At 40.9% G+C, this 72,089-nt stretch overlaps 1 long non-coding RNA gene across 1 annotated transcript; it reads right to left on the reverse strand.

Moving 5' to 3' along the window:
* Positions 1–3,826: 3,826 nt before the first annotated feature.
* LOC114055580 lies at positions 3,827–32,628 on the reverse strand. Its single transcript, XR_003570774.1, has 3 exons — positions 32,509–32,628; positions 11,967–12,143; positions 3,827–4,341 (listed from the first exon to the last, which is right to left on the reverse strand). It is a non-coding gene; the product is annotated as an uncharacterized LOC114055580 (long non-coding RNA).
* Between the last annotated feature and the right edge of the window lie 39,461 nt (positions 32,629–72,089).

A 72,089-nucleotide genomic window follows, 5' to 3' on the forward strand; every position in this document is an offset into this window, starting at 1 on the left:
TACCTGAAAGCACTGAATGCATAACTTGGCTTAGTTATTTCAGACCATACTTTTGTTTTCCTCTTGCTGCTACTCAGTATTCAGAAATACCAGCACATCCAGCACTTTGTAGTGCTTTTCCCAGTGTGCTCCTGCGTTCAGCTCCCTCAGACAGAGAAACAGTCATACTGGGTTCTACAGCCACATGTATTTTGCAATATTCCTCTGCCACTCGTTTTCAGCTGCACTGTCTGTTTCTGCTGCACTGTTTTGCCACAGGAGATGGACAGCGTTGTTCAGAACATTTCCCAAATGTTCAATAAGAATTTTTGGTTCTGCAGTTTAATGTTTGTTGCACTTCCTGGGCACGAGATGGTTCGCAGTTTCTTGGAAGAGCAGGAGAAGGAGTCTAAGGAAGAAAGGTTAAACCTTAGTCACTGGATTGATGGATTGCTTCACTTTACTTCCTTCATAATATATGGACATAAAACAAAATCTTACATCTCACACTTTGACATTTCTGGCAAACATAAAATACAGACCAACGGAAAAACAACAGCAACACATACCAGGAATCAGTCCCACAAAACCAACTTTACTTTGCTGCCACAAAACCCTAATCCCCATATTGTTAAAATATTTGCCTCTCTTCTTTCCTCCATACAAGCCAAGCCCACTTGACAGATAGTACATTTCTTTTTAGAGTCTACTGTCTTTGTGGTAACATTTTTATTTGCAGCATGAAAGGGCAGGAAGCCCACTGGTGATTTCCCATTGCTATTTATTTTGTGCAAGATTTGCTCAGGTGCTACAGCAATGGGTATCTGGGCATATTTTCTTCTGCAGTATCCAGCATGGAAGGGTCTTGATCCTGGTCAACCACACTCAGCATTAGCAACATATCAAGGCTTAGCTGTCCTTAAATAATTGTTGTTGTCATTGGCTAGATAACAGAATAAATGGCAAGGAAGTTGTACCCTGGGCAAGTATTGATTGCTGTTTCAAGATATTGCCAAAAATGAGATCCACAGAAACTACACTAAAATGTTACAGTACAGGTTGGTGAGACACCATGTTCTGAATTGTTTTCAACTTTGTTGAGAACATTATTGATCTTTTATATCCAAGGGGCCTTGGTTTCCTAAGTGTTTTCATTACAGCTTCTGGCTCACCTACAAGCACACTAAACCAAGAATATTTTGCTTGGGGAGCTAAGTGGTCTCTGGTCTGCCTTGCCCTTGAATTGAATCCGCCTTCTAAGAGACTTCCTCAGCCCTGATGTCGTCAGCAGAGCACAGAGTTGTGTTGGAACATGAGGGAAATATTAGATCATGGAAATTAACTAAGTGGAAGGACTTAATCTAATTCCTTCATTCTTAGGTTGTTGTTTTCCTAAAGTCATAACAAATTAGGAGGACTATCTGGAGCAGTGGGAAAAAGGAAAACCACCTTACTCATAACAAAACACAAGAAAAAAAATAGCAGTTCCAGGCTCATGATGCCTTTGCCTTATGTTCTGGTGTGTCCCTACTGACATCCTTTAAATACACACCATGTATTTTCCAGAACATGCTCTCCACTGTCTTGCATGGAGCTGTGGGTTACTGATGTTAATGGGATGTGGTAAAAAACAGTTCTAAAATTTCTGGTAAAAAGGACTGTGATGGATATGGTTATAGGCTGATGAGATGATCCAGAAGTGGTGCTGATAATCTGTGATATTACATATCATAGGAGTGGGGCTGGTTCAAAACAGCTGTAAAAAAAATGGAGCTTTTATTTTAATTGTTAGTGAGAGATGATACAAGGCATTCATTAGAATCTGAAGCTTGTAAACATGTTGGCCATGTAATAGTTCTGATAACCTGGCAGTGGCTGCAGCATTAGAGCATCCCTGAACCTGAGGACTGACTGGGGCAGTTTCCCAGCTGCCCTCAGACAGATGGAGGAATGGACGGATGCCAGACTTCTCTCTGTTTTCTCTACAGGTTTTATGTGACCCAGCAGAGCATTCCTGAAACAGCAGGTCCTGCACCACTCGTGTAGTAAAAGCTAATGGGTTTGTTGCTGAAATTTTTAGGTTTTCTGTGTGCAGTCGTAAGCATCCCATTTATCTAACAGCTGTGCTATTGTTGTTTATGACCGCTGACTTGAACGAGTTACCAGGAGCTGTTCAGAAGGGGCTCTCTGCTGCCTATGGCTGTTTTTATCTCTGCTTTCGTGCCCCTCAGGAAGAGCTGGGCTTTAAAAAGGTGTGACTCAGCACAGTTGTGTCATGTCATTTATTATTATTTCTTGCGGAGAGCCTTGGGCATTACCTCAACACAATTGTGAAACAGGGTCCTATTGTGGACCCTGTTGTACAGGGCCCTGTACACAAATAAGCTCAAGAGTAGTCCTGTTATAAATTGAACAATGAGAAATACCAGCTAGAGACACTAAAATGAGTACAGAAAAACAAGATAATGGTGTAGCCATCAGGGTCAGTCTGCAACTGCCTCAGCTGAAAACACAGGACTTCAAGCTTGTAAAAAGCTCCTTAAAAAAACCAAACATAAACTTTACATGTTATTTGTGAGTCAAACAGAAGCAAAAGTTGTGAAGCATTTGAAAGAAAATGGTTGCATAATGACTGAAGTGGGGTACTAGCAAACCTAGACTTGCATCTCATGATCCTTGCTGCTGAAGAACCAGTGTGTTTCTATGGCTGGTGGTTGTGCTCCCAGCCCTGTCCTTCTCTGACATCACACTTCTGGAATCTGCTTCATGGCAGGACTGAGAGTGTGCTGGGCCTCAGACCAGCTGTCTCAAACATGTCCACTGGTCTGGAAAGGATTCCCAAAATCCGGTTCTCCTCCTATGGGAAAGCACATTGACGACCAAAGAGAACCCATTAAAATAAAGGTTTCAGATATTTCCAATCTCTCTGGTGCAGAACTTGAGCTCAGTTAGATCAAGAACTCCAGGACCCTCGGTCTGGCTCCACGGATGACTGTCTTCAAGCAGCATGTCTTGAAAACACTGGAAACACACCTGTGAGCACAGAAGTTTCTAGATGTGTACCATGAACCAGTCAGATTCTTGTTCACTGAATATACACTATCTGGGGGTCTGGTTCATCTCTCATTGTTGATGTTTTCTTCTAAGAAAAGTCTGATGAGTCATGCTGGGTTGAAAGGGTGCCCACCAAAGCCCACTCTATTACTCCCCTCCTCAGCTGGACAGGGGAAAGAAAATGAAACATAAGGCTCATGGGTTGAGACAAGGACAAGGAGAGATCACTTGGCCATCACCGTCACGGACAGAACAGACTTGATGTGGGGAAATTGGCTTAATTTATTACCAATCAAAGCAGAGTAGCATGATGAGAAATAAAAAATGAATCTCAAAACACCCTCCCCCCTCCCTTCTTTCTTGTCTCAACTTTGTTCCCTATTTCTCTACCTCCTCCCCCTTAGTGATGCAAGGGGACAGAGAACAGGGGCTGGGGTCAGTTCATAGTTTGTCTCTGCTGCTCCTCCCTCCTCAGGGAAAAGACTCCTCACACCCTTCTCCAGTTCAGTTGTGGGGTCCCTCCCACAGGAGATAGTCCTCCACGAACTCCTCCAATGCGAGTCTTTCCCACGGGCTGCAATTCCTTACCAGCTGCTCCAGTGTGGGTTCCTTCCGTGGGGTGCAGTCCTTCAGGAACAGGTTGCTCCGAGTTGGATCCCCCACGGGGTCACAGGCTCTGTAAGCAACCCTGCTCCACCCTGGATTCACAGAATGGTTTGGATTGGAAGAGACCTTAGAGATAATCTATACCAACTCCCTTAACGTGGACAGGGACACCTTCCACTGAACCATCTCCAATCATAATGTGTAAGTGTCTGACCCCTGCCATGCATCTGATATGTCTTGTGTCTGCAAAATGCATTTGATTTTAGGGAAGCTTTGATCCTGCTTTGTGAATTTTCATGAGAGCTCCATTAAGACAAATGCCATCATGGTGGCTGAGAGAGAATTTCACTGTTGGGCTGAGAAGGTGGGTTGATTTGACCATCAGCAGCTGGGTATTGTATCAGGAGAACCCTTCTCAAGGTCCTGCCATTCACTTAAGGATTTATGACCTGCTATGTAGATGGTGGAATTTGTTCTTTTCCTCTTTGCTTGGAAGAAAATAATTTAAAGTCTGAGCATTAATGTCAGTTGACAGGTTTCCATTAACTACCATGGTCTTTGAGTCCACTCATATTTGAAGTGTTTGGTTATCTCTCTGCAAGAAGGTGGTAAATATGCAGGAGTGATTATATTATCCCTCTTGTCACTCCTTCCCTTTGCTGACCTCTAGCAAGGTAAAAGTTTTTGATGCTTGAGTAATCCCTGAGGGACAAAAAAAATCATTAAAAAATATCCATTTCTGCCTTGCTGCAGATGTAAAGGTACTACTTTTCTCTAATTTTATTTTTTGTAGCAATATTTACACTGTAAGATCACTGGAAGCTGAGAAGATGTAGGAATTTGGAAAGCAAAGCATAATGATTTTTCAGTCTCTGAACTGAGATATATAGAAGTATACTCTGCAAATAAATGTACAGACAATATATAGGTAGAAGATGATATTTCAATTGGACTGGGAAAATTTATATCCTTTCTTGGAGCCAAAGAAAATAAAAGGAATGGAAAAAAAAACAAGTCAAATGGCAACTCCCCTCCTCTCCTGAATCTTCCCTCTCCCCAGATTCCTGTTGAAAAGGTTGGATGTGAACAAGGAAAGGTGTGATTAGGCAGAGTAGGCATTGAAGTGGCAACAGTGCCACGACCAGCAACTTCTCCTCCACCTGCTCACTTCTACTGTTTCACTCTCCTGGCAGGTTGCTGAGCCAAGGTACCTTTCTCAAGGGCCTCACAAGGCTCAACAGCCAACACAAGAAGTGTTGCAGCTGCCACAGTTAGGAGGGGGAGCAGGAATGCCTTTTTCAAGCTGTAAGGCAAATTTTAGCATTAAATAGCTGCTGGGCAACAGCTTGGACTTTGAATGCATTTAATCCAAACCACACAATCTGAGCAGACCTCAGAAAGAGAAGGGGGCTTGAAATGGACATCACAAAAATAACAGCAGTGGAAGTAACAGAAGAAACAAAAAAGGACAGGAGAGTGGCCTGATTGGTTTGTGGCATGTTTTGAATAACCATGAGCTCATGAAAACCTCCAGACAAAGTCTGTTTTCTGCAGCAGAGAACTGGTCGCATTTCCTGCTGCCAGTATCTGGGTTGGGGATTCTGTGTGAGAGAGAGTTGTAGGAGCTGCTGGTGTCAGTGGCACCTAAAACTGGGTGAAGCATGCCATACCATGTCAGAACATTCAAGAGAAACAGAAATAATGTATTAGGGGTTTGGTTAGTAGGCAAAAGGAGGTGTTAAAGGATCCATTTTTGCATCCACCCCTTCACATTTACCCAAGAACACACAGAACTTCAAAGTAAACATTTTTCTTTTGCTGTGATTATGGTTTTCTCCTTTACAGTCCTCCTCCCACCTTCCTTCAGGTGTTCAAGGGACAAGACCTTGTTTCTGCTGATGTTGTTGCATAAAGTTGTTCAGCTGAAGTCTGTGAGGCCACACCAGGTGACCACAAATGAGTATCTGATTGTTCTTTTTTCCTCTGATTAACAACACAGACAAATTCTTCTCACTGAAGTCCCTTAGATAGTTCCTTGGAAGATAAGAGACCTGTCTGTGTGTGCAAGCCAGGCGAGCAGAAACTTGGCCAGGACTGCCCTGCCCCAGTGTCTGGTAGGTGACTGTGACAGTGGTAGGCTCCACTGAAGAAAATAAAATCCTAATGCTTTGTAATAGCAGTGCCTTTAAACAGAGCATGGGGCCAACCTTGTGATGAACCAACCTTGCAAGTCCTTTAGAAAATCATGGAGCTCTTTTTTTGCCTTCCTCTCACTCCTGTATAAAATGCTGAAGACAATTCTTGCTCCTCTAGAATAGGGATCTGCCCAGCCTGGAGGCAAGGCTAGAGGCAGATGAGGAAGCTTTGCTGCCACGTGCCTGCAGCTTGGCCAGGGGACACACATCTGTTTGAGAACATCTGGTTCAGCAAGCCTGTGGTCCCCTTCCCCACCTCCAGACTCCACACTGGTTTGTTCCAATTCTGTCACTCTACCTTGGCCATTATTATGTATTATGGCATGATTATCCACAGCACCACATTTTCCCCAATCCTTCCCATCCCCTACTCTATGCTCCATTAGACTGAGTGTGACCTGGTGCTCACAAACATACTTTCTGGAGCTGTATTTTAGTTTGTTCCTCCCGTGTGCCAGCTGCAAAAAGCTATAGAAGCAGACTATTTCTCTTCATCAGGGTGAGTTCACACATTTGTTTGGGAATTGATTCAGTGATATGTAGGAGTTAATTCCCCAAAGCCCCGTAATCAGGTGTATGTACCAGCACACCAGCTCCTCATGAGCAATTTGGAGTGACACAGAATTGCTCTGTGGTACATTCAGCTGGGGATGTTGCAAAGTGAAGGTGTAATTTAACAGCTCCTTCTGAAGTGCCACTGTTTTCCCCCCCTAAAGATATGAATAAAAGTTTTGCTGTCACTCAACAAAATATGAACTGGTGCCTGTCCTGCTGAGACAACTTCTGAACCACAGCAGGTCAGTGGTTTCCTGGCCACATGAAGGTTGCAGCAGAGTCAATCCCCACTGATCCATGTAGGATCTCCAAGGATGTTGTTACTTCTTACTTTCCAAGCAGCAAGGTGAACCAGGCATGTAACAAATATTGTATGGTCACCTGTGCAGCCTCAGAATGAGCATTTAACATGGGGGGGAAAAGGATGTAAAGAGGTAATGTGTGTGTGTGTGTGTGTGTGTGTGTGTGTGTGTGTGTGTGTGTGTGTGTGTGTTTTAGGAGGTGAGGTTAATTTTTAAGCCAAGAAATATCCTGTTTGGAAATAACTGTTTGATTCACATGGTTTTCTAGAGCTGGAAGAAGAATGTGTATTGTTTGGGTCAAGGAAAAGTCTGTAATTTTGGGGAGCCATTCTGAAAATGAAAAAAGTGACATGATTAGTACAGGGATTCTCTAACTGCCTACCCATGAGACTAAAGCTTTTTTATTTTCCTACTTGGCCATGCATAAGTTTTCATGCAGGACGGCTGCTTTTGGGAGCCTGATGATGCCAAGTATAGACTGGCTATCATTTTCTCTCCCATTCCTACATCTGGAGCAGTCCAGTCAAGGAGCGTATTGTGAAAACAATGACATTTTAAAATTAAACTAATTACTGAGAACAAATAATTCATGTTATGACAAAAATAGTTTCAGGTAATTTAGCAAGTGGCATCTGTGTTGTAGCCATCTGCAGCTGGATCTTGCCTGTCTCTTAGTTGGGGAATTTTCTTTCAATTGATACTGTCATTGAAATAGCTGACACTCAACTCCACATGCTGTAACTTTCTGTTTTCTGCTTATTTTAATGCTGGCTGATTCTCCTGGATTCCCTGATCTCCTTATTAATTATACATTGAAAAGATAACAAAATATTATGAAGTACTGCCATGTCTGTGGAATCCAGCATATTGGATTTTTTTTTTTTGCCTGGTGTGCCAAGCAAGATTAATTATTCTGATAATAACAGGATTAATCCATTCATCAAATGCAGTAAAAAGGCACTGTTAACACTCAGACCGAGTTATTCTCGGTCTTGAGAGGTGCAAATAACAGAACTGGCATTTAGAGGGCATTTGTGCCTTTAAAAAGCCCCATTCCCCTGTTACCTTCTCCTGCTCCTCGAGCCAGATTCTTGCTGCAGGGTTGGCTGTTGCCATGGGGGCAGGAGGCAGCCCTGTGGAGGGCTGTGTAGGTATGAAGGTTTGGCAGAACCCTCGAATGTTAGGTAGACAGTATAATTACTCGAGAAAGGAAGTGATTTTGTTTTTCTCTGCTTGCCTTAGTTCCTGCTTTCCTATGGTGAGATTGCCAAGAACGGTTGCACGGCTTTCAAAAGCTAATTTGAGGTCAGACAGCGATTCAAAATCGATTCTTGAGTTTTGTCAAGTGTGAGCTGCAGCCGAAGGGTCTGATTTGGGAAGAGGGTGAGGAGCAGCCACGCTGGCACAGTGCCCTCATGGGCGGTTCCAGCTGCCAGCATCTTCTGTACCAGCCTCCACGTTTCTGCACTTCCTCTGAACTGATAAAACTCAGGGACAGGTTCCTTTCAGCTTAAAGGCCACGTGTTCAAAAATTGCGTCTCTTTTGGTATCGGGAAAGGAAAAGAGAGATCTCTGGAATGTGCCCTCATTAAAAGGAGGCTGCACGACTGGAGACTGTCTCAGCTCATGCATTTGCAACTGAAACACCTCAACTTTCCAGAAGTCTCTAAATGGACTGCTTTCAGTCGGAACAGTACACAGGCATTATAAAACCTGCAATTACTTTTACTGTAGGGCCATAAAATATAGATCTGTTAAAGTCTGGGTGCAGAACACACGGACATCCCACAGTTCCGACCAGCACAGATGAAAGTCTATTATGGATGATGAAAACAAGGTACTAGAAAATCCATTAGAGCTATTTGTTCCCACTTGCAATGATAGCCCCTGTAACCACATTAAATCAAAGCATCTCTGGGACTTCATTACAAATTTCTTTTATCGATACCAGACACTGATATAAATAACAGTGTAACAAAATCAGGTAGAAGAAATTACATTGCATTGTATGATTTAGGGATCTGTGATCAATTATTTAGCATTTGTATCAGAGATGCACTTAATGTTTTCATTGGAGTGGGACTCTCTAGTGTTAGGGACTGTACACGTATTGAGCGGACAGAAATCACTGGCCCAGAGTGCTTTGACCACCTAAATTGGGTTAAGGGCACAAGAGTGTAAAATGAGAGAGCAAAAATTATTAAACTCCTCTCTAGATACCACCGCTCTGGGATTGCAACTGTACTCATATCCAGTAAGAGAATGGAAAGGCATGTTTGCTTTTGAACTCTAGGAAAGAGTAAAAACAGAGGCCAGCAGAAACCTGCAGTCACTGTGTGTAACAGCTCCCTCCTCCTGCTATTCAAGCCCCTCTTTTTCTAATATGCCATCAAAAAAAAGGAACAAGATTGGCTGATGTCTCTTCTGGAAATAACGATGATGGTCAAGAATGATTCGCAAAGAGAAGCAAGAACAGCGTGTTTTTGGGGTAAAAACCAGAACAATTCTTTCCACAATGGCACGTAGGGATAGGGTAAGGGATAACAGCTTTAAACAGAAATGGGGTAGATTTGGATTAGGTGTTAGGGAGAAATTCTTTACTGTGAAGCACTGGAAGAGGCTGCCCACAGAAGCTGTGGCTGCCCCATCCCTGGAAGTGCTCAAGGCCAGGCTGGACAGGGCTTGGAGCAACCTGGTCTAGTGGAATGTGTCCCTGCCCATGGAATGGGGCTTGGAACAAGATGACCTTTAAGGTTCATTCTAACCCAAACCATTCTATGATTCTATGATTAAGATGGTGGTTGTCCTTTAGATAGGAGTCTGAAGGGAATATTAGCCTTGTTCTCCCTGATCCATCAGAAGGTTTGTATTCGAGTTTGCAGGTTCTATAAGTTCAAAGCATAAAAAGGAGATATGACTCAAACATGCCAATAAAGTCAGAGAAAGTAAAGTGAACTCAAAACAATGATTTCCCACACACACACACACAGAGCTCTGTTTGCAGTATGTAATTCTCATGAGCTGGTTGGCAGTCCTGCAATAACCAGGCACAACAGCATGGGTTGGGAATGTATCATCAGTCTTAGTTTGCAACTTCTTTGCTTTTGTTGTCTTATATAACCTCATCATACTTAAACAGTGGTATGCATCTTTGTGGAAAAAAAAAAAAAACACAAAAAACTTGAAATAAACTATAGCAAATCCATCAGTTTTAGCATAAATTTGCCTTTTAGAAATCTAATATTCATATAACCCCAAATTATAAGAACCATGACTTGTTGACATAGTTGGGCAGATATGTTACAAGTCACTGGCTTCAAAATAATTTTAAACAATAAATCTGAAACTCAGACTTGTACAGAGCTACATTTGCAGGGACTGCCTGTGTGGGTGCAGTTCAGTTAATGAGGGCAGAGGCTCTAACTACCTTAAGGATGTGAAAATCCAGTTTTTACTCAAGGTGGCTTTGCAATCTCAGCATGTTTACTCAATGTTATCACCTCCATGCATTTGTCCCTCTGTCAGGGAAACATGTTCCTGTCCTGAAGGATGATACTGCGGTAATGAAGACAGGTTTCCAGGAGTTTTCTTTCAATGTGCATGTGGGGGAGAATGGATTGATGCTCTGGTCTCCTGTAGGCCTGGAGTGGCAGAGAATTCTTTGTCTGCCCGTAAGAATAAAGCCACGGAGGCCTTCTCCAAGGTCTGGGCAGCTGGAGTTGATGCTATTCCAGGCAGCAGCAAAATCTCAGTACAAGCATGAATGCTTGTTCTCAACCCAGGTCCTGTCAGTCATGTGGGCTGGTTGGCCCCAAGACAACCTGTGGCAACTGATCCTCTGCCTCTCTTTGGGTCTGAAAGCCTGGATTTGTTGTATCATCTTCATTCTTTAAAAGGAGGAGTGGAGATGAGTATCCTAATGAAACAGAGCCTTTGGGAAAGTTCCTATTACTAATTTGATCTTTAACCTACCATGGAAAAGGACTAAATAGAGTGTGTCTACATTACTATATACAGAAAGCAGGGGACCCTACAAGTTACAGCATTATGTGAGTACTGCCCCCTTTTCTCTTCCACTTCACTGTAGAAACGTACCAGAAAGGTGGATTTATCAATTTTGTACCAAAAACCTACATATTAAATAAACGCACAGCCTGTTTGCTCCCTCCAGCCCACCATCATGATCTCTCCAAACAGCTGGACTGAATGCCTTATAGCAAAGCCAAGAGGCAGAAAAGATTCCTATCCTCACAGTAATGGCATGATACAAACAATATCCTTGTCTCAAGTATCTCTGACAAAAAAACTTTTGAGGTTTAGTTGAAACATCAAACATCCTTGAACATGGCTTCTGAACACATCAAAGTTACACTTTTTATGTGCATATGTGTATTATCTGTGTACATATGTATCTATATATAAATATTAAAAGAATTTAATATTCATTCAGCTTCCATTCCTGGCGAGCGGATTACTTCCATCAGGTTTAATAGGAGAGTAAAATCAAGCCCCAGCTCAGGAAAGGGCTTCATTCTGGGCTTTGAGGAGGTGACATGTCCCAGAGACTGCAATTAGGCATGTCAGCAAAAGCTTTGCTGACTAAGGACTTCCAGAGCTCAGCTGGTGTGGAGGGCAGCATCCAAGCTGGACGCTATAGGATGTTGACCTCTCCTGAGAACCCTGTGCAGCAGCCAACCATCTGCAAAACATGCAGAGTAATCATAACAATTCCCTTGGCAGCCTCTTTCAGAGAGGAAAGGGAAAAGAAATGGTAGAAAATAAAAAGGAAATTCATTTCAGTTAACGTTGAAATACTCCTGTGATTATTGCCTTCACATTTTTTAGTTTGGGGCTATATATTAGAACATTTCTACTCTCAACACCAAATGTTGTAACAAGGTCCTCAGGGCTAAGACAAAAAAGAAAACCTGTTATACTAGTTTTGTATTCTCCCCAAATGACAAAGGTAGATCTTGATTCTTGAGAGGAAATGTTGTTTTAGGGGTAGTTAGCATTATTTATTAGATGCCACAAATAGTTTTCATATCTAATTGTAGAGATGGCCAACTTCCTGGCCCCATGAGCAATATCCCAAAATCTTCATATGCTTGACAGTCTGTTATCCCAGAATTCATAAGAAGAGGAAGGGCAAGAAGGTTATGGGTTATTGGTTGGAGGGGTTTTTTGTTTGATTTGGGAGGTTTTTTGTTTGTTTTTGGTTTTTTTTTTCTGAAGCACTAATATACACAATTCACAATACACAATCTTGCTGTACCTGATGCTCTGAGCTCATTCCTTCCTCTGGAAGCACTGGTGGTGGCAAGTGTTGCTTTGCTGAATAGCTGCCTCTGGTTAATAACTGCAGCATTATCAGACCAAAATTGTTTCCCAGGAAAGGCCTGTTTACACAGGAGAGGTCAAAAGGTGCTGGTGTCCCCATATGGAGATGAGCCTGTGAGAGTCCATGAAGTTGACTTTAAAATAAAGGCATGTTTTAGCAGGTTCAGTTCTGAAGTACATTGCGTATACAAATGGAGGAACAGAAAGTAAAATGAAAATATTTTTCATGTGCCACTTGTAATAATAACCCTTTAAATACTTTGTGAGCCCTCTAGTGGTGCTCTCCATGCCCTGGAAACCTCCAGGAGCCAGCTGGAGCCAGGTAGCCCTTTAGCCCACTGTGTTAGTACCAACACTGCTCTGCAGGGTTCAGCGTGCACATCTCCTTCTTTCAGGCTGCCTTTTAAACCACTGAGGTGAGAGCTTTACTTCTGCTTCCCGTGATAAAACATTCTTTTAAACATAACGGGGAACACACTGAAGCATCTCTCTCTCTTTAGTTTCCCTGTGCAAGTTTGGTTTGTCTGCAAGAGGTGCCTGGTCCTTAGCAGGTGTCCTGGAGCTCCTTGGATCCCACCCTGCAGCTGGCACCACAACCCCACGGCGTTATTCCAGCCTGTAGGTGCACACACCGTGCTTGTGCAGAGATAACATTATAATGAGCCCCTGGGGTGGTGTCTCTGTGAGGTAGAAGCTGTGCCTGCCTTGTGTGTGGTGCTGCTGCTGGCTGGTACACGAGCCCAGCCCCTGTGAGGGCTCTGCTCTCACAGAGGTGCGTGGCTCCCGCATCCCAGGCAGCTGTGGTGGACAATTAAGACAACAGCACGCCTCCCCTGGCTGCCACAGGTCTGTTTTCCAGCATGCCATGCTCTGTAGGGTTAAGCAGCGTAAGTAAGGATGCAGTGCTGCAAGCAAGACTTCACCAGAGGGGAATAATTTGGCTGGAAAAATCCTAAACTCATTTCTAAAAGAGCTCAGCTACGGGATTTCTGTGCAATGAAAAGCATCACTCTGCTTTTATTCTAAACACAGTTTGGAGTGCTCCTTTATTTTTTAGAATTGACTCATAAAGACTACAGGAGGGCACCAATTAGTGAAATAAACCTCTAATCCTCAGTGCAGTGCCTGCTATAGGACTGCTGTTTAACAGCCTTCTTGCTAATCAATTCTCTTCAGTCGGCTAAATGCCATAGATGCTATGTAAATAAATGCAAGTTTAAGAGTGTTCTTCTGTGAGCGGTAAAAGCTCTGTTCCTTCTACTCCACCATAAAATCAGCAGGCATGTTAACAGATATCTACTCCACCTTGTACAAATGACTTTCCTTGTTCGTTTGATTGCTGCAGCTTGGGGAAAAAAACAGAAGCAGGGAGTAGCAATAAAGTGCCTGTTTCTTCTTGGGCAACATTTTAAACATCTGATACCTCTATGGCAACCAAGGCATAGAACAAAGATGTATATTTTAGAGGCAAAATAAGGTCCACAGTTTGGGCTGCTATTTTACTTCTGTTATAAATTTTAAGCCAGACTGTCATACTTCAGCTTTCTGGGTAAAATGGCTGCTCCTCATCACCTTCTTCATGTATAACCTTCATCCCAAGGAGATGTTTTCTCCTTGCAAGTTCAGATATTAGTGAAACACATAATAGATGTAGTTTGAAATGAGGCAGTGTGCAAAATCCTATCAAAAGCAAATGAAACCAACTCTATCAAGGGTGATGGTAAAAGCCATGTTGTCTTTAATGGGATGAGAATTTCACCCCTAGTGTTGGTGTGTCAGTGAGCAACACCTTTTAGCTAACAATTTTTTTTTTTTTTCCAAAGCGGGATCAAAGAAATCTGGGCAATTTTGTGTATTTGTCATTTCTCTTCTGTGCTGTCCTGAGGCAAGAGCAGTGATGCTCAGAAAGGGATAATCAAACAGTTAATATTTCCAATACTTCATCCCAGTATCCTTCAACACAGAGATCAGTGTGAGAAAATGAAGACAGGAGAGGACTAAATTGCTTGCCCTGAATTATCCATCAGAACTTTAAATAAAGCAAAGGTCTTTGGTATTGAGCAGACATTTAAAACAAAGTAAATAAGATGATGCTGTGTCCCGCAAGTTTCACTGAACTGCTTACCTAACATTCTTGTCAGTCTTTATACTTATGTTGAATAACAAATCTTGAATAAACAAAACATTTTATATGAGTGCCTTTTCAAGAATTTTGAAAAGCTCCATGGTTCCAATATCTTGCCTGTGTAGGAAAATGTATCCTTTCCTCTTTCTTTCCCTTCAGTGTAGATTTTTAAAATAATTTCTTATGTTGTGATACATACCACTTGCAACTTCAAACACTCACTCTTTTTACAAATAAATGATCTTAATTATACAAATTCCTTCTGCACAGAGGGAATTCATTGATATAGCAATGTCTTATACATTAATAGTAACTAATGTCCACATATCTTATTTATCAATATTTTAGCATATAGGACAGGTGATGAGCTTTTCACTGATTAAAATGATGAGTCAAAAATTACTCAATTGACTGACCACATGCACAATACGCATGATTGCCGAAACCTAAGAATTTCATAAAGCAGAAACAAAGCTGCCACATTTCTTGCTCTCCAAATGTTACCAGTCATGGAGCTCATTTCCTATTTCCTCTGATGCACACAGACACACAACATTTTCAGCATCTTTATTAAAAATATAACAATTTCTTTGGAGAATAGTTGAGAAGGTTTGTTTCTTTATTTCAATTTTATTTTTAGTATGACAGGCTTGGAAATTTTATTTTTGCTTTTCTTAAATTATCAAGACCCTATCCATTTAGGAAAACCTTCGGGGGGATTTCTCTCTACCTAGCATTAGACTGAAAATACCCATGTTTAGTATAAAATAGATTTAAAACACGTAGCATAATTTCCTGCCAAAGATCCGTGTCTACTGTTACTGGGCCTAGTGGTTTGTCACAATAAAAGGCTCTTGAACACTTCCAGTGATGGTGACTCCCTGTAAAACTTATTCCAATGCCTATAACCACTCTTCTAGTGAATTTTTTTTTTTTAAATCTAATCTGAATCTCCCCTGGTGTAACTAAGGGCCACACTCTCTTACTCTTTCCCCTGAGGCACAGCAGAAGAGACCCCACCTCACTACGACCTCCTTTCAGGTAGTTGTAGATGTCTCTGGGCTCCTTTCATGGTCACAGCTGAGATAGGGGCATCCTTATCACTTGCCCAGAGAAGTGTATTTCCCTCCACTAATCAGTAAATCAGCCCTGGTGGATGAACCTCCAGGAGCTAAAATTTGCCTCTACAAATTTTGCCCCCAGTTAAACCCCCTTCCATCCAAACCACTGGTGTCACAGAACTGGAGGGGGTGCCTTCATACTAAAAGTAGCTCTGCCAAGTCAGTGCCCACCTTCCACTGAAAAGAAAGGTCCTGCTCCTTCTCCCCTGCCCCTTCATCCCAGCTGCAGGTGCCCTCCTTCTCCTCATGCTGGCTTTGGAAGTTGCGTGGCCTTAGGGTGAGCCGTCTCACTTGACAGGTTGACCTATTTGGCGCTAAACTGTTCTTATATTTGCATATTTATTTATATGCAGTGTTGGATTTCCACTGGGTCAATTCTCTGAACTGATTTGCCCCAGGGCTCTCTGAACACCAGAGCCATCCCAAGGGGAATGGGGCAGGAGCATGTGGCAGGACTCAGTGAGATGCGAGACCATAGCCCCAAGATGAATCTCAGGGGTAGCTTAATGTTCTTCCTGGTCCCATCACCCACAGCTGTTCTGTCCAGCTCCAGGAGCTGCAGGAGCTGCCTTTGCAGAGAGCCTGATGCTTCTTTGCAGTCCTCATTTCCAGCTGCGCTGACAGAAATGCACTTCACTGCCTGCTGTGTAGGCAGGCAAGGGCCCACCCACCCTGGTGGGAGGGGGCAGGCAGGACAGGAACATGGGACCACAGCACATAGGTAGGACGCAGATGGCTAGAGATACTCTGGAAGAGGAAATCATGAGCTCTAGCTGTGAGATTGCATCCTTGGGAGCCCCTCCAAAAGTGTTCACCGTGTCCCTCTTCCCACATTGCTCGGCACATCTTTCTCCTCTTGAGGAACAAATGTCTCCTTATGGCAAGGGCTGTGGATTGATTTTAAAACACATGAAGCCAGCTGAAAACAAAATGTATGTGACAGCTATCACGAAACTGCAGCTCTATCAGTAAAGGCTGCCTGGATGTCTAAACAGTCCTGTGAAAAAAGTCTGACTCGCTGTGGTGGCAGTCGTCAAACCCCGACACGACAGGAGGTATCCTTTCTGTCCCCACACACATCCCAGAAGCCAGAACTGTCTCTCTGCATCTGGCTTATAAAAACTTACTTCTCGTGCTACACATATCAATTCAGTCTTGTTTCCTTCTCTGTGATGAACAAATGTGAGCATTTGAGCTCAGCAAGCCACAGCTGTGAGATACCTCTGACAGGGAATCTGCAAACCCAAATCCCCCAGTCTGATGAATATTCTCAAAACTAAGCACATTCAGGCTTCTGTACACTGGATATCACATGGGCTTTCACAAGATGTGAGGGACTAGCAAAACAGAACAGTGAGCTTAATTATGAAACAAAAAGAAACTATGAGAGCAACTATGCAGTAGCTAAGTCTACCCAAAAAAAACCAGAATGAACTCTGCTTTCTTGAGATTTGAAGGACTAGCTGTTACAGGCCTGGTTTATCACTGTCTTATACCAATTTTATGTTGGTATAAAAACAGGTTGATAGAGCTATGCTGAATAGCCCTAAGTCTGCATCTCTTCTGTCATATACTCTCACAGGTATAAAACAAGCTAATAATTGAGAAAATCAAAGAAAAACCTACTAAAAATGAAATGGTAGAAATGTCAGGTGTGGGGGAAGAGAATCATTATACTCCTTGATCAATGCACTTTTACTGTAATGATCCAGCCTGAGGGCAACAAAAATTTATTGAAAATCTTAATTTTCAGCAAGATAAAGACCTTTTGCAAAGCAGCATTAATATGTCTTTGATAAGTAATTAAACCAGGCTGAAAGTTTCTTAAACATTCTAAACATGCATCTTACGTATTTGGCCATCTCCATCTTACCATGTTATTTAATGCTCGCAGCTCTTTGAACCCTGTTCTGTTATTACTGAGCTTGTTGTGCAGTACTTTCTTGGTTTAGGAGACACTTTGATTCACAGTGACTTGCTCACAGCATAATAGCAAGCATATGACCCTCTCTATAACAGCAGCACACTGCAAAATCTATCTCCTCCACAAAGCACGGGTTCATGCCATGAAAATTCATATTTCTTCTTTAAAATTACACGAGTCTTTCTCAAGTGTAAAAGGCATTAGGAAGTGCACTTGAAAACACTCTGAAGTTCAGGAAATGCCAAGGAACCTCATTTCTAAGCGTGTTTATTTGCACAGAAATGTCAATATGCAGAATGACTGCTGGGCTAGAACAATGCAGGAAAAGAGCGTCCAGAAAGGGGGCCAGCATGGTTGGATTGAGCATGTTGTGAGGAAAGTACACCTTGCACGGGAGCAGGACTTTCAAGTAATGACTTTATTTAATTCCATCTGTGATTGGTTAGTAACTACTTAAAATATTCCTCATGAGGTTGCTTCAAAGAAATATTTGGCTTGCATTAGGTCAGTAATAATCAGTGGCAATCCTACAGTAAATGTACACAAAGTTTATGAGCGACTACACAGTGGGACATAAAGGTATCTATTTGTAATTTGCAAGTTTTACGAGTTTTCTCCGGGAAAAAAAAAAAAAAAAAAAAGGCAACAACAAAACAAACCCAACTTTCGTGAAGCCCATTTACCCAAGTAGATATCTGTATACATTCATTTACTGTAAGCAAAAGCAGACTTATGTCATCTGTAATGTTTACCTTGATTAACTATAGATTGTTTGCCCTTTGATTGCTGCTAATGTTCTGTGGAACCATTTGTTTTCCTGCAGAGTTAATGTATTAAAGGACAAGGTATTGTCTTTTTTTTTTTTTTTTTCAGAATGAATTAATTTTAAAAAGCATCTTTGTTTAAAAGGGAAAAAAAAAATCCCAAATAAACAGATTTCCCAGTTTCTCACCTGTTCACTGTAGGAGTGTGCATGAACACAGACACCTGGGATATGGAGCTTAATAAGGAATGAGGGAGAATATTTTTGTGAGGAGCATACTGCTAAATTATTGGCAACAAATCACTTGTCCCTCAGGACACACAGCACTTGTGTTTGTATTGGTAAAACCTGGAGGGAACCTGTTCTAAGTTTACCCGCTATTTATCCTGAAAGGTTTTAATAAAGACTTAATTGTAAAAGGGTTCCCAAATGATGACCTGTGGATGGTGAATGTATCCCAGTCCAGGGAAAATAACAATTCTGCTGCATATTTCAGAATCTTTGGGATTAAGAAGGTGGCCAGAGGAATTTTTGAAAAGCAGTGTAAATAAATACGTCAAGATGTGATCATTTGGAAGTTGTTTCTCATAATTGCTCTTTCCTCTCCTTTTTGCCTTATTTATTGCTCCCCATTGCACAGCCCAGAGTGTTTTCTTTTGCAAAAGCTGGGCAGTCTGTGAGCTGGTGCAGAGACCTGGGTTGGGATGGGCTGGTCTCACCTCGATGCTCTCAAAGGGTTTCCTCCTTCCTGGAGAACCCTCCAAACATTCCTCCTCTGGAGAAATCAAAAAACGAAGGCTCGGGATTTCATTGTCGATGTTTAGAGAGATGCTGTACCTGTTGCAGGTGGAGGTTTCATCACCCTACAGTACTGCTCAGGTGATGATCTTCCTTCCTTTGCTTTCTGTGCAGGAGCTTTTTGACAACAGGCTCTTTTCCACCTGAAAAAATGGAAGCAGCTGTGCCGCTGATCTTTCCCACTGAAGGTTTTCGATGGCAGCTGTGCTGCAGCAACACTGCAGAGCTTTGAGGAGTCCACTGCCCTCACACCACAGAGACAGAGAAAGGCACGTGGGCTTGAAGAGCCTTTTGAGAGACTCTTGAACCTGAACTTGGTTGTCTCTGTGCCCGTTGTGGATGAAAGCAAAAGAGCCCATCGGTCCTGACAAAACTCACATTGCAGTAAAGGGAATTTAAATCCTAGGCATGTTTTTGCTTCAGGGCTATGCAGACATCTCCATTTGGTCACTGCTCTGTCTTTTTATTCCAACACTGTTGTAAGAATGTAAATCAGGATCAAGAAGGAATAAAATGGCTTCTGTTCCTAAGTAGATTCTTAAGTTATGGCCATCAAATGTAAGTTTTAATTATCATTCAGGTAACTGAGTAATAACATTTTTTTTTCTTTTGTTTCAGGCTGTAATTGTCTCATTTTACACCTTTATGGTCACTGCTTGTTTTCATGGGCAGATTTTGTGCAGTCCCTCACACCGAGTTAAAAAATCATCTGAAATTACTAGCACCATAATTAGGACTGGAACTAGGAACAGCTCTCCCTAATAATTACAGATATGATGAGTAACTGTAATTTATGTTGGCTCTTTATCATCATGAGTTTTACAAAAAGCAAACAAACAAAAACAGGTCAACATCCCCATACTTCTTTTTTGCCAAACCTGTCCCCTCCCCTACTGGTTTCTGTGACCTGTGGCCGCACAATAGTAAAGCTGTGAGCTGAGCAAAAGTACTTGAAACGATTAAAAAATTGTGTTTATAAAAATAAGTGTTTATATTTGGGGGAGTTGCAAGCTTGATTTTTTAGAAGTAATTGTTAAAAAACCCAGATGTTTCACATTTAAATCACTTTCCATGAGCCATGAGGTCTGGTGATGCACTCAGGCAGGTCCTAAGGTTTAGAGGCTTGGGACCATCTGTTGGAACATCCATATGTTGTCACTCTGTCCTTTCAGTGATGATTCAGACATTAAAAAATTCTCACTTTTATGATTTGCCTTTCAATGTGTTTTACATTAATATTAAGGAACAAAAAAAATCCAGAAAGTTAATACATATATATGAGCGTATCATTAATACCAGTGTTGAATGACTAAGTAAGATAAGAGTTCTTTTTCTCCTCCCTTGCATTTTCATGGAATAAGAAACTGGTAATATGCCTGGAAACCCTCCTTTAAAACGCTGCCTCACAATCACTGACTGGAAAGATCAGAACTTTTCCTGAAATAATGTGGTTTGCACAAGGTCACAGGAGAGATCAAATGGGAGAATTGCACCACGTCCCAGTTGAGATATGTGAGTCTTTTGACCACTAAATTTTCTCTTTTGTAATTTTGAATATTTCCTCCAAAAGAGCATAATCATGATACCTCTACATATTTTACTGTGCATACATCTGTATTTATACACGTACCCATATACACAGCAAGTCCAAAGATTTTGGTTGTTTCAGATGCAACTGCAAAAGCGAAGTTACTTCAGAAAATTAACCGGTAATGTTTTGATTTTTCTTGTAAGCATAAGGAAGTGTGAATAAAGATTAGATTTATAAAAAACCAAAAATTACTCTGGAAAAATGTGCTGCACCAGTAAGCACTGGCTACTGTTTTTTATCACAGCGTGGTTGGATAGTCACCTACAGGCAGTGTGAGAGGTGTCCTTGAACACCACCGAGTTCTGCATGCCAGTGGCACATAATTGTTAACTGAAATATATAGGAAGGTAAATTAAATAAAATAAAGGGAATATCAGAGTGTGAGTTGTAATAGACCATACATGTTGTCTGGCTTACAGTGTATCCGAAGTTCATCTGGAAGTTGAAAGGGGCCGCAGGAAGACATCTAATACACCTGAGAGATAGCAATGTAAATCAGGTTTTGTGGTAATTAAGGCATGTGTGGTGAAAACAGAGGCAGATGCGTGTTTAGATTAGCGAGTTATGTGAGATATGGTAGGTGCTGAAACTTCAAGAATTGATTGCCAAATTTGTTGTTATTCCCACTCTGGGCAGATATTTTGGAGTATGAGAAGAGTCATCCAGCAGCCCTTCTCTCAACACGTACCAGTGTAATGATTAGTGAAACATCTGAAAACATGCTGTGCAGCCCTCTGTAGGACTGACTGCTGACATGGCCCAATAATTTTGTCTTATATTTTCTCTTTTACCTCCTGGTCTCCTAAAATGATATTATTCCACCTCTTTTTGTCCTAAGCCCTGATTTTGAAGACTGAAATTAAATATATGATGCAGACTTCAGTTCTCTGGGTCATTAGGAATATTCAGTTAATCACACATCAAAGAGGCATTTTGAGTGGTCATTGTAACCCTGCAACACTCTGGCATATACCAAAGAAAGCTGTGTATCGGCAAGGCTCAGTGTTATTCACAATGTTACCTTCCCAGCTTTGTTTATGGCAAGAACCTATGCTTTTAATTTATCTTAGTTCACTTCTGAAGCCTGGTGTTGTCACTTAAAGACAAGCAGAGCAGGTGTTGTTATGACGGTGATTATTAACATTATTATTGACGTTGTTTGTAAATGAAAGCCTGTTCAGGGGAGCAGTTACATTCCTGCTTTAGTCCCGGGGAGCTGAAAGGACCACTGAGCTCCCCGTGCTTGTTTAAAGGCTGTTTTAAATAGGGATGAACCTGAACGTACGTTTAAGTGCTTCACTGAACTGGAGCCTAGGAGAAGTATGGAAAGTCTCATTTTCCTCACGGGACAAACCTTTGCTCGTTCCAGCCAGACCATGCAGGCATAAATCACGCTGAGCAGCCGAAGAAGAAGTATCTCCCTGCATAAATTCCCGGATTGCTCGAAGTTAACACCTAATTACAGAGCTGTGAACCCAGATACACCGAAGGCGGTTTGAAAGGCTGCCTGAAACATCATGGGTTGAGATGCCTTTGTCGGGAGCATTGTGCTGTGATGTGTAACGTGGGTAGATTCCCGTGGGATGTTGACAGTTTGTGGGAAATGCATGTAGGAGGAACTGGGTTACGAAGACCAGGGGGGTTAAATTCTTTTTTTCTCTCTCTCTCATTGTACTGTATGTGGGCTTGGAGATTTTTTGGGGGGTTTGGTTTGTTCGGTTTTTAAGGTATGGGGAAGGAAGAGCTCCTGGTTTTGGACAAATCTGGCTGCTACTTGTTCCTGAAGGTTCGATACTACACTGCTCTTACCCTCCCAAAAGGATGCTGGTTGATGCTCCTGAAAGCTCTAATGTTCTTTTTTTTTCTTTTTTTCTTTTTTTTTGCTCATGGCATTTATATTGAGTGATAATCACTCGAAAAGCTATGGATTTATGTAATAAATTAATTAGCTCTGCAATATTTCCTCTGCTCTCTGCCTGCCAGTCTGTCTCTGCTGGGACTTGTTCAGTTTTTTTCCAAACAGTTACAAATAGCTCTCGGTGTTATTATTTGCTTTTAAATAATCTGTCAGGAAAATTTTTTTTTCCCTTTTCACACCAGAAGAGGATTTTTTCCTCTCTGTTATTCTGGCCTGAGGCACAGGGCAGGCAGGCTCTAGGTCTGCCCTGGCAGTGGGTTTTCCACATGCAAACATACAGAATTTAAACTTCACAGGCTTACAGCAATGCAAGGAAAAGTCCAGAAGCTTTGCCATTGTAAAAGGATGAATCTTACCTTCATGAACAGCTTGTCACTAGTATCAACAGTGCATGAGATATCATATCCAAAGAAGTAATGCTATTAGTTATAGAAAAACAAATTTCATGGCACTCTTCCTCCCATACTTTCTCGTTCCTCTCCTGAATGTATGCTGGAATTGGCATATGATATCAGACCAGGATCTGTTTAATCTAAAGATGGTGTACACACAACTTCTTGAAAAATATTTCTTGAACTTAATGAATTTGCATATTCTAATTTTCTTTATAAGTGTTTTGTCCATTTTAATGCTGCTATAACAAAGAGTTCCAGAGAATAATTTTGTATTTGTGTTGCGAGAAAAAAATGCAGTCTTTTATCATTCCTTATGGATTTTCATCATGTAATGTTTCCACTTTTTGAATGAGAGAAACATTGAATAGGAGCACAGGATATTTCATTTGTATTAGAGTCATCATATTGCAACCTTTAATATATTCCCCCTTATTTCGTCTTCAAATTAAATGGACCTAATCCTTTTTATCTTTTCACATAGAAAATTCTTCATTCCTCTACTTATTTTAATTATTTTTTATCTGAATCCCCTCTGTTACTGTATTATCTCCTCCAAATGCACTGACCAAAGCTGAACACAGTGTGCCAGTTGGCAGTGTATTATTCATTTACCTATCACATTATACTGTTTATAATGTTTTCCTCCCTGTGTCTTATGCCTCATAATACATCATTTGTCTTTTTCCCCCCACAGATTACATACTCTGCAGAAGCTTTCCTGCAGAGTTGTCATCAGGAGTGATCCAACCCTTTTCCAGACTGTCACAGTCTATAAGTCAATAAAGTACCTGTGCCTTTTCAAACTCTTCTCACTGATTGTCATTGCATTTTATTTATCAGCATGTACTGGGCTGACATTCTCCTGTAAGGGCTGTCACCATGTTTTTCCTCAGTTTTAGCTTTACTGTGTTCAGTTTTGGCCTCTCACTACAGGAAAGGTATTGGGGTGCTGGAGCGAGTCCAGAGGAGGGCAATGGAGCTGGGGAAGGGTCTGGAGCACAAGTCTGGTGAGAAGCAGCTGAGGAAGCTGAGGGTGTTTAACCTGGAGAAAAGGAGGCTCAGGGGAGACCTCATCACTCTCTACAACAACCACTGAAGGGAGGTTGCAGCCAGGCGGGGACTGGTTTCTTCTTCCAATAGAAAATGATCGACCAAAAGGGAAACAGTCTCAAGTAACACCAGAGGAGGATGAGATTGGATATTAATAAAAAATTCTTCACAGAAAGGGTTTTCAAGCATTGAAACAGGGTAACCCGAAGAAGTGGTGGAGTCGCAAACCCTGGAGGTGTTTAAAAGAACATTAATAGGTCTTCTATAGAGTAAATTACTATGTATTGAAGTGTAAATGTGGCTCTTAGAGACATGGTTTAGTGGTGGACTTGGGAATGCGGGGTTAACAATTGAACCGGGTGATCTTAGTCCTTTCCAACCCAAATGACACCACGATTCTGTGTGTGTGTGTTCTGAAGGTGCTCCCACATTAAGTACGTAGCCTTTTCCTGGGTTCATTCCCGTCAATAGCCCTGCTAGAAGACATGGGATGCCCAGCCCCAGCTCCTGCCGGGCCATTTGGATTGTTTGTTCTTACTCTTCATTTCACGCCTCTGTGCTGCGCTCCAGCTGTTCGTGCAGAGCTGTTACTGGAGCTCATGCAAGGCACATCTGAGCTGCCTTTGAACTTGCTAGCTCAGGTGAAGCTGGCAGCAGAAGGCAGTGTGGGAGGCTGAGAGCCCTCCTGGCTTGCACAGCCTCTGTTAGGGAGCTGTGATGATCTCCTTGCTGATACACCTACCCTCCTGCAGTGCGGGAACTACACCAGCAAAAAAAAAAAAAAAAAAAAAAAAAATTACTCACCTCAAGCTCCTCAACCTCCAGCTGCACCTCTGAGTGCAACTTGTTCATGGCCTTCATATCTCAGCTGTGAGGTTTGTTTCTCCACAGGTGTTGAACAGCCATTCCAAAGAGAAAAAAACTAAAACACTTTATTGGAGGCTTTTGGATAGCTCTAGTGTGTAATATTCACTGAGGTAACTCCAATGATGCCGGGTTCTTTTAGGCCTCCATGTAGCAAAACTCAAAATCAGTTGCTTAATATTAAGCTACAGCCAGTGGGATTTTTTCCTGTGCTCAAATGCAAACGCATGCTCCTATGTTGGACTCAGTGACATCTCTCTGTTTAAGTACTTGGCTGAAGAAATCAGCTATTTTATGGGATGCAATCTTTACACTTTAATTTCTAGAAAGCTCCTTTCTATAGCATGCAGAGCAGCTACAGGTTCTGTGGCTCCGTGATGCAAAGGCTACTTACTGGTAGCTGGAAATGTTGGCTGCGCTACCTTTACAAACTCGGGCCAAAAGCATTCAGATTAAGCAATAATTTAAGCAACACTATGAGAGCACATGGCCAGTTAGTCACCAGAGGTACATACGTATGCAGAAAGTAAATCCCCAACCTGTTATAGTAATGCACTTAGTTACTGGAAGTGCAATACGAGCTTACTTTCATGAGCAAGGATGAAAGAACTCGTTTAACCTTTGTACAGCATTTTCCACCCACACACACAAAAGTGACATCAGATGCTTCGTATAGGTACAAAAAAACAAGTCAGCATTTGGGAGACTCCTGAACAAGAGACAGAGATAAGCCCTTACCTCTGTGTTTGTGCATTTAACTTGCTGTGCGTTTATGGTGGGTCACTTGAAACTTCTCACTACTTATTTCTGGATCTTTATGACTCTGACACAGAAAGAAAGCTCTTCAGACCTGTGCTTAAAGCACTGGGCATGAAGCACTTACTGGAAGGTATTTTATGTTTGTGCACGCAGTATAAAGTAAGGCTTTTGCGTTTAAATTGGGGAATGTTTTAGTTTCTGATACGCTGCAGATTGAACCACTGGCACTGAAGAGGGATTTTCACCAGGTCAATCATTAGCTGGCCTTTGAGTAAGAGCATAAAAGCCTTGGAATGGGGGTTTAAATGAGTGTCACTGAGACAGCTAAGTGAGACACAGGCTGGAAACATCCAGCTCTGTGCAACATCTGGGTGGATTTCAGTCCACTCCAGTGTCACCTGAATGGTCCTGCAGGACTTCTGAAGTTCAGGGTTTCTAATCTTTCCAGAACAACTCCATGCTAACATTTTGTCTTACTTTTGGAACAGGTTGACGCTTAGTTCCGATGTGCCCCAGCATGCAACAAGAAAGGATTTGGCTTTAATTGACATTTTTGAACCATATGAACACTCTGATTCCTCTTTCCTCCCTCCTGCCCTCTTCCCACCCCCAAAAATTGTTTGATAATAAACTTTGAAGTCCTGGGAGAAGTAGCATGTGTTTGTAAAGGGAGAAAGTGGGGGTGGCGGAGGTGGTGGAAGGAGCTGAGTTTGTCAACACAACAGCCAGGAAGCAGGTTATTTATAAGGCTTGTGGTGGAGAGGGGGCCAGCCCACAGGTTTTTAAAAAAGATCTTAACTAATCTCACAGTACAGCTAATTCTGCTATTTGTAAATACGTTTCCCTTGCAGTTTTGGTGAACAGAGAGAGAGAAAAAGGGCCATGGTACAGGGCATGGCAGGTCTATCTCAGCACCTCTAGCATGGGTGTTGTCCCATGCAGATGCACATTTTCTGGACTTCAGTGATGCTCCTAAAAAGGACTGTGCTATCCCTAGAGATAGCAAGCATGGAGGCACACTGGAACTGATGCTTTCTCAGAATTCAAAAATCCTTTATTTGAATCATGCCTCTGACAAACGTTCAGCCTAAAGTTTGAAGAGTTCTTAAACCACAGAACGTACCATTTTCAGCTGGGTTTCATGACTCTAGCAAAGAGGAAGTTGACTGTGAGAGGCACATGACCATGAGACTATACTTGGCTGGACTGACATCAAAATAAGTGAGTTTTGGACACGTAAAGATTTTTAAATTCACTGGTTAAGTAGAGTCACATTTGGATTTATTTTCCTTTCCTGTGTAGAGCATATAGTAAGCCATTCTTGAGGGCTGAACAGTGCTCTCAGTCCCATGATATATGCATGACACGGACTTGACACTGCTGCTACATTCCTCCAGTTCAGCAGCTCTGTGAAGGCTGTATCATCCTCAGCTGAAAAAGGTCAAAAAAAAAAAATAGCTTTATCTCAGGAGAGATAGTCTGCAATTTAATGCTTGGCCCTTCAATTCAAATCACATGTGTGAGCATTTATAAGGATACATACATACACATGCATAGATACAAACATATATATATCTATGCAACAGTATTGAATTATTAGTTATATTTTAATTTCATTTTCTTATAGGAAAAAAAACCCAAATCACACAAGTTCATCTCCTTTTTTTTTTTTTTGCCATAAAGAGCAGTAAAAGACATAAACATGTGACATAACAGATCAAATCTAAGGGGATATGCATCTATTTGTACTTCATTTTTATATTTGGAAAAGGAGATTTTAAAAAGATAAATTTTCAATAATAATAATAATAATAATAGATGAAAATCCATTCTGAGGTCTACTTTGTTAAAGAAAGAGAAATTACAATAGATATTGCTGTAGAAATCTCCCTGAGTTAGGTCCATTAACTGGTTAGAAAACTAAAACCACTTAAGGGCATGCCCTGCCCTTCGTCCCACTGGGATCCTGCAGAGCTCTGGCAGAGCAGCAGTGGGAGCCCCAGCTGGGGACATGACATCACCCTGGTGCAGAAACTTCACAGGTAACCTGGAGCGAAATTTCTGGCTGAAATTCTGGCCCTATTGACATTGGCAGGTGTTTTGCAACTGTCTGCAACGGGGATAGAATTTAATCCTCTTTGTCCAGAAGAGAAGCTAGGAACCAAAATCAATACCCAGGTACAAAACTGCAGGAGTTTTACATTTTTTGGTATCAGGGCCAAATATTTGGTATTTGCTCTTGGCCTGGAAGATCACGGGATGAATCAGGAGAAGAGGTAATAGAACAAAAACCAGTGACCATTTCACTGATTTCCTGGTGTTCCAGAGAGGTAGGAAATTAGGATTGGTGATAATTTATATATACCTTGCTGGCAAGATTTACCAGAATTTTCCCACACCTGAGACCGAGAGAATTTGATTACTTTAACTCTCATTAACACAAAACAAAAGATACGCAAGAGCAAACTTGAAAAGCAAGATTTTGAAAAGAAAAAGTTTAAAAAGAAACAAATGTTTGGAAAAGAACTTTCAGGAGACAAACACTTTGGTACCCTAAAATGCAGGATGCTCTATGGTCTTTCAGTACTGTATACAGTGATGGACATTGCTACACGCCCAGCATCATCATGAAAAGTGTTAATTCACAGCCAGCAGAACATGACACTGGTAGGACACTAAAAGGAGCACTTACTTAAAAGTTACAGTTTCTACCCAGTCTGTGAAGTCTTACAAGTAAGGAAAAATTAAATGGAATTTCTATTAAATTTTATATATATATATATATATATATATATATATATATATATATATATAAAATAGATATTCTAGCAAGCAACTCTGTTTCACTTCTCAGGCCAATTAGAACTGAAACATATTTTGGGATGCATAGAGAAATTATATTTCCATTTTAATAATAATAATGGACGGTAAAAACTTCCATTTCAGCCTTTAGCTTTATTTTTAATCTAATATTTATATTTTTGGATAGAGAAAATGTATCAGCAAAAGCTGTCCTGGCCCTACAAAATACAAAAATTGTCTCTAGTAATTTGCAAAGATGTCTGAGACTGTCATTCCTCTCTGGACAGTTTGTTGGTCTTACATAGTGCTGCTCTTCCCAGAGGAACATAAATATTGTTTTCTCTGGAAAGTATACCAGGATTCTTGACTTTAATACTCTCCAACATTTATATCAGGATAATCTCTATGCTATGTCCTTGTGTTACCTAAAATAAGTGAAAGCAAGCAACATCTGAGTCTCCCCACTATGATTTCTGGCTGATATTTTCCCCAGGAATAAATTCAGGCAGTCAAATCCCAGTACCCCCACTCCAGTTCAGCTGTGACAACACAATTTTGTGCTTTCAGTGTGGGATTGTAGTTTCTTGGGATTTTACCTGTGTTTCGAACCATGATCAACAAATGATAAATTGATTTCACCTGCAGATACTATCAGTATAACATGTTATATCAGTATAACCATAGCTATGGTTAATGATTTAAATTGAATGCAAACGATTCTAATAAGACTTTTTCCCTGTAAATTTATTTTAAATGACACATAATTATCTTAAATAGGGAAAAGTGTTTAAACTGGCAAGCAAACTAATTGAGACAAATATCTCAAAACCATGATCTCTTGTCTAGGAGAGGAAATGCTAGAGTAAGACTGGCAGTGGATGAAACTATAAGATTTGTAGAAATTAATTATACAGAAACTCTATAATACCTTTACCAGCAGAGTAGTCAATCATTTCAAGTTAGTATGTTCTTTCTAGACTGAGTCTGGATCCAAACCAGAACTCTGTGCTTCCCATGTCTCAAAAATGTTTGGTTTCAAAATCCTCTTTATGTATTTTACGGGCTTTGAGTGGGACTGCTTCAAAAATTCCATCCAGAGCGGTTTCCAGCACCAGTGATCCATACATGAAGCTGTGTGCTGGCATTGATCAGGCTGTGTTGCAAGTATTGTGAAACTGCAGTATTTGTTTTGAAAAGGCACAGATCCTGAAGCTCGAAAGTCTCAGCCACTTTTTTTTTTGATTAACAAATTATTTCTAGCACTAAAGCACTAAATTTTTTTTTTCCTGTACAAAACACAGGCTTGACTTAAAAAAATATAAATAGACTCGATTGTTTTATTTTCTCATTTAGGTATTTGTAGGGCAGAGTTGGTATTTAACCATGAGGGAAAGAGCTTTTCATTCTCAACCTACAGCTGCCCTGCAGAAATCTCTCACGTCTCCATGTACCAAGCAACAGCAAATGAGCCCATGAGGTGGCTCTTCCTGCTCAGATGACCAGCTGGGTAACAGTTAATCCTGACATTTTAAACAGAACTGACAATTCAACAATGGTTGCTACAGCTGTGAGAGAGTTCATTACGCCAAGGGACTGCGCCTACAATGCACAATGGAAGTGAATCTGGGGAGGGTTTGAATAAAAAGGAGCTGAGCTGTTTGGAGGGACGACGGGGAAGATCAAATGGAGTCGGGAGCGTGAAGGCTGCCTTTGTGCAAATATGAACTTATGAAAAGAAACTGTGGATGGAACCGAATTTCACCAGGGAGGTGAACTCCCCATGCACAGTCGCTAAGCAGGCCAAGCTTCCCCGCCAGACTTGGATTTTGCCAGAGTGAGAAGAGCACGTCATAATTTCTTTTTCTTCATTTAATGGATCCCAGAAGACAAACCCTGTTCAAGATAATCTGACAAAGTAGATAGATTTCAGCTGTGCTGTACTGGCATCCTCAGAAAGTCCTTGCCTAGATGTAGGTTGATTACTAATATTAAAGAAAGGTGGGCAGAGAGTAATAGTCTGCAGGACAGAGGCTAAAAAACAGTACTGCAAACTATATAAAAATGTGTCATTGGCCATTGGGTGAGCTGTGCAGCACCCTGGTGTTGTATGACCCTGTCCAACAAGAGATCCATGCTAAGAAACTTGCACATAAAGTCCTTAGAAGGCAAAGAGCACATTAAACCACATCAAGGCCTCTGTGAGCTACTTCTAAAATGTTAACAAACAGCTTGCTTAAAGAGCAGTGGCAATGATAAGAGAGACAGAGATAGAGAATGTAATTCTCTATCAGTTCGAAAGAATGCTCTTTTGAACTGCTTACTGTAGCTTCCCAGCAAGTTATGTGCAATTTCAGGCTGTGTTTAGCAAATTTTCATTTGAAACAAAACAAAAACAACCAAAAGAGCAGCTATAATCCTGTTTATCTGCTAAAATAGTAGTAGCTGACAAGAGGAAAATATGACTTGGCCGGTAGTGTTACCAGCTTTTGATCTTTTGGAAAATCTAGAATGGATGAAAAAAAGAGGCAGTGTATGAAAGGTGTCTGATGTTGTGTTACTGAAGGGGGTAGGAGGTGAGTGGGTTGTGGTAGCTGTTGTTTTTACATTGTATTAATAAATTTTTTTCAAGATACTGACTCGTGTGTTGGTGATCTCCCTCCTGAGACAAAAGGAAGAAGGCGAGCCAATCCCACCTGCAGCCTGTCAGCCCCCATCTCGTCTGCTGGGATAAGTGGAATATAGGGTTGTAGTCCCAGGTGAGACACTGGAGACTCTTGGAGGCATCACAGTGGCCTGGCTTCAAAGCAGGCATCAGTGAGGTGCAGCACTGAGCTGTGCTTGCAACAGGCACCTCCTGAAGTGCACGGACCTACCCGAGCTGAAAGGGACCCCCAGGTGTTGGCAGGGATGTGCTGCTGGTGCGTGGCCCTTCAGAGCCATCACATTCAGAGCATCACTAACCCCGGAACTGATGCACCCCTCTGGCACAGGGGTTGCTCTCCCAAAGCAGGAAGCAAGAATCATAAAATGATTTGTGTTGGAAGGGACCTTGAAGATCACGGGCAGGGATCAGATGGCCACGGTGCCCTGTGGCTCCTTGAGAAATAATCTCAGTAATAATTTTCTCAGAAATAATCCGAGAAATAATTTTGGATCAGCCAGGACTATGCTTTAATTAGACACAGTAATCTTGTTTGGAAAATCTGGCAATGAATTGGCCATGGCTGATATTAAAAGAAACTGGATAATTATAAGACAGGCGCTCACATACGGCTTTTTTTCATTGTTCTCTATGCAATCCAGTGCCTTCAGAGAATAGCTGTGCTGTTTGTTTATTATTGTTATTAGCTTTTATTAGATTCAATGAAACCTACCTCAGAGTCCTTCTGTTTTTCAGTTTCTCATTTGACAGCATTATTTGTACTGAGGAAAATTTCAATATATTGTAGAAATTATTATAAAGTAAATTAATATGGGTTAAATTATTAAAATTCCTTATATAATTTTTTAATAAATAATGACCAATTGTTGAAAACATGTTAAATGTGGATACTTTAGCAGCTGGTTGAGGGGATAAGAGGCGCATTTAGCAGCTATGAAATGCTTACATTTGTGGTATCTACAGGAAAATTGAGGAATTAATTTTATACAAACTAAGCAATACCTTGACTAAGACACAGTTTTGAGGTGAAGGTCTGCAGTAGTTCTAGTAAATGGTTGACACCGCCTCTACCTACCATGGTCGCTAAAATGATCTCTTTTTGTAAATGTAAAATATTTGTAGAGCTGAATGTTATTTGTTTGCTGTGCAATTAAATCATTGATGTTGACATTTCAATTATCATCATAAGCCTTCAGCCTGAACACCCCACTGAGATGGATGGAATCAGCTTACAACCACACAGAGCCCTTCCCTTCCTTCAGGCGTTCTGAAGAGCTGGGCATAATTCCCCGTGCTAGACTCCTGTTCAGCTAATGTCTGGAAGGTTGTCTCATCACCAGATAGGTTGTAAAGGATAGATTAGTTCCCAGTACAGTCCCACTTTTCTCCCCTGCAAACCAATATCAGGTGCTGAGGGCCATGATGACCGCTGCTTGCATTCACTGCATTTCTTCAAATGAGATCCATGTCCCCCTATTGACAACTTCTTCCCCACTCTCACAAGAAACCTTCTCCTCTGTGCCTCACCTGTACCCTCCCTCTATCCCAGATCTTTGTTTCCACATTTTGTTGCACATCTGCCACACCAGAGCCCTGTGAGAAGGACGATTGCTGGCTCCGATACAGGACCTGCTGCATCTGCCGAGCGCAGCGAGGCTGCAGCAGACACACAGCCAGGATTTTTTGTCCCCTGAAAGGGGCTTACCTGGGTCCTGCAGGACAGCCCGTAGCTCACAAGGTGGCCCTAAGCCACCACCTCCCCCCTGTTCCATGCTGTGGTGTGATGTATTTCCACCATCCTGTCCCATTGTGGAGTAAAGGCACTGGTGATACGGGTGCTACTGAAGGTGGGGGAAGACCAGCCAAGCGAGAAAGGGGAAGGTGGCACATTCAGAGCAGAGTTGGCAGTTCTGTAAAGCTGACACCAGCAATGTAAATGTCCGGACATATTACCCAATACATCTCAAAGGTTTCATCAGGAGAAGGCAAGAAAGGCTGGTTTCAAGAATGGAAAATTTAGATCAGTGCTGTCTTGTGTGGTGAGATAGTTCAGTCTGGAAAGCAGATTTTTTTAGGGTACCTCACATTTGTGCATCATATCAGGAGGCACCCCTTGGCTCAGGTGCAGTCCAAGTGCTCTGACCAGTTACAAAGAGGTTGTTCCCACGGGAGTCAGAGGGTGGATGGACACACTAAAATCTGCCCAAGCTTGCAGCCAGACCTGTGCAGGGGGCTCAGTGGGGCTGCAAGCCCTGTTCATTCAGGGTGTCTGACACGTTTCCTCTTCTTTCTCTGTAGCTTTTAATTTTTTTGTAGTTCCCTCTCTGCAGGAGCGGGGTGACAATAGGCTGCCTGGACATTGTGTGCATTTTAACGATTTGGGAGATTTTACCACATTATCATTGCAGCCAGCTCTCTGTTATGTAAGACGAGTAATCCAGACCATCTATAGCAGGGTGAAGAGATGCTCAGCATGCACCCCCTGGGTTCTAGGTAGTCTCCTTGCTCCTACTCAGTTGACTATGGATGAACAGTGTGAGTGTCTCTATACTGTGCTTCCAACACCTGCATAACCCCAGCCCCTGATTCCAGAGAAGGGAGAATTGATTGCAGCTCAGAATTTCACTACAAGCATTGCATTGGGAGGCCTGCCAGCGTGGAGTATCAAATTAAAAGTGACAATAACAGGATTTTTTTTTTCCTTTCTCTCTTTACCTTACGAGCATTTTTCTCATTTTTCAGTCTGGCAAAACTAATGCAGAGATAGTTCAGGTGACTTATACAATGTCACTCATCCAGTGAGTATCAGTCAAAATATACACTAAGTTGTCTGAATCCCTTTATAAGCAGCTTTTGTCTCATATTTTAGCCTGGCTTAGCATCATCTCACATCCCAAGGACTTGTAAGTGTATAGACTTCAGCAATGCATGACAGTGACTGCGTGACATTTGCCAGAGTCCTGAAAACTTAATGCAGAAATCTAGTGGTGATTCTGATGTGCTTTTATGTGCACATCAAACCAAACCTCACCTTAGTGTACAGTTACATTCCAATGTCAGCTCTATCCCAATTGTAACTGTTGGCTTTAATGGAGCAGCACCAGAAAGTAGGTACGACCATGGAACGTTAAAGGAAGTTTCAGAAAAGGGATTTTCAGGCCCATGTGCAACTATTTCCCCCAGGGGCAAGAGTATATTATTCAGCCAGTGAATGAAAGAGGAACACCAACAGTTTGAGTGCAATATTGAAGAAAGAAGTTTTTTTTTTCATCTGTTCTCTTCATGTGTTGAAGCAAAGGGAACTGGCTGTGTTTAAAAATACGGCCGAGCACATTTGATGAGTAATTAAGTAACATATAAAATGACTCAAGAAAAAAAAAAAAGACATTTTCAGCATTGCTGGAAACTGTGCTTTTAGATCAGAATTCACACTAAGTCCAGGTGCCTGGACTTTTTTGGTGACTTTTTTTAAAAAAAAATTTGAATCCAACTCAGATTTATCAGAACATGGCAGAAAAAATCCTTTCCACAGCAGTTTTCCTGGTGGTGGACGTCACAATGGCAGAAATTTCACAAGGACAACTGGCATCATCCTGTCCACAGCATTTTTCCCAGGGGGGAAGGTCACAGTGGCAAAAATTTCACAAGGACAACTGGCACCAGCAGATTTCTACCTTTCAATTGGGTTAGGGCCAAAATAGTAATTGATTTTTCACTTTCTGCTGGAGATTGTAAACAGTTATAGTGTCTTTTTTTTTTTTTCTGCAAGTTTTTTTCACTAGTATGACCGTAATTAGCTACAACAGAATTACTTCTGATCAATCTTTAATTTCATCTTTTCATTAAATGTAGTCATGTCTATACTTTGCACATTCAGTCATATTTGAACTCAGATAAGCAGTCCTTAGTAAAACATTAAATAAATGTCAAAGATGAAATAGAGAAATTTTTGAGTACCATTATGAGTAGCAAATCCAAAGCAAATTGGTAAATGAGTATTCAATTCCTTTTATTTAAATACCCATGGAAAATAAAGTAAACAAAAATATATTTGACAGCGTGTATGTCCAGTGGGAACATTTCCTTGAGTTTTACTTTCTAGTGGCTAAACATTAAGTCGAGCCTTTAACTTGAATTTAATGTATTAAAGCAATAACAATCAAAGCACAAGGCATTTCCTGGGAATTAATGACTGACTGGGAGAGTTGATGGGCCAACGTGAAGCTGAGGGCCATTAACTCCGGCTAGTCATTAATTTCCCTGAAAATTCCCTGTGCTGAAGTTGTTAGTGCTTTTTATAATCTTCTTATCTATTCAGTGTAAATATAAACATTTTCTCTCATGTCCAAGCAATTTCTAAAAAGAATCCATAGGATGGAGCTACCAGCAGCCATGTGCCTCCAGATGTCCCTTCCAACCTCAATCACTCTGTGACTCTGGGAAAACTGAGAGTTTTGATCACAGAAAAGTTTATTTCTCTGGGATCCTCAGGAAATCCTTACGAGTAAATGCCCAATTTCCAACATTTTCCAAAGGACCTGCATGGCAACAGACTCATGCTATCAGATCCTAATCTATCACACTGAGTATAAAATCAAAAAGGGCAGTTGTGAGTCTTTATTTTGATGATATTATGTTCCTCTATCTATCTATCTATCTATCTATCTATCTATCTATCTATCTATCTATCTATCTATCTATCTATCTATCTTATCAGGTTACTTTTGGGCATTATTAGTTATTAATAAAGTTCATTGCAGTAATATCTCAGAGCCCATGGGGAATGGCATCCTTTTGTGTAAAGGGAACAGAATGGACCTCCAGACATTCTTATGGCATTCACAATCTTACATTTCCTACACTGCTTGAAACAATAAATAGATGATCCATAGCAATTCTAAGGAACAGAAATGGTGATGGCATTCTTTATCTGGCTTTCATTTTTTGTCCTTGATGGTATTGATTTAACCTCTACGAAAATTAATCTCAGGAGAGGAATGGAGCCTGAAGATTTTACTTTTAAAACTTGCAATTTCCAAGAGCAATTGCAAGTTCTTGATCTTCCTGTTTTGGTTTTTTTCAGGGTTTTTTGTGTGTGTGTGTGTGTGTGTGTGTTCTGTTTGGGGGATTTTTGTAGGGGCTTTCTTGAGATTTTTTTGTTGTTGCTGTTTTGGTGGGTTTTTTTTAATGGGCTTTTATTTAAAAATTTTTTTATTTGATGAGGTGGTTACTAGCTAGTGCCTTCTAACTTGGCCAACCTGTTTTCAGAAGTCATTCATTCGTCTTATAATTGGCAATAAAAGTTTCCATTTCATACTGTAGCTTGCTTAGAAATCAGTCATTTCTAACAACAAATGAAAACTCAGCATGTGGAAGTGTTGAAAAAGGATGTGGAACCACAAGCAGGGAATTTTATTCATCCTGATATTTCTGTGCACCTGTGAAGTAATTGGGACATGTGAGTCCATGATTAAATGTAGGTGGTAAAGTAATTTCAACCCTGTATTACACCTAGTGTTGAAATTTCTCATTTTACATGAGGAATAAGCTCTATATTAACATATTTAAGATACAACCCTTCAGCACAGAGAAGAAGAAAAACCCCATGATTAGAAAAGGGCCACTCTTAAATCTGAAGCCCAACTTCTGGTTAGATGGCATTACTACATAATTTTCCATTATCAGCTCTGCTGATTTTCATCATGGATGCAGCTCTCACAAGGAAGCAAGGAAATGGAACACAACCCTGGCTCGACCTGACCAGAAGCAAAATGGGTGATACCACCTCTCTCTTCGCCCTCTCCTGACTGTGAACAGGATAAAGGAAGTCTAAAGAGGATCCTAAACCAAAAGCAGTTCATTCAGCAGACTCTGGGGAAACGGCGACCCGAGTCACAAACTGAACTTTGTGGTGGGTGCTTCCCTCCTGAATGGGCTACATTAAAATCTAAAACCCAGCATATGAGGGTTGAATTGATAGAGGGGCGAAAGTCAATTCGGATATATACTGTGTTGCCTCAAACAATGACAAATTATCCAGTATGACACTATAGAAAGCTGTATCAGTTCCTTTTCTTTTTGGCAAAACACCATATATTTGACAAAACTGTTTGCACTAACAGAAACAATTCCTAGTGAGGAGGCTGTACTTTATCATTTGAAGTGCCACCCCAGATGTAAGAGTTTTTTCAGACTGTCTTGGCTCAGTGTTTGATATTTATTTTCATCATTTAGGAGCATCAGGTACTCATGTCTTGGAAGGTGTCTATTGAATAAGTGTTTGGTCCTCACACAACAGGTGATACCACTGCACGGAGTTAACTCAGCTTCTCAACCTGAGAGTTCAGAGCGTTACGACAGAAAGATCTGGGAGTTTATTTAGATCAAACCAACCCATAACTAAGTTTGGCACCTACTTATATAAAATCTGTGATTTCCCTAGAGCTCTCTCCCCGAGATGTTCTACAATTCTTCCTTAGGCAGTTAATCATGCGATTATCCTACTCACTGCTGTTATAAAACACTCACTTTATAAGTGTATATATTGCACGGATAGTTGGAGGAAGAGTCCTCAGAAATAAATTTTAAGAAAATACTCTGAAGAGATCCAAACTACTGGAAGATGAGTAGTCCACATGTTGCAGCGTTCTGAGCTCTAATGACTGCTGAGAGCAGAAAGAGGGGCCCTGTAACTTTTCCTCCTGAGGAGCCGTGGAGTGGCTAAAGAAGTGTAAGCAGGCAGAAAGAGATGCTCACAGAGAGCTGCAGTGACTCATAGCATGGCAGCTATTTGGTTAACCAATTAAGACATTATATTGATTTACACAGCAGATTTCAGAAACGCATGTCAGTTTTATTATCACTGCTTTTAATAACCGGTGGTGTCTCTAACTAGGTCTGGTCCAGGGAAACGGCTGCATTCGAAAACAGATTAATAAATTACTTCGACTGTTGATGTGGACAAAAATAGATAAATTTCCAAGGGAGTCATGTGGTCATGGACATCTAATTTGTAGAACCATATTAGCTGCAATCAGCTTAAGAGTAGATAAAAAATGCAATGATTTCCCTGTTGAAACTGAGCGCTTCTAGTTTAGATGAAAAATATAGGGCTTTTTTATTAAAAAAAAAAATCCATTGGAATCTACATGTAAACTGTATTTCTTTTTGGCTTCCTCTTGAAGGGGTTTCAGCAAACACATTTATTTCTGTGGGGAAAAAAAAATTGAAAAATTACTTGTCCACTGAAATCGGCTCAGAGAAGAGCACAGTAAAGGCTTGACCAGACCTGCGGTGGAGACCATTCTAAGATTGATTCTACTACATGTGCTTAGTTTACAAGCAGCACTGATCATGAACCTGTTCCAGAGACTGAAAAGGAAATATTTTAAAGCACAGTAGATGAAGTAGAAGTGTTTTACTGAGTGATTGCGTTTCCATGGAACTGACACCCTAGCCTTACTTCGCTCAAGCTGGATGGTTGCTACATGATCATATTCATTGAGAAGAGACCAGAAATAGTCGGTAACGAAGAAACTGATATGAAGAAAAATTTCTTTTTTCTTCACCTGATAATTGGAGAGTTTGTATCTCTGAAGCAATGGGTTTGGAAAGATTGTAACGCCATCAAATCGAAACAGCCTAGTGCCTTAAAATGTTGTCCAGGTTATTTTAGCATTTTATGATTGAACATAACTCTCTGATACTCTTTTCCAAAGAAGGAGAAAAAGGCTTTTGGCGGTCCTATTAATAGAAGGATGATAATTTAACCTGGGAGGAAAGATGTAATGTGAGGATATTGGTTGTTGTTATAGGCAACTGTTACTCATTCCCCACAATTTCAGATAAAGCAGATTCTTTGAGGGAAAACTTCTTGTAGGGGAGCTGATCGGCTGCTGCCTCCTCCGTTTCCTAGCCTGGCTGGAGACACAGCTTTTGTAGTGCCATTTGCTTAGATGTAATATGCAGGATTATAACATTTTCTTACTCTTGCAGAGGTATGGCCACACTTTCCTGACTACCACCACGAACAGTTCCTTCCCACTGCTAGCTCATTTCCTTTGCTCTTCTGAATTCCATGTCAGAGAAGTTAATCTCTTCTCCAATTCTGCAGTTCTCTGGAGTAAATTTCAGTGCTGACTGACCAATGAATGTCTCTAAGCAGATGTTAATACTAAATTAATAGTTTGAACTAGAACAGCATTGTTACTCTTGACTGCCATAGCTCTTTTCCTTTTGTCTCTGATGTCCATTTGGGAATGTTGTGGAGCTTTGACAGAGGTTGAAGATATTCAAGTACCCTCATGGCACTGTGTTGATGTTCACTCTACACAGCAAATTGAGGCAAGAGGACCCCTGAAATTAGGATAGCTTTTCAGCTACTTGCACTACATTTTGCAATGCATGGTTCATAAGGGCTGTTTAACAAAGATTTCTCATGAGCACAATATTTTTGCATATTAGATGTTTTATTGGACAGTCTTTGCATCTACTATGGGCAATAAATAAAATGGTTTTCCCATAAGAAGATAGTTTCCTGATAAATATGCTTATGAAATTGTTTTAACTCCTTACTACTACTCAGAAACATCATGTGCTCTCCTAACTCTGTCTTTGATTGTGCGTGTTCATCTGTGAACATCAAAGAGCCCACACTGTTATTCTTCATCAACCAGCTGTTGGCTTTATTATGCCAAATTCTGGTTTCCATAGAATAGACTGAAGTCATTCTTTCGATTATAAATGGACCAGAATTTGCTTCATCACCTCACTGACTCTTTGAAGGGATTTTGCATGTAGGGAAGGAAACGGACTTTTCCTACAAGTAGTTTCTACAAACTACCTTGACATAAAGTGAAAGATCTCTGTTCAGATTTCCCTAGACAATAAACAGGGATATGGTCCAGGCTGGACAGTGGAGAAAGCCACATTTAAGGTGATGATCTGCATGTTCTCAGAGCTCTAAGCACATTTGGGTAGCAACTGAAACAAAGAGCCAGAGTAGAAAAATGCTGCAACAGAAGAACCTTTACCTGATCTGGTCTCAGATGGACATGGTGTGGTAGATTAGACCTGCAGACACAGGATGGTGTTTAATAAGTTCTAGTGGAAGGAAAGTGAGGGATGATTTACCATCACATAAAGTAAATGGATGGTGCATTGAGGTGTATCAGTAGGAGTACTGAGTCACAGCTCATCATCTGGAAAACTGGAAATTTTCAGTACAACTCAGTAGTTTCTGTACATATTTTGGGAGCAAGGGGACAGTGACAAGTAACGCTTTTTGGAGCACATTATAAGACAACTGGGTTTTATCTTCTGGATGTTTCCATCCTGTAAGTTTTCCTGTCAGATTTGGGAGAACAATATTTTACTTGGCTTTCAGTTTGTCTCTGAATCATTGGTACAATGGAATTTATTCTTCCAAACCTGAATTGCTGAAGAAAATAAAAAAAAGGCAGAGCCGTTTGGGAGGTGGGTGGGAAAGAGGAGAGGAGGGAAAAGAAAGTCTGTGCATGACAGATCTAATCTCCTGCATCTTACACACTCAGGGTAAATACAATAATGTCTGATTAATAGTAATTGTGAAGTGACCAAATGCTGGTTTTCTTGGTTAGAAAATCAGAATTAAGAGAGCATTTCTCCTGTGATGGGCTAGATTTAATAGCAGTGTTGTGCAAGACCTGAAAGAAGCAATGACTTCTTTTGGTTAAGGGAAGGGGCTGTGCACTGGATGCTTCAGTGAAAAAAAAAAAAGAAGTTTCTGCTAGAATTTAACATATTTTTAACAGATATAGGAAAGACACCTGTACACAAAACAAGACATTTATTGAGGGTTTAGTAGAAAATTAATTCTTCTGGTCTAGACTGGAGGCATGTCAGTGGTTTCTATTGCTGATATACTCTTTGAAGAGACACAGTCAGACAAGCCAGTCCTTAAAGTCATTGGCAGACCTTAATGTATGTAACTATGGAATTTCAGTGTGATATTTACTCACTGGTAACTCTTGATATCTGCTAGTTACACTAGCAGAATTTAGCTGAGGGGGTAACACTGGAAAACCTAACATTTTAAAATATAAGCTCAAAGAGAAAGAGGATAAACATTCAGTCTAGAGATAAAATATTCTTTATTACTTATCAGCTGTAAAAGCTTGTTCTGTATGCTTAAAAAGTGCCTTTATAAGCAGAGTTACAGCACACAAATTTTCGATGTTCACACTGTCTCCTGAATTATTGCACTACTGTGCCACTAGGTTGTTAGGTTTTGAAGGGAAAGACCAGAACCATTTTCTTGGTTGGAGTAGAGTCAAAAAGCTTTTTCTAAATGCCTGTATAAATTTTTACCCTCATCTCTATGTGTTCCTTTTTATTTTTTTGTGTGTGTGTAAGCTTTATTTGGTTTTGATGTTTTTACACTATGAATAGCTGCAGATGTGCTTATACAGAGTTGCTGTTCATTAATTTTGAGAAACTGAATTGGTCAAACTTCTTTCAGATAAGTACCTGTCCATGTTGCTATTAAAAAATGTGTGTGATACTTGCTACTTCTGCAGATTTCTGGTTTACTACTCATTAAATATTCAGGTAGTCTGGTGTCTCACTCATAAGACGTAAGAAGAAGAACTGAAAATAGCCTTAATTCTGCGGAAGACTAAACAAAGACAAGCCATTTTATTTTTGTAGCTTACATCTTAATATGACTAGACTACAACGTGACATCATAGTTTGTAACACGACAGTTTGGATTTCTGGCTTGCCTCGAAAAGGCTGGGTCCCAAAATACGGAATTAGAACAAAACGTTTGGGAAAGGTAAAGATTGTCTTTAACAAAGTGGGATCTGTTGCTGTGAAAAGAGTAAATGCAATATATTTTTATTATAAAAATTTGACAATGGTATCAGTTGGTGTGATGCTGCATCAATTCACCCAACTCCTCCCAACCCTCTTTTAACTTGGGTGAACTACTGGGTTGTGCTGGTGCATACTTTTAATGTCAATATTACCTATTAGAACAAAAAGATACAAACTTAGTAACTTAAACATAGATTTTTGAGATGCAAATACATCAAGCAAAAGACAGAGAATGACAGAAGTGTTCATAAGGAATGGGCTGTTCTTCTATCAGTGCGAGAGCTAGGACAGCATGTACACAACCTCAAGTTTAGCTGCAGCTTTAGTTACAACACAGACATTTCCCTAACACTTTTACGTATTTACCTGCCGCTTTCCTCAAGGTTTTTTTTATGCACCGCAAACCAAATTTTTAAGACCCGACCGCCTCCAGCTTAGGACACCTCTCACCGTCATCTGTCAGAGACCCATCAACAACTGGGCTTTCCAGCACGTTCCCGAGCACGTAAATTATTTTGTAGCGGCCAAGACTCCTCGCTCGCTTGGGCGTCAGCGCAGGGGAGGCACTCAAGCGCCTGGCAGCCGCCTCCCCGCCGGAGGGGCGGCGAACATCCCTGCCGGCGCTCAGGTGGGACGCGGCCGTGGTGCGGCAGCGCGGCCCGCGGGGGCACCGCCGCCACCTCCTTCCCCCGCACAGCCCCAACCCGAGCCCCGCACCCGCGGGCGGCTCTGCGGAAGCCGCAGAGCTCCGCTCCGGCGGAGGCCGCTGCGGAGAGCGGGGCCGGGGCGTGGGCGGTGCGGGGGCGGGAGGCTGCGGGGGGCCGGGGCGCGGACAGGTGGGCTCTGCGGGGGCGGGCCGGCCGTGGGCAGGCGGCTCTGGCGCGGATGCCGAGCGGTGCTGCCTCCCCTCCCGCTCCCCGCCTCGCACAGAGCTGTCCCCCCGCACGGCGCCGGCGGGAGCCCCGGCCCCGCCATAAAAAGGGAAGGAGGGGGACACCGCGAGGTGCGCGCTGCGGGTCCCGCCCGGGCGCCGTGCCGGCAGAACGTGCCTGGAAGGGATGGATGGAGGCAGGAAAAGCCGGAGAAGGAACGAGGAGGCTGTGCCGAGCGATGAGCCGCCTCCCCTCCCTCATTCCCTCCCTCCCTCCCTCCCGCGCTCGCTCCCGCCCGCCCTCCCGCAGGAATCCCGGGCGGGCGGGCGGCGCGGCGGCACCCGGGACGCGCGGCGGCGGGAGGAAGGAAGGAAGGGAGGGAGGGAGGGAGCGAGCGGGAGAGCGGTGCTGGCGAGGAGGAGCCGCCGCCTCATCCTGCGGCACCGGCCCGGCGAGCGCAGGTGGGTGAGGTGGGTGGGCAGCGCCCGGCGCGGGTTCGGCCGTGACCCCCCCGCCCCCGGCGCCGTCCCGGCGGGAGGCATCGTCCCCTGGCGTGCCTGTGGTTGGGATGGGGGGGGCGTCGCGGCGAGTGGCTCCGTGGGGCGGCGGGCGTGTGAGGGGCTAAGGGATGCCTCGGGGTGCGGGGTTCCGTGGGGCGGATGGAGGTAGCGTGCCCGTGGATGGAGGGAGCGGGGCGGTTCCCGGCGCCACCTGAGCCGGGCTGGGATGGTGGCGGGGTCTCGGGGGGGCTCCCGCGGCCACGTCCGGGAGCTTTCCCGTCCGGGAGTGGCCGGCAGAGGCGGCGGCGTGGGAAGGCGAGAGGGTTACCTGCATGTGCGTGCTGCGGGACGTGGGCAGCCTCGCCGGCGCCCGGGAATTTTCATTTATTTATCTATCGTTTATTCATCTATCGTGACCAACTTGTTCTCGGGAGATCGGGTTTGATTTCGGTTTCTGTTCCAGTCCGAGCTCCTTGGTCGAGGCTGCGATTGCCGTAGGGGAGGGAGCGCAGGGGTGCGGGTGCCCGGAGCCGCCCGTGCTCCCGCCGCGGCGCGGGGAGATGAGTTTGTCTCTGCCCGCTGGTGACTTGGGAGCGTTCTTGCAGGGACGCACATGGTGGGAGCATTCGGGCGCCTCTTCCAGGGGGGTGGCACGAGCGATTCTTAACTGGAAGAAAGGAGAAGGCATGTGCGTGCAAAAGCCGGGTTTTCCCCCAGAGCTTGTACTCCGAAACTTCGCTGTTCGGTGAAACCCCTTTTCTGAACACCAGGAAGCTTTGGTTTTTCCAGGAAGGCTTGAATTTTCTAGTTTCTCATGTTTTCAGAAAAGGATTAACGTGAGGGCTCTGGGTACTGCGTGCTTAGGTATTATTTTGATGTAAATGGTTAATATATCAGAATTTGTGGCATAGTCCTCAAAGCGCAGTAAACCTGGAATAAATCGAGTGGTTTTCATCGTATAAAAAAGTTAATCACTTCTAGTTTGACATACCTTCTAAATACAAGTGATTTTTTTAGTTGGATGCATTTCTTTATAACCTATATCAAGTAACAAAGCTAAGCATGGGAATTGTTTCTGTAAAACTATGTTCATATTTCAGATGGAAGAGCAAATCAGGGTTTTTTTATTTACCAAGTAATTAAGTGCAAATGTTTTTGCATTACCACTCGGAAGTCACCGTGCTCTGTGAAGGTTATGATCTGTTCACTATCAATAAGGATAACAAAAATCTTTTAAGCCCATAACTGTCTTTGCGAGTTTTGAATGCCTTCTTGGTTTAAATTGAGTTGGAATTGTTTGTTTGTTTGTTTGTTTTTCTTCCTCAAATGTTAGAGAGGAAAATATAAATAACTCAGTTTGAGTATCTTAACGCACCTTTTACAAAGGGGATGCTTTAGAATGTTTGTAGAGAAAACCAAGTGAGCTGAAACATTGTGCTAAGGGGATTTGCGGCATAAAATATGGCTAATTTCTCTTGTATGACTACAGGTGGCAGTGTAGAAGCCAAGAACAAAAATTGGCAGAAATTGCATTCTGTGTGCAAGAATATGAAGAGTGTACTCATGACTAAGCACGGGAACCTGGAAAACCACAGGTATGTGAAGTGATTCATACAACTGCCTATGGTGCTCCCAGTATTTACTGTATCCTGATATTCCTGGCTCAATAGGTATTTTTGGACCAATTATCACTTAATGTATTCACAGTAAGAGCCTAGTCAGAATGTCATGGAAAAATCTATATTTGATTACTAAAAGGAGCAAAAATACTTTGAAGGCAGTATGCGAGGAGAGGTGGGATTTTCCTACTTTGTTGTATTGTAACTATAAGGAATTGGAGCACTAATTTGCACGAGGGGTTCCCCCCCTTTAAATAGACAGTCTTCATATTGATAAACCTAAGAGCACTTAGAGGCCTAAATATCCTTGAAAAGGGGAAACTTTAGATGCAATAGAAAGGTTTGCATGTCTGGATGTTTTGGATGTCTTACCAGTACTGTATTTTTTTTCTTTTTCTTTTTTTTTTTTTTATGAGCACTGAAGAAATGAAAGCATGAGGAAAATTACAAAATTAAGATGTTCTTTCAAATAAGTGTCTAGTGGTGATTTGTATCTCTTTTCAAGGATTAAATCTGGTAAAATAAAAAAAAATGACAACACTGTTTTCAATTAAGAAATAAAAATAAGCAGTATGTAATAAGAGCTCTTGATTAGTTCTCATATTGCAAAGCAAAGGGAAATACTGGATTATCTTAATAATTATTTGGTCATTAATTAGCAACATGAGAGTACGGCGCAGCTTTTCTTGTGTGTTTACATTGGTGTGCACAGCCTGTAGAAATCAGTCCTGGGTTTGGATTCCAGGATTCCTGGGAACCCATGGAGGGTGAGGCAAACTCAGATCTGGAGACTGAGGATTTTTTAGAACTGATGAGTGGGAAGCTATCCTGGTAAGAAGTGTCAAAGTGGAATTAATGCTGTGATCATGAATATATTTATACTCCTGCATTTGGCGGTTCCTATTCTGGTCTAAGAGGGCTTTTTGTCTAAACCTGTAAATTGCTCCTGAGAGAATGTGATTATATTGCAAATGCCTGCAGATGACCAAGTCACCTTGTGTCAGCTACCCTGCAGTAATTAGCCTTGGGCACAGTTTTAGTTACACTCAGTGGCCAACTTAAGTTGAATAAGTTGAATAGACCCTGATTTATTCTGCTGTTAGAATGGGCAAAGGCTATACATGCCATAGGTATAACCAACCAGCTGTCATCAATAAACTCCTAAATTGTAGTAGCTTGGCATCTTGAGATTATGGAATCCAAATAAAAATGATTAATTGTTTCTACCCAGTGTTTAAAAAAAAAACAAGCGGGAATCCATAGTTTGGGTGTAGTTTTGTGGGCACTCAAGCCCTGAAACTATAAACTCTTTGTAGAGAAGCTGTATCTCTGTTGGGGAATAGTAAGACCCTGATCTCTGGGGTTTTTGGTTGTCATCCTAATGCTTTCAAAAGAATGTGTGCCTTGAATAGAACACCCTGAAAAGCTTTCACAATTCTTCAATTAAAAAAAAAAAAAAGAGGCTGGATGGTCTTTGGACTGCCGTACAGCAACAAACTCTTCTAAGCATGTTTTCTTGGCTTCATGTTTTTCTTGTCACCTGTTACTTCTGAGTGGGCATCAGCCACTAATTTCCACACAGAACAGTAGTTCTTTATTATTATATGTTATTGAGCAACAGGGTGAGGCATCCCTTAAAACTTAATATCCCTGATAAAGTCAGTTGAATTGTTTATGTAGTACAGATCAGCATATGCTTGTGGCTTTGTTGAACATTGTTGAGCTCATTATCTTGTGCTAACACATTTAGAACAGAAAATGAAAATGTCATTTGTCATTGGTAGGAAATTTTAATGGGGTCTTCCATTTCATCAAGTGTTCAAAATATTAAATAAAAAAAAAAATGGTAACTAAGCAGTGTGATGCTCGAGAGTTCAATTTACAGACACTTCTCTGTGCTAATTATGAAGTATTGACAAAAATGAATGAAGCTACTTGTTAAAGTGCCTTTTTCACTGTATAGCAGTTGTGTTCACAAGATGATTCATAACATTCAGCAATTTGTGATGAATTTCCCTGCCATTACAAGAGATTACTAAGTATCTGATGTATTTGCACTACACTAGGTTACTTTAAATTAGATTTGATGGTGGAAAGGGAAGTAGAACCACTTTCTATCAACTGAAAAATCAGGACTTCTTTATTAATCAGTTAATATTGAATTTATTTTTACTGTATAGTACAATTTATCCCTTACAATCAAATGCAAATGTTTAATCATCTTGCCTGTAAATACAGCACTGACAGTGTGTGTGTGTGGGGGAACCTCTCAAGACTTCTCTTGTGTCGAAAGTTGTGTACATCATAACTAATAAAATGTAGCAGACTTGATGAAAGTGGAATTTACACTAAGAAATCTAAATTTGGAATCATCTAAAAGTGTGAGGTCCCATTTTGAATCAGCAAGTCTTGATTATATAGAATCCTCCTTGATTTGGTGAAGGATGTATTTGTAAGTACAGCTCCATCAACAGTGCAGCAGAGGGTGCATCTTAGAAAGCTGCTTTGTGCTTCTGTTTTGAACTAAAAGTTGGGTCTGGTTATGTTCTGTTTTCTTAAGAAAACAGTGTTTAAGGGCTTGCACAATCCCTCATTTCATGCTATCATAAAGTGGTTGTAATCTGTTAGATTATAAAGCATGATTGCCTGGCGGTTATGGGGAATGTCTGTTAATGACACCAGGGTGTTACACAAGAAAAACTAAACTTTCTCACTCCTTTGTACTTGTATAGGATTGGCTTGAAAGTGGTTTGTGGGAACCTGGAGAATGTACTAGACCCATGGATTAAAGATGCGGAATGGAAGGCAGAGAAACTGTTAAAATTTCACAAAACAAGTAAATACTCTAAGCTGTCACGGGCACCAACCAGTTCAGTATTAAAGACAGATTCTTAGAAAACCACTAGAATGGTTTTTAGATTTTTAGAAAATCACTAGAAAACCATTGTCTATCAGGAGGATGAGGATAGTCTGAATCAAAGTCTTTGGAGGAGGAGACAAAGTGAAAATTTCAGATGGAATACACTGAGAGTAAGCCTTAAAACACAAGGAGTGCGTCTGAGGCCGTTTAGCTTAGGGGCTTTGGCTTCTCAGGCCTAGAGGTTGATATCAGGTCTTTAGTTAGAAAAGAGTAGCATTTACTTAGAGTAAATAATGCAGCTGTTAAACCAAAGGGATAGTTATGACGTTGTAAGATGCTCATTGTGGGTTAATACAACTGAGCTCTTGTGAAAGTCACCACATGTGAAGTGTAAGTGTGAGGAAATTACCCTTAATTAGCAAATAAGTAAAGTAAACCTCCAGGCAGGTATTCCCACTGCTGTCTGTAGGGAGGCTCCCATTGGGCTTCCATGAGAAGTAGGTTCTAATGTTGGAGCACATCAAACCTGAAAAGAAGAAATTACATCCTGTAGATGAAACCTTGCTCTCAGGTGATGGCCAAGTATCCTTTTGCTCTAGGAATGGTGTTGATTCTAGATGATAGAGGGACATCTGCCGTGGTGGAGATGCTAAGTGGAGTGCAACTAACTGGATTTATGGTGCTGGAAGGGAGCACATAGTAACCTTCCAACAACATGCCAAGGTGGCTTACAACAAAAGGAATCTAGACTGCCTTTTAGTGCTGGTGACAAAGGCTACCAAAATAGTGCTGGAAGCTGTTGCTAGATAGAAGGTTAAGAATTAAGACCTATGCATCAATTCCAATGAAGTGCAGTTCCAATCACCTGCATGAGGACAGGCAGAAAGGGCTGACAGGTCAAGATGACACATTCTCCAGGGTTGAAGTACGTGGGACAGAAGTCGATTAAGGTCATGTAGAAAACAGTGAAGAACTGCCTGGAAAAATTAGGTCCTGTTTAGGCAGGAGCACAGAAGAATAGACAGTCAGACTAGAACAGGAGAAGTTTTTTATGTAGATGTTAGAAGACTGGAAGATAAAGTGGAGGGACTGGGAGCTTAATTCTAGTGAGTTACTGACAGTATAGGTCTACCCTAGAGAAGGTAGCTAGCTGATTAGGGATTCTATGGAGAGCCTGCTAAGAGAAACAGAGTCAAAAGCCTGCAGCTGTTGTGGAGAGACTCAGAACAAATGCATATCCCCTAAAAACTGGTTCTTTGACCCTTCAAAAACATTTAAAGAATAATTAGCATGATTGAGCAGGCTGCAAGGAACAGAAAAATATTCCCAAAAACATGTCCAAAAATTAAAAAAAAAAAAAAAAAAAAAAAAAAAAAAAAAAGGAAAAATCATGCAAATTAAACATAAATGATACAGTAAAACAAGTTAAAACCTGATCTGTGATTTGTAAAAGGCAGAGAAGCTTGTCATAAATATTCTTTCAAACCCATCAGAAGTGGGAAGGCCACTGGTCCCACAGAAAACTAAGATCCAAAAGAGCTCAAAGAAGATTGCACCTATAGCTAAAAGCGTATGGGATACTCATGTTCATGGCAGCACTGAAGTTGAAGATGCCAGAGGTGATGCCAGTTTTTTTTAAAAAGGCTTCCAAGAAAGCCTCTGGGAAATAACAGGATGAGTATGACTGGCATTTGTACCAGCCAATTTTCTGGTAAATACAGAAAGAAAACTAAAGCATTCATGGACAATTTGATATACCAGGAAAAAGTCAGAACAGTCTCACAGGTCTGGTAGAGTTCTTTGAAGGCACTGCTGAGGTTGTGACTAACTGTGATCTAGCTGATGCAGTACACTGGGGTTTGAGTCTTGTGAGAACTACTCACCAAAGGTGCTGAGCAAAATGAAACTGCTCTGACATAAGAGGAAATTTTTCTCCTAGACTGATAGTTGTCCAAAAGATGAATAAATGACCTGTTTTCACCAGTAGAGTTGCTTATGGATCTGTGCTAAGTTTAACACCAGTCAGTGTATGCGTTAGTGATCTGGAAGAGAGTGTGCAGGATGATTTTAAGTTAATGAGGGTAGCATAAATGAAAGCTAATTATGAAGAACCAAAGAGGGATCTTGTGATGCTTAGTAACTGGGGATGAGGCTTGCTGCTGATAGTATGAAGTAATGCCTGTGGAAGAGAACAATCCTGCTATTATTGAGCCTGTGAACTATTAGCACTGAAGGAAGCAATGCTGTAGAGAGTTTATCATGGTGAATCCAAGTATTGATCAAGTGTTTAGGACTGGTCAAACAATTAAAAAAAATAGGGAATAATGGCTCTCAGAACAGAAATCTGCTATGCCAGTCTATAAACTGCCTGTGCTTTTGTCTTGACCTCTGGGTACAGTTCTGATCCCAGTATTTAAAGAAGAGGGGGAGTGGGAAAGGAGAGATAACAGAACTAGAAATGGGTGGCAGTGATAATAAAGAGCAATTAAATAGATTGAGAATCTTCAGCCTGGCTAAAGATGAAAATTATAAAAGTCTACATAGTAGTGTAATGGGAAAAATGAACAGGGAATGCTCATTAAGTGTCTCTTGTAGTACAAGACCCAGAGGGGATCAAATAAAATTATCAAGTGACAGATTCAGAACAAGTAAAAGGTTGTGTTTTTTTTTTTCATAGCGCACAGTTTAGCTGTGAGCCACTGAAGGGTTATCTGGGTGTGAATATGCAGTGCAAGAACATCAACTCTTGCTTAAAAGAACACAAAGCCCAGTCGCTGGAGACTGCAGAGGGATCCTGAAGTGCATCCCTGCAAACTTTTCTTGTCCTAGTGCTCTTCCCCAGACCTCTGCTCTCAATCTTTGCTAAAGACACAGTATGGGGATAGATATATCTCTGGTCTGACTGAATATGGCTATTAGTATGTAAAATGAAGAGAAATTCTAGTCCCCTAAGGAAAATGCTGACCATATGCCACTCCAGATGCAGAACAAATACTGGTGATGAAAACATGTTGAGAAGGACAGGTTTTTGTTGGTTTTTTTTTTTTTTTTTTTTTGGGCCTAATAACTTCCCAAAGAAAAAATAATGAGTTTTCTTTGAAGACTGTACCCATTCTTATTATGCCGTGTTTTGGTGCTGTGGTTTAGTTGATGTGGTGATGATTGGTCAAAGGTTGGGCTCTGTGATCTTGGAGGTCTTTTCTAACCTTAATGATTCAATGATACGTGAAGTTTAGTGCCAGTGCGAGGAAGTTAAGATTCTTTGTTCTGAGGTGTCAGTATTCAGCTTTAATTCTCTTCTTGCTAGAAGTAAGTTGGGCATTTGTTATCCCTTGCAGTTTATCTTCAGATGGACTAAATTAAAAACCTAGAAGCCAAAATAAACTGGAAAAGTTGGGGACAGACTTACTCATATAATGAAGTGCTTACCTGTATAATAAAATGAAAAATACAGTGTTGAGTCATGAACATGGAGGATGAAATCTCTTTTCCTATAAATATGGTGAGATTATGGCTAGGTTCATTCCTTATCCACGTACACAGTGACTAAAGTTATATTAGACTGGAACTGAATAAGGACTTGGAGAAAATAGGTTGTTAAGAACAAAGGATGACTTGACTGTTAATGTGAAAATGTCATTTAAATATTAAAAATATGTAGAAGTTATGAAACAAGGATTGGGCAGTCCTCCAACCCAGTGACAAATGAAATGAAAGAAGAGTCTCCCAGTGGTAAATCTTACGAGCTTGTGTGAAGACAACCAACTCTGAGGGAACAGAATCAGGGCAAACACAGTGCTGTACCCTGTAAGGAGTCACAGGAATGGATGTGGCAGTGTTCACAAAGGTTAACTCTAAACTTTAACTAAGGAATATTAGTTTCCTTGGGTGCCTGGAGTCAGTACAATAAATCAGCTTTCCCAGGGGGTGATAAGGGGCACCCCAAGATGGTTTCTGCTCTGATTTATCCTCTAGATGAGGTTTTCTCTGCCCACACTGGCTACAGAATGATGAGGGAGACAAAGCAGACTGGCCTCCCTAAGTCAGAGCTGGCTTTTGAATGTACCCATTCTATATGCTACTGTCAGATCTGATTTTTCTAGAGGTTTTAGTAGGTCAGTTTTTTTCCCAGTGGTACTAAGATAAAAATACATAGGAAGACAATACTAGCTAAACCCATTTGCAGAAGTTTTATGAAGAGGTGCCTGTTTCATACTGCTTAAAGTTCAGATTGTCCCACAGAGTTTTCTGTAGTTGCCTGACAAAGGTAAAAGCTGTATTTTAAAAATGAGACTAAAATACTTTTCTGTTTAAGAAAAAAAATATTTTTCTGAAATAAAAAGATGATCACACAAAAAGAGATCATATGGAGTTTTTTAAATTACAAAAGTTAGGCAATAGAGCCTGTTTGAAATAAGGGGTTAATTATGTACCCCACCAAACACCCACCAAGACTCTTTTCTTTCTCGAGAATGGGAAAAGAATCAGTCCTGTGGTGAGCTCAGTTATTTTGATGATTTCCTTGAATGCTCTTCAGTTTTCCTATTTGTTCAACAATAGCAAAACAGACTTCTAAGAGTAATTTCTTCATTTTTATTTTTCTATAATGGAATATTATACCAAAGGGGGAAAAAAAAGTCTTTTGGGAAAAGTCTTGTTTTTCTCTTTATTTTGTAATTAATGTAGTGAGGTAGTGAAGGTGAACTACTGTCAGTCTGACATTAAAGATATTTAGGTCAGCACAGATGACAGTAAGTTTTGATTTTTCTATAAAAGTAGTTTGTTACCAAGCACAATGGAACTGAGCTTCACTGGTAACACACTCAGAGGGTTAGACTTTCACATCTGTTTAAAACCATATTTTAAAATGTAGTACATGGTCTTAAACAGATAAGAGGATGCACCAGCCATAACATACTTCTCAGGTAATATTTATTCCAGTGTTATCTCAGAAACTGGACACTGCTGTATATTTTTTTTAATTGAATGAAATAGTTTCTTTGGAAGCTATTTCAGTTATACTTTTCTAATGCAAAATCATCCAAGAAGGCAGGTTTTACATTTCAGTATTATGAAGCTCCTACATATGTACCTTTTCTTTCCCTTTTTAATATCAGCTGGACTTGGTGTATTTTTGCTCTTGCTTTGGGGAAGGTGGCAATCTCTGTAGTTATTCTCTAAGGCTTTGAAAATAGTTGATTGTACTTGTTAGTTTTTATCTGTATGGTTCTTAGTGTTCCTGATGATTGAGGTGGTTGTGCACCCTATAATGAAAATAATAATAATTCTGTAGTCAAAATGAAAGTCACATGCTGTACTTGACTCAGATTATATGAAGCCTGTGTTGCTCACAAAGCTGAAAATTCTTATGAAACCTTTGATAAAATGGGAGCCAGAGCCCCAAGCAAAGCAGAAAACTGCTTATCAGGTCTCTGTTGAGCCCAGTGGCGAGGGACAGACGCACTTCTGACATCACCTCCTACAGCCCTGCATCCTGCTGGCTCCTGAGAATGCAAAGAAATTGTAAGTCCTGTAATTTTGGAGACTGAAACTGTTGCCAGTTTGCTTTTTCTCCTTTTAGATGTGCCTTCTTTTATGGTTTTGTTTATGTCATCTTTTTCTTTGCTTCTCAGCAGTTTTACCTTTAATCATCAAATCATCGCCCAATTACACAAATTTTATAGTATTTTAGGGTTTTTTTAATTACATTTTCATTTATCTTGGTGTTTCCTGAAACTTGTCAACATTGTCTCCCTGGTTCCCTTACTCCACACACAAATAATTTCTATTTGGAATGAATATTAAATATGTATGCATAATCAATTATTAAATATATAAAGAGATGTAACAGTTTTATCCCCACTTCCCAAACTGGGTAACATTATGAAGTTTAAAGAAGTGTTTGCTTTGGACTGGACTACTCTAAGTGGTAGTGTGCTGTGTCAGTTTTCTGAGGGCAGATGCCTTTGTGAGGGTATTTCAATTTAATAATTTTTTACCTCATCAGATAACCATTTCTGCGATCCATTACAGAGACCAAGCCAGTACCGGCAACTTCTTAAACCATGTTATCAGAAAGGAGCAGTGGGGTACATATTGGAGCCTTTTATTTCATCTGGAGTTTGAACCGGTGTCAGCAAGGTGGAATCTCAAGGAGCTGCAGCTTCCAGATGTTCCTCATGTTTCTTAACTCCCAAAGAAAAGAATGCTTGGAGGGGACCTCATTGCCCTCTACAACTATCTGAAAGGAGGTTGTAGGCTGGTGGGAGTACCTCTCTTATTTTCCCAAGTAACAAGCACTAGGACAAGAGGAAATGACCTCAAGCTGAACGAGGGCATGTTTAGATTGGACATCAGGAAAAAAAAAAGTCATGGAAAGGGTGGTCAGATGCTGAACCAGGCTGCCCAGGGAAGTGGTGGAGGAGTCACCATCCCTGGAGGTATTTAAAAGATGTGTAGATGTGGCACTTGGGGGACATGGTTTCCTGGTGAACTTGGCAGTGGTAGATTAACACTGGTCTGAATGATTTTAAAGGTCTTTTCCAGCCTAAATGATTCTGTGAATTTCTTGCGAAATATCTTGTGAATGTTTTATTTCACGAAGTCTATGAAAAGAAACGCTTCCTCCCCCCATCCTCTGTAGACAGATCTAGAAAACTTCAACCTAAAAAAGAATTGGTTGCATTTGTGGGTCTGGGGTCTGAGTGAGAGTGGTAGTAGTGTTTGTAATGAGTTTTGAAGCCTTCAGAAGGTACCTGTCATTCCAAGAAGTCTGCTATAGGTCCTTTGATTCAGCAAAACTTAGAAAGCTCATAAGAATTTGAAGCCAGATGGATTACTTACTTACTTACTTAAATTTATGATTTATGACTGGTTCAACAATTACTTTCAAGTTAGAAGAGTAAAAGAAAGCTTTGTCCTATAGAAATTACCTTTTGTCTTGCCTTTTGTTAATTAAATAATATCTTGGAATGTAGAGAAAAGCTGATCAAACATATGGATGATGCAAAGCTGGGAAAATGGAAAATTCTTACATTACAAGGATTAAATCCAACTTAGCTGCAAGGCTTTCGGGGAGTGGTATGGTGTAAAGAATGAAGTTTTAGAAAGAAAAAATACATAGCTGTTATAAAAAGCACAGATATTAAGTACCTTGGAGAGCAGTGGCACTCAGGTAAGAATTTTTGTATCTACTAGTAAAGTTTTTCAATGGGAAAGAATGTATGCCTAGATTTTATGTCCATCAAGTTCTTTGCAGTCAAAGGTTGTGACAAAAAATTATCAAAAGCTTTAGGGAATAAAAAGAAAACAAAAAGTTGGACCAGGTGAAAGACATAATGGCTGAATAACTAAAGAGATATTATTTTAAAAGTCTCATTCCACTTTTGCATCTGAATTTTGACTGGTGCTTACTAGCTAAGGGTGTTTTTCCTATTATTTTTCTGTGGTCAAGCTCTGTCAAAATATGCCCATCTAATTGTCCTCATTTGCACTTGGGGAATGTTTTGTTGAGAAAACTTTATTGATCTTCAACCCTCTCATTTGGTATTTTATGCAGAAGTGTATCAGAAAGGATAAAAAGTTTTTTATCTCCTAGACCAAATGTTTCTGAAATAGCACAGGACTTCCCTTGGGTGCCAGTGGAGTGTTCTCTTGTTTATGTGAGGAAAGAAATATTGCTGTCTTGTTAATAAAGTTCATAGATGTTTGGGTTGCCTGCTCCAGTTGTCTCAAAGGTTCTTCCCCCTTTTCCATCTCCAGCCTGTTTTAGTCTAAGACCCTTATGAAGAAGCTTTTCTTATTTTACAAGCTGATTGTGGTTACCATTTAGTCACCTTGGTTTTCCACCAGCTCTGCTGATAAGGACATGTGGCCTGCATGGCACCTTGAAAATCCAGCAAGTTTTTCTTCTTCCAAGGCAGTTTTGTTTGTTTGTTTGTTTGTTGTGTTTCTTGCCTTTTTTTTTTTTTGTGTGTGTGGTTTTTTTTTTTAACATTGAATGTTAATCTCCCTCAAGCTGGTTTTTACTGAGATGTTAGTTATCACCCTTTCCCTCCCACTCTGATGAATCCATTTTATGCTCCCACTTTGCCAGGCAAGACTTTCCCACCCCTCCTCTAGGCACCATTATTTACACCATTGAAGGGCATTGGCTTTGATGACTTCGATGGGGCATTCACAAAGACTGCCTTTAGTCTAGTGGGATCACTGACTGTGTTTCCTCCCTTGCTGATGGAAAATGATTGGGGTTTCCAGGGCAATTCTGAGTTTCTAAGTTAGGCTTTTTCTCAGAATTGCCCTCCAGAGAGAGCTGCTGATTCCTGTATCTGCAGCGAGTCTTGTTTTTGATGGTCAGTGGTGAAGAGCTGGATCTCTCTGCCCATGGGAGCTGGGTGTACTGGGAGAGGAGAAATAGGATGAATGATTCAGCACAACACCTTTTTACAGGGCCTGGGTGTTTATGTTGGCTTAAAATGTGTATACTTGATACAAAATGTACTCTACAAGTGTTTCGGTGCTTCAGCTGTTTTTCCATTTTCAGTGGCTTTTGGAAAGCAGAGAATCCGAACAGTTGAGCTGGGATTTTCTCAGGGTGTCTTTCATATAACTGTACTGCAGATACTTGGTGGCTGGTATCACTGGCTTTATAATACAGTCATTAATTTTCATCATAGTTCTAAAAAACCTGTCCTGTTTTGCCATGTAGGAAACTGTACTTTTATCCTGCCTGAATTGAAGAGACTTTCTGAAGCTGGTACATGGTTAAGATATTATGTGGTGCTGCTACAAAGCTGACACTAATAAATTAATTTCAACTCAAGAACTTCGGTTCTTGTAGTGCATTCCCATCTTTGTTCTTGTTCTGGAAAAAGCTGAGACTTTTATGGAGACAAAGTTACTTTAGAGACCTTTGTGTGGTTGCATGAGATGTGCTTCCAGATTGGATTAAATCAACAGTTATTGCTTGCTGCTAAGGATATACATGATGCTTCCTAGTGTATAGATTTGGGAACTTCTAGAAGTAAATGGCGTCTCTGCTCTCAAGTAGCTTTTTTGTAGAATAAGAAAGACACCAGACAACAGATGAAGCCTTTGCTGTGCACTCTTTTTGCTTTCTCTTAGCTCATTATTTTCTGTTCCCCATCTTATTCGTTATCCAGTCTAATTCAGAAAGTTTACCTTAAGTCTGTATACTTGTGTATTTTAAAGCTAAATTTCAAACTCAGAAATATTTGTAATATTTCTGTTGCTTATATCTCATGTAATGCAAGTGGAATCCCACTGCTGAATCCTGAGTGACTGATTAACTTAATTGCATTTCTCAGTCTTTAATGTGAGTGGGTTTAATACTTGCACTTCTTGACCTTGGTTTTCTTTTACCTGTTTTTTTTTCCCCACCACATTTCTACATGTGTTTTTGTTTTCTTTTTTTATGCTTTCATTTTCTATGTTAATTTTTCTACCCATACTGGGAGGGGATTGAGGGTGGCAGAAGTATGCGGATTAAATTATTCATTTGATGTTAATAATCTGCTTAATCCTGTACCTAAAATTTGGGTTTGGAAGAAGAATGTGGGGAATTACTTTTAAAAAGTGACACAAAAGCAGGGAAGAAAGTTAGCAGACAGTGATTAATTACTTTATTGCAAAAGGGGAGCTTTCTGTATCTCCTCTTGGTTTGAAATGAGTTGCCATATGTCGAGAAGGTAGAGACTGACAGAAGTCTTTCCTGTCTTACTAAGTTGTGACATCAGGAAATAACTAAATTTACCACGGGGAGTTTACCTAACTAACCACAACCTTTTACTAATATGTTAACTTTGTCCTCACATACAAATTCTGAAAAAAAAGAAAAAAAGCGAGTACTCAGTGTGTCACTGATGGGAAGTAAAAGGCAATATTTTGGTCATAATTGGTAGGAGGCGAGAATGACATTCACATGAATTTTCCCCAATTAGAGAATGAGCAGCAAATATTTCATAGAAATTATTTCTTAAAATTTCTGTTATGCTAACCTGGCATTTGAAAATGCTAGTGCTTAATGCTGAGTCTTTAAAAGTGGTTTCCTTTAAATAGGATACTCATTATCTGTTTAAAATGTTTAATGTTTTCTTTAGATTTCAGTCTTCAGCTTTAGCACAGCCCTCAGAATCTTGTTTTCCAGGCCAGAAAGATCCTCATGCTGTTTTTTAAAACCTCCTGCATGCCAAAGGACACAGAATTGTGCTCAGCAATGATTCCCCTGTGTTCAGTATCTTGCAAAAACTCGAGGGGATGACACAGAATCCATCACTTAGCCTGGTACTCTGTTCAAGCAAATTATGCTCACCGATAATTTATACAGGCTTAAATCCTTAAGTCTCACTTGAAGACACTTCGCTTTTATCCCTTAAATCACCTGGGCTTTTCCTGTTTCTTCTCCACTTTATTTAGCACCTTCTGCACACACCTCCTCCAGTGTCTGTGTATTCCAGTATTGATCTCACCTTGCACAGAAAAAGCATGAAGACTTTTTTTCCTGTTACATATCTGGGAATTGCCCTAATCCTCCTTTTCCATAACACAAGGCACACCTTAAGTGATTTCTTCAGTGATCTGACACCTCCACGAGAGCAGCTGCTGTCCAGGTTACAGTCCCACGTTTCAAATACGCACCAGCTTCGTGTGTTCTTAGAGTAGCATGGCCTTGCCTTTCCATCAGTTTTGCTCTCACTGTGTGTTATTTGTGTCTGCAGCTGGGATTTTGTGGAAGTGCCAGGCCTCACTGGGGATAAGTCTGCTCATACACAGTGTCTGAGTCTTGTAACACTCCTTTAGACCTGATTCTAATGTGTGAGTCTTCAGAGTAAGGAAACAGTCCTAAACTGTGTCTTCTCTAACTCCTTGCATTTTTAAATTATTTAAAAATGAGTCATGTACATGCACAGTTGCTTATCGTTATGCTTTGCAATTAACCTGAACTGTACTTTCCTCTTACGTAGGGAAAAACTAGAAAAATTTTGCCTTTCTTTTTTTTTTTTTTCTACACACTCTAAGACCTTATGGGAACTCCCCTGTTCCCAGTTTGCCCTTCTGTAATCTGTCTTCTTGTTGAGTTAGTTAGATTTTTATTTCTTTTCCTAAGGTAGAGGACATTCTTCCTACAGGCTGTTGCTGCTTTCTTCTGTGATCCTGACCACCTGCAGTCACACATTTGGAGTGTGGGTATGGGGACTGGCCTGGATGATTGACTGCAAGGACAGGTTTATCTGGAGACTGTGGAGGAATGAGAGCTACAGTGCTTGGCATTCAGGCTCTGTTTTGCCTCATGGCTTGCAGTCATGGTGGGGGGGGAGAGAGTTAAAAGTGCCTGTTTTGTTATTTCATGCCTCTTGTTCCTGTCTGATACATAAACCGCGTTTTGGGATGATGTTTTATGAAGTAACTCCATGTGTCCGGTGCCTTGGAATAAACCAGGGTTATGATCTGTATTTACAGAGCCACATTCCGGACCCTTTCAAAAGCTGCTCAGAGCTGCTTACAAGTAAAATAACTCCCTTACAAAGTTCTGGTTTACTGAAATGATTTTGTAAATATAATGTCATCTTATATTAAAGCAGGAGTTCATTTCTTCCACAAGTCCTTCACCTCCTAGTTGATCTTGGCAGATCTTTCTGAAACCCATGTCTGGTAGTTTGTAACTAAACACAGGCAGACTAAACCAGGCCTTCCAAAGCTCCTTCTCTCATATAAATAGTCTAGTATATCTTGCCCTGACTCTGTGTCATGGATGATGGCAATTGTAGGTAAATAGGTCCTGGAGACTCTTAAATGTGCAGTGTCCTCAAAGTCCTGGCAGAGCTGTCTGAGAAATTTGGGAGGAGAGGCAAACAGCATTTTTTTCCTGACAATGTGAGATGAAATGTTAGGTTTTCCATGGATAAAGTTGGAACTGTTGCTCCGTTTAGGACAACTGACAAGTCAGGATCATCACAGATCTGCTCAACTTCTTTCATACATGTGCTTTCTGTCCACTTAACCCCCTTTTTTTTTAGCCTCTTACGTGTTGTTGCACTAATGATCAGATTTGTCAGGCAGTAAATATTCCTGGTGTGTGGTGGTTCCCAGTAACAAGGTGTGCTACTAGAAAAAGCACTGTAGAGCGTCAACCTAAAGACTTTTTTTCATGCAAAAACGTATTCTGTATTCCTCTCCAATATAAACTGGACTCGAGCTGCTCAGCTGCTGAAGCCTATATGTGGCTATTCATGTGATCCTCTTTCCCAAAGGCTTCTTTAATGCAGACTATGGATTTGGAGACGGCACGCTGTTAATTGCCGCTGTTTTCCCTGAAGCCCCTCAGTTGCCACTCTGTGTGTTGCTCCTCTGGAAACATTATGGCTGCACATGGGTTGTCACCACCAGCATAATTCAGTTTGTGTAGGTCCCTTCCTTATCTGTGCATGAGTTGTTGCTGGGAATAACTACAAGGGGTGTGAATTATCCAAGGTGTAATTGCCCATTCTTGGCCATTCCCCTCCCAGAAGGTAGGTGAGGACACAAACCATGTTGTGTATCAAATGTTCAGAAAAGTCTGATGCTTCAAGGGAAAATGCAGGCAAATACACAGCTTGTGTTATGAATTTGTGCTGCTGTGAAGTGCAAGTGAAGGGTGATGCCATTGAGGGTCTCACAAGATGTACGTGGGGCTGAGGAAGGAGGTATAATGACCTGGTGTTTGGCATCTCTGTGTGTGGAGCTTTGAGAGGCTGGAGTTTCTGCCTGTGCTTCTCAGCCAGTCCACTTTTTTAGGTGCTGGTCCTTGAGGAAGTATTAGAAACTGGAGAATCAAGTTGCATTGAGAAAATGTGACTCCTTTATCCGTGCCCCTGAGTTGCTCCCTAGCAAACCAATTTTTTTTGATGGGTGGGGGAATTCAGAACCCCCCACATAGGCTGCATTCGTGCTTTGTGTTCACCCTTTGGAGAAAGGGAGCAGAGCTGCAAAGCAAGGAACTGATCTGGGAGCTGGGGAGGGACAAAGGCATGCACAACAGAGGTCCACCATGCAGGACATGTTCAGGGGAGATGACCCAGAGTGACACTAAGCAAGGCACAAGGTCATCTGCCATGGCTGGGAACCACAGCAGTACTGACATGGTGTAGTGGGTCTTCCTCTTACTGTATAGTTTATCTCTGTGAGTGCAGAAGGGCAGGCCATGGGCAAAGTAGAAGGAGAAGTTACGTTTCTCAGCAGCTGAAGGATGTGTAGATCACCCAGCTATAGATAAATGCAATTTCTAGAGGAGAGAGCAGTGGGAAAGGATGATAACAAACGGTAGAGTGAGAGCACGTGATTAACTCCTACAGTGTGAAATTGACTTTAAAATAAAAGAGATGCACTTTGAGTTATGTTACTTGGAGTTTTCGAGATGTAAGTGTGCAAGGCTTAAGAGTCAATACTCAATACTGGAACTCAAAACTAAAAATGGTCTGGGGGTGTGAAAGGTCCAACATGGTTGTGGCCCAGGTGGGGTTCATTTACAGACAGTTGAGGCCGCTGAAGGCAGAAAACCAGCTGCACAGATTGAATGGGTTGCTTCAGGTAAAATTCAGTAGAATACATTTAAAAATAGTGAATGTGTTGATTTTTTTTTTTTTTTTGTTGGCAAATGACGAGCTTGTTTTGCAGCTAAGTGTTTAAATTCATGGTGGGTGCAGAGGAATCACTATTGTAAACGTCATGAAAAACAGGGGAACAATGTAGATCTGGACTGTTATTCCCAATTGGTTTTTTCTTTTTTTGTGTGTTCCCTGGTACATGCTAAAAATATTTTCAATATCTTAACATCTGCATTGTTATGAAATATGGCATGTCTTTGTTTTGTTTTCAGCTGTGTCATTCTTGCATTACATTTTGTTCCATTTGCTCTCTTCAGTTGGGATGTGAAGTCATTTTCTTTTGTCAGTTTTAGGCCTAATTGCCCTGACTCCAGAACTGCACTGTGCACCACTTGGAAAAAGTTATTTCTTTTGTTCTGCCTCAAAAAAACCCCAGCCTGTATACTGGGGAATACGGAGTTATTTGGTTGTGAAAGTGTGTTCTGAATGGCAGAGAGGGGCAGAAAACAGGGTAAAAATAAAGGTAGAAAGCATGAGCTTGAAGAAAGACTGATATTTTGCATATTACTGTGTATTAGTACATTTTCTCTTAAATGCACCACTGTATCCCATTGATTTTAACCATGGGATGTAATGTATGGATAAGGTGGACCTTGTGCTTGTCCAAGCCTCTGACAGCCTCCTAAGCTCCTTGCAGCAGAGCAAGATGGTGAATGAAGGTGGGCTGCAGTTCTGATTCCCAAGTCAAGTGCAAGCAGCAAAACAGGCACGGAATAGGGCCAGACTTGCTGTGAACGCAGGAAAGGGAAACATTCAGTCAGGCTAATAAAGATGGCAGTGGGTGAGGGACAAGCATGGGGAGGTTGGATGCTGCTGCTTTCCAGAACACTGCCTGGAACACAAGGTTTCTGGGTTCCCCTTTCTCTTCTAGCACTGCAAAAGATGATACTCAGATACTGGCTTTGGCTTCCTGATTAACTCAAGCAACAGAACTGAGCCTTAATGCTCTTAGTGTGTCTCTCAGGTGAGCAACTGTCCATAGGTTGCCATTAGAAAAAAGGAATTTGTCTGCCTGACTTGATTTTTTTTTTTTTTTATCTCCCATGAAGTTGAGGAAACTTTGCACCTACACAATGCACTTTAAAAGATATGATAAGGTGGCAAAACCAGGCCACCAGTACTGGGAAGTGCTGAAATCAAGGTTGCATTTGTTACTTTAATCCTGTTTTCCTCGATGTATATGCTGCTGTAAAATCTAACAAATGTTAAGTATTGTGTTTTGGTTTGGGTTTTCTGTTGGTGTTTTTTTTTTCCCCTGGAATTAAACACCACCATTTCATCATAGGTATATTTTGGGATGAGCCAGGGATTTGTAGTTAACGAGATGTTCACAAGAGGTGGTTCAGTGGGATAGTTGGTTAGCACAAAGCTCTAACAGACATTTCTCTGCCCTAGGCAACCTTCTCTTCCCCAGGGGTTCCTGCCACCACGTCCAGCTCCCCTCTTTTGGGCAACAGCACTTGTGGCAACAGCAGCCTCTGGGACTTAACATATGTTTAGTGCCCTCCCTTAGAAAACTCCTGGGGGGGGGGGGGTTCCCTGTTTCGTACCCCAGCAGTGAGCCAGCAGTGTGGCAGCTGTTCCTGGCCCCACACCATTTTCCCCTGTACACCAGACGAGGTGCTGGGCTCCGTGGGCAGCCCTCAGTTATGGTTTTGAAGTAGCCAGAATCCCACTAATGGTACGTGTGCTGTGCTTTGAGAACATCTCATCTCTAAATCTCCCCTTGTCACACGAGGGGGGGGAAGTGTGATTGACAGGGCATTGGACAAGGACAGAGAAGGGTCTCATGGCTGAGACATCAGGTGGTATGAGAGGGAGCTGAATTCTGGCACTGCTGCCTGTACCACAGAGTTCCTGCCCGAGGCTGTCATTTTGTGGCCAGCTGCTCAAATGCTGGTACGTGTCTTGTTTTCGGGATTTCCAAATCAACTCCAGGAGCCACATGGTCATTCAAAGCCAGTTTTAGATGATTTGCTCTGAGGAATTCAATAAAAGGCACAACCACTATTAAGGAGTAATAGGGAGTGAGACTTAACTATTGAATAGATTACGTGAGACTGGAGGAATCAGACAGCCTGAGGTCTGGAACAGTCCAGTGTTTGAATTTTTTAATTTTCAATTCCAGGTCAAACATAACTTGCTGAGATTCGACTTCTCTCCCTCCCTCCCCCCCCTAGTTTTTGTATTCCCCAGAGAGCAGTGCACTTAAATAGAAGTGATTGAAACAAAAAAGGCAATAGATGTGTCAGTTAATCTATAGCTCTTTTCTATATTAAGTTAGTTTTAAATAGCATTAAAGGCTCAGTTTAGTGAAGCACTTAGTAAGGCATCTAACGGCATATTTGAATTGAGGCCAAGATTGATAAAGTTGGATACTGTGTGATAATACATTCTAATAGGAGCACAATGGTTAATGTGTAGGTCCCAAACAGGGCTGTGTCTTCCTTCTGTTGCAAGTTTCAAAGCTGGTTAAATTGCAGGTTTGGTTCACACCTTCCAGTAAGAATGGGATACAAACAGATTTTTTAAGTGATGGATTTATAATTAAAGAATGTTATTTCATTTCCCAAAATACCTGTATCTGTCACAGACCTTGCTCTCTCCTTGATTCCTTTAGCACTTCTTTATTTTTCCAGTGGTTACTGGATCATTTGCTGTCCCTGTATGAGATCCAGTTACAGCAGGTTTTCTGAAAGAGGGTTCTTAGGCTTCAGAAAATTGGAAAGGAAAATCATTCTTTGAACAGACCAATATTAAAGCAATACTCATTCTTAATTTATGGGGAAGTATGTAAATTGTATCTGGATGGTCCTACTGTAATGAGACCTTTAAAATTAAAAGCAAGAAAGATGGTTAAAAGAAAAGCAAACCACAAAAACTACTGCAGACAAGACTTTCACATCTTCCAAAAGATAGACCTGTCTGGAAGTATCCTCTTAAAAAAAGGGATAAATATTAAAGGTCTCCAAACATACGAAGTAAGAACAAGAAAGGGAAACTTCTTGCAAGGAATAAATGAATGTCATTAAGAACCTATCTATAGGAGAAGCACAAGATGTACCTAAGTATTAAGCAAATTTTTGAAGTCTTGTTACAGTCATGTCAACCTGAACTATCGTAAACAGAAACAAAATTAGAAGATATGTTGTTTGAACCTGACATTTCATTGGAAAAATATTGACTTTATTTCTTATTCAAGTCCTGCAAAAGTTCTCAAAGTTATTTTTTGTGGCTGGGGCAAGAGCACCTTGGCAAAATGTTTGTTATTTAAAAATATTGTAAATCCTTCATAAGCTTATAGGAAATAATAATCGATTAAAAAATACATTCTCCTTAGCCTTGTGGATTGAGTTAAAATTTTAAATACATAGTTAATCTCAATTACTCCATTTTCTATAGGTCTCTCTGTAAATCTCATAAAGAGTCAGAAAATCCTCCACTTTTCTAAATGAGGATGGTGACTTCTCTAGAACAGTGTCTTTAAGGGATGATAAAACAACCAGAGTGTGTATGTTCAAAGCAAAACAGCTTTTATAGCAAGGAAGAGAATATTTGATTATTTTAGACTAAAATGTAATTGCATTTGTTGTTAAGAGATCAGTGAAGTGGATACCTTCAAAAATCCCTGATTGGAGAGAATGTCATTTCCCACCATACCCTCATAAAGTTAAATGAAGCAAGTAATATTTGGTTTTCATGATGCATTTGATCAACATGTTAAAAAAACACATTATTTGAGTTAGGATTTAATAAAACTATTGCCACCTTCATTTTTGGAAAAAAAAGAAAATGTTATCTCCTTTTCTCTGTATTCATGATCCTTATTTGAAGGATTCTGTTTGGAAATCTTCCCACAAATTGAACATAACAGCTGATTAAGTACAAAGTATTATTTTACTGTGCAGTGTTAGGGCACTTTGCTCTGCTAGTTTCCACAGTCATAATTTTGAGATGTTCTGGTGACAAAATTACCTCTCAGTTTTTGTATTTCTGCTAATCTTTTAGTGAACAGAGATTCACGAATTTATGACACAGAGACACAAATTTATGAGTAATCTTCATAAAATTTACTTAGGCTAAGTACCAGAATTACAAAATACAAATTTATTTTTGTCTTTTTCTGTAGATGTTATAGTAAAAGTAAATAAATACCTTTATCTCCTTTCTATTTCCTAGTCTGGACTCCTGTTTTCTCTTCTGTATGCATAAAGATCTAACTAACAATAAAGATCTTCTATATGCATTTTATTTAAAAAAAAAAAAAACAAAACAAAACCAACCCCCCCCTCAAAAACCAACCAAACAAAAACCAAAAACCAAACAAAAAAACCAAACACCCCCCCTCCCAAAAAAAAAAAACCAAAAAAAAAAACAACCTCCAAACCAAAACATACCCACAGGCAACAGTGGTGTCAAGATTTTTTTTTATTTTTCCATCAGGAATGTGTTCCTATATTCCTATATTGGACCATCTGGCTAGGCTGTATTCCTCCAGTGTGGCCTCCCAACTGGCTCATGGTTTTAGAGGAATTGCTTATGTATGGGTATCTGGTGTGTCCATAAATTAAAATATAAATAAGGCTGAGCTATAACCAACATTTAAAACACTAGGGTAATCTGTAGTCCTTCCTCTCCTTCCTGGAATAGTTGTTCTATAAAAATTACATTACACCATTGTTTTATTTTGTAGCATTTTAGACTCAAAAGAGTGCAGTGAGTAACCTTTCTCTTTTATTTTTAATTTTTGCCAGACCTCACCAATGTATTAAATAATTTGAATTTTTGTCTGATATATATCCCTTATGTTTTATTTATATGTGTATATATACATAATGTGTGTATATATATTAAAAATATGGGAGTTAAAAATATATATATATAAATATATGTAGGGGTGTGTACATATATATATACACACATATATTTGATACCTGTGCAACTTCCTCTGGTTATTTCTATCATTGTGACAGAGACAAAATTTTTTTTTTTCTTCAATGGTAATGCCCCTCTCAGTAGGTGATTTGTACTTGTCCAGTGTATCTGATTCCTCATCTGGAATTCCCCTGATAGAGAACATACAAAGGGAATATCACTCGGTGATTCACATGGAAAAATAATGAGTGGGGGTAAAATTTTGACACTGAAGTCCACGGCAAAGGCCCTGTTGACTCCAGTGGGGTGAGAGGATGCACAATAACACACCAGTGTATTAAATCACTGTTGCTCCCATGCGTACGTCGTGCTGCTTCACCACGGTTCACTGACCGTAACTTACAATGCAGTTTATGAAAACTAACTTAGTAGCAACATTCAGCTAAATCTCAAAATATATTAGTGCTTTTGTTATTAGTATTATGCAGCAACTTCAAATACTATTTAAAAAGGTGTTGAACAAAAACCGGCCTCGGTTGGTTTTAAGTGGGGTTTTTTAGCGCTCTGTTCTGTGTTCTGTCATGTGCTTTTCCTTCCATAGTGGAAAAAATTGTTTCTCTTCAGTTACAGCTTCGACAGTAAACAGTGATCAAGAAGAGCACTGATAATCAGCTCAGACTTGAGAAGCTTAATGGCATTACATGATGAGTAGTGACATAATATAAGGAATTTGGGGTTGTTTGACTTGGACTTGCTGTATATGGTGCGCATCCATCTGCAAATGCCCACACATGTAAGTCACCAGCATGGCTTACGTGGGTAGTATTACAGATTTATGCACACGACTAGGATCAGCCCTCTGCACCGTGACTTCTGAAGGGCGAATGCTTGGATCTCAAATTTAATAAAGCTTATGTCTCAGGCCTTGCAGGATTGGTGCTGCATCTGTGAACCTGCAGCCCAAGTGGTGGAGTGTGGAAGGCAGAGCTGGTGTTCCCCTGCGTGACCTCAGTTTGAAATGGGGTGGATCTGAAGCACGAGCTTAATGTTGTGTTGTGAGTTCAGTGAACGACAGTGAGAGGTCACAAAGCTGCTTATTGCTTTTTTTGTTCGAGGAGACATCGATGCGCTGCTCTGCAGAGAAATGACAAAACTAGAAGACGCCATCTAGAATATAAACATCTCATATTTGTGCTATTATAAATATCACACACAGTAACGTTACGCTTTTAAATACTCAGTTTATTAGGAAGATAGGTATTAATCTTGTTTTGAAAATGTAAAGCCGCATCCTTGGTAGTTTATACAGAGACACCAGTTTTGCTAAAAGTTGCCAAGAAGAAGTTGACAGTTTGGGCTGAGGATTGCTGTGGTTGCTATGTGCAAAAGCCTAGAACAAACCAGCGGGAAATAATACCAGGGTGGGAAGGTATTGCTATGGTTACAGAGTATTTTCTTTAAAGGAGAGGTGGATAACGCAGCAAGAATCACTGAAACTTAGGTAATAATGTATTATACAAAAGGAAAAAAGACTGAAAGATAATAACTGTCTTCTGATCTTAATGGCATTTTGTTAGTTTCCAGCAAAGAGGGATTTAATTAAAGTAGGAATAATTTGTGAAAGCTTTGTTAGAAAACTATCCTTAGCTTTTATTTTTCAAAAGTGGAATGCCGGCACAGTATCTTGCATGTTTTGGCTTCGTCTCTTTTGTTATTTAAAACAAAAAAGATATTTTTTTTTTTTGTCGAGTGGATGAAGAGTTCTTTTAAAAATAACAAAAGTGTAATTATACACAAATAGTTTGGTTCATATAAACTTTTAAGACAGGCTTTCAGAATATTAAAAAGTAAAATAGCTGCATTTTACAAAAACATGTAATATAAAATGACTACAAAATAAAATACAATTAAATTTGTAATAAATAACAAAAGCCTGCTTTAAGTGGTGCTGTAAATCTGAACTGTAAAATTAATCTAGGAAGCATCCTTTTTCACTTACAGACACCCTCCAGGATTTAGGTGTGATCACCTCTGTTGGTTTGATCCCGAAAATCAGGGCCTAGAAGGTCACTGTACAGCTGGGAGTTGTGTCTAGATGGTGTGGTCAGGACCATGCCCACTCCACCCTGCCTCACCAGCTGTTCACAAGTGCTCTGCTGGGAAAGGTGGGGCTGGGGACTGTCGTGGTTTGACCTGGGTTGGCTGCCAGTTGCCCACCAAAGCCACTCCCTCGCTCCCCTCCTCAGTTGGACAGAGGAGAGAAATTATATAGTGAAAGGCTTATGAGTAATAATGAGATAAGGACATGGAGAGATCTCTGTCACGAGCAGTCTGGTGGGAGGGACAGGACAGACCTGTGCTCTCTGACGGGGAAATGGGAAGCTGTTAGAAGGGCACTTTCCCGTGGCTGCTGCTCCGTGTTTATCCATTGCTGTGACATCCACACCTTGGAATGCTGTGGTGTTCAGCTGCTCTTTGGGGCCACCACTGCAGTTCACTGGGGTGTGGTTGATGGAACCAGATGCAGCTCCTGAGCTGTGTGACTGTACTGGAGGTCTACACCCGACCCTGGAAAACATGTCAGCTTCACTCCTCGTCCGTGCTGGAGGGCACGGAGGAGAACGGATCATGCTGGGGAGTAAAGGATGGAAAGGGAGATAAATGGACAATTTCTCTGTTCACAAGAGCCTTCTCTCCTTTAGAGCATGACTCCACCACACCACACCAGTTGTTCATCGTGTCTCTGCCTTGGGCAAATACTGTTTAAGGTAAGGAGGAGGAGGAGGAATTAAATTGTCAGCTGGAATAAGTTCCGTTATTTGTGACTGTTTTCTGTAGTTTTAGTGCTGTTTTGCTTGTGTTATGAGATTTGGAACTTGGAGGTGAGGCAGCATCCTTTTACTTGGCTCTTGACAAATATACTTAAAATTGAAAATATCCTGCTATACCTCGTAGTGTGGACCCTGGCTGTTACAGCTGAGATCAAAGACCCTCTTTAACTTAATCTTACATCTTTTTGGGTAAAATCCTGACTTTATTGCAGTGGATACATAAGATGGACTGTGGAATACAGAGTGCAGAGAGAATGAAATAATGGCCCTGATGGGGACTGAGTATACTGGGGCTGGACTTTTAACTGTATAAGAACTCAGAGAGGGACCCTGAAGAGAGAAGTTTCTACTACGTTTTCCCTCTATTTAAAAATATACTGAATAAAAATACATTGAATAATAAGGTAGTAAAATAATAAGATAGGTGCTGAAAATTATACAAATGGAATTAATTTTGTCAGTGCTGTCTCTGCTCACTATAGCTCTGATTATACAGCTGTGTTAGAGGATCTAATTACATGTTCACATAATATTTATTCCACAGGACTTCCTTCCTCCACTTACTGGATCAGGTGGATTTGCATGGGGATGCAACAAATCTGACAGCTGTTGACTGTGAAAGGTGTGCTGTGAATGAGAGAAGTTTGCAAATAAAGGATGACTTAAGGGAAGGACAGCTGAGTGGTGCCCGGGGACTTTGTTCCTGCCTCTGTCACAGAGATCTGCAAGACAGAGTTTGGTCCCCCACCACTGCTGGAAAACTGTTTTCCCTGCTCCTTTATGCCATTTTCAGAGAATCTGGCTGCTTGATTTTTGGCATTGCTGTGCAGTCTTCTCCTTCAGTGAGATAGGTCAGCGACAGCTACATTTTGAAGGTCTCTGACTCCTGGTTGGAGGCACCTTCCTCAGAGATGATTGCCCTTAGCCAAGGGATATTGGAGGGTCTTGCTGTGGGGATGGCTGAGGTGGCTTTGCAGTTTACAGCTCAGCCTGTTAAGGTTACCTGGCACCATTTCTCATTTTATTTGCTACAGCTTGAATGGAATGATCACATCATCCAAGCCTTGCACTCATTACACCTCAAGGTGTAAAATTAACATAGTTCTTGTCCCTTTTTGATAGGGAGGTGGTGCTTATAAATATTATGAAATTAATTTTTCCAGTATACATACAGTGGTGATAAGTCCACAAATAAATTTGCTCTCAAAGCTGGAATTAAAATAGGATATAGCAGGAAAGTCTTTGGCCATGGGATGAATGGCAGAGTAAACTGAAATACCACTCTGCTCATTGAGCAAACAGCTTGTGAACTTGTGCACTAAATAGGATTGACCTGTTCAGGGGAAAAAAAGAGAACAAAACTAGGTTTTGAACAACAACTGAGGACTGTTACCACGATGTGTGCACACCTAAAGCAAGGTGGACTTCAGTTGCACAGGGGTCCTTCAGTCTGGCCCCATCTGCCTTTTGAGTGCTCAGCTTCTCAGCTGCTTAGGATGCCTTTTGTGCATCATACTCTTTAGAAGTACTAATACTTTACAGACCTGCATGCCTTATTACCTCGTTAATGATTCCATAAAAACGTTAGGTAACCAGGAATGCTAATTCAGCAATAAAGGTTTCCTAATGTAAGTAGTTAAAAAGAGTTCTAAAAAGCTGGTCACTTGGCAAGCCCACATGTGCCTCCATCTGTCTTAACAACCTGAAAGAAAGATTTAGAAAGTAATTGAGATAATCTCTTTCAAGATCATGTGTTTCAGTTCTGTTTGTTTAGGTGCAATGGACATTACATCTAAAGACTTGCATAAGCGAATTTTACATTCCTTGGGATGTAACTCCTCTTCCTTCTCTCTGTCCTGTTCTTCCTCTACACCCTTGCTAGAAAGCTGGCTTTCATTCAGTTTGTCAAGGTTCCCCCTCCTTTCCTCTGTCCAAAAGGAGTGTTTAAGGGTATCCATTCACACCACAGTCACAAAATTGATAATTGTGTTTTAAAGAGAAGATGTCAACATCAAAAGCTTGAAACTGCAGCATCCCCTGAAAACACCACAATAGAAATGAGTCATTATTGGTACTGTGTCCCTTGATTGGCTCTATTGGCCTCTCTAAGGGAGCAGAATACATTCCAATAAACTTAAACTGATGCTAGTCTTTGAGGGGTCAGTTGAGAGCTACAATACCCCTACACTTTTCTGAACCAAGTGGTTGAGTTTGTATTCTTCTCAGATATGTATGGAGATGGTTTTCATTGTTTTCAAAATGTATTGATTATAAAGAAGAAATCTTTAAGATACCTCCCCCCCCGTTTTTTTTTTTTCTTAATTAGAAAGATCATAGGTTTGTAAATATTTCAGAGTATAAAACAGGACATGAGAATATGGAGGGCACTGGAAAAGATGTGAGGAAAATCCAAGCCCTGGCAACATAATTATTTTTGTGGGACAGAGAGTATGAAATTTCATTGTAAGGATGAAGCACAGGCGCAAGACTCTGTTATGTTTTGGTTGATTTTTCTTGTGCTGCCAGTACCTGAAGGGTTTGGGGTGACCTTTGTGATATAGGAAAAGACAGCAGGTCTCCTAGTTTGTTTCCCTTTTTATGCTGTGGTAAGATGGGCTGCATTTGCCTCTGTTCCTAGTTGAATTATAAGCAGTTTTTAGTTTATGGCTGAACATGATTGTTCTTGCTTTGGGGCAGACAGAGTATGCACTGGTGTGGATAAAGAGATTTGGGGCCTTGGACACACATCTTGCCCAACTTACTTAACTTTGGGCATGAAAAAGAGTCACGTTGTAGTTTGGGGTGCTTAGGGTGGGTCTTGATTGCCTACAGATCATTATCTAATGATGTTTGAAGTGCTGTAGTGTGTCCAAGGGCTTTGCATTGGGTATGCAGGTCTGGGGCAGATCCTGAGCCCTTTGGAGTTTGGAGAACTGTCTGCAGGAGGTCAGAGGAGGCTTGGCACCAGAGACCTGGACTGGAGGAACTGAACTGCACCCATAAAATCTGAAGTGAATTTGCTGTTACCATTTTTTTGTGCCAGAGAAGCTGTGTGTTCGGTTACTAGCTAGCTCATTTGGCAGTAGATTGTCTCATAATGAGACCCAGAAGAAAACATTTTCTACTCTCCTTAGCTTCTTATGACGATTTGACACTTCAGAGACTTCAGTGGGATGCTTCTAGTTCATCAAACTCAAAGCTCTCTTGCTGCTTC

The sequence above is a fragment of the Empidonax traillii genome, unplaced genomic scaffold (assembly GCF_003031625.1).
Source record: "Empidonax traillii isolate 1590-97213 ecotype Southwest subspecies unplaced genomic scaffold, ASM303162v1 scaffold1:size7828297, whole genome shotgun sequence".
In the NCBI taxonomy this organism is placed as follows: Eukaryota; Metazoa; Chordata; class Aves; order Passeriformes; family Tyrannidae; genus Empidonax; species Empidonax traillii.